The sequence below is a fragment of the Hibiscus syriacus genome, unplaced genomic scaffold (assembly GCF_006381635.1).
Source record: "Hibiscus syriacus cultivar Baekdansim isolate YM2019G1 unplaced genomic scaffold, ASM638163v2 tig00112857_pilon, whole genome shotgun sequence".
NCBI lineage: Eukaryota > Viridiplantae > Streptophyta > Magnoliopsida > Malvales > Malvaceae > Hibiscus > Hibiscus syriacus.
The window spans coordinates 281,683-352,218 of record NW_024063412.1 but is presented as its reverse complement, the minus strand read 5'-3'; the positions used below and the strand labels follow the sequence as shown (position 1 = coordinate 352,218).

At 34.5% G+C, this 70,536-nt stretch overlaps 8 protein-coding genes, 1 non-coding gene and 3 pseudogenes across 10 annotated transcripts; 6 read left to right on the top strand and 6 right to left on the bottom strand.

Annotated features, from left to right (window-relative positions):
• Positions 1 to 183: 183 nt before the first annotated feature.
• On the bottom strand, positions 184 to 2,521 carry LOC120184129 (WUSCHEL-related homeobox 1-like). Its single transcript, XM_039188680.1, has 4 exons — positions 2,342 to 2,521; positions 1,941 to 2,252; positions 1,607 to 1,683; positions 184 to 791 (listed from the first exon to the last, which is right to left on the bottom strand). The coding sequence occupies exons 1-4, from the start codon at positions 2,505 to 2,507 to the stop codon at positions 279 to 281; spliced, it is 1,068 nt and encodes a 355-aa protein (XP_039044611.1). The 5' UTR covers positions 2,508 to 2,521; the 3' UTR covers positions 184 to 278.
• A 14,443-nt stretch (positions 2,522 to 16,964) lies between these two features.
• On the bottom strand, positions 16,965 to 19,779 carry LOC120184039 (auxin efflux carrier component 1-like). Its single transcript, XM_039188611.1, has 6 exons — positions 18,464 to 19,779; positions 18,147 to 18,393; positions 17,952 to 18,037; positions 17,609 to 17,766; positions 17,450 to 17,526; positions 16,965 to 17,358 (listed from the first exon to the last, which is right to left on the bottom strand). The coding sequence occupies exons 1-6, from the start codon at positions 19,641 to 19,643 to the stop codon at positions 17,292 to 17,294; spliced, it is 1,815 nt and encodes a 604-aa protein (XP_039044542.1). The 5' UTR covers positions 19,644 to 19,779; the 3' UTR covers positions 16,965 to 17,291.
• A 2,919-nt stretch (positions 19,780 to 22,698) lies between these two features.
• On the bottom strand, positions 22,699 to 24,754 carry LOC120184036 (protein C2-DOMAIN ABA-RELATED 4-like). The gene is made up of 3 exons (XM_039188609.1): positions 24,569 to 24,754; positions 23,719 to 23,814; positions 22,699 to 23,283 (listed from the first exon to the last, which is right to left on the bottom strand). The coding sequence occupies exons 1-3, from the start codon at positions 24,713 to 24,715 to the stop codon at positions 22,993 to 22,995; spliced, it is 534 nt and encodes a 177-aa protein (XP_039044540.1). The 5' UTR covers positions 24,716 to 24,754; the 3' UTR covers positions 22,699 to 22,992.
• Positions 24,755 to 29,043: 4,289 nt separating this feature from the next.
• LOC120184099 (protection of telomeres protein 1a-like) lies at positions 29,044 to 36,481 on the top strand. Its single transcript, XM_039188657.1, has 10 exons — positions 29,044 to 29,229; positions 29,601 to 29,737; positions 32,809 to 32,998; positions 33,326 to 33,387; positions 33,537 to 33,625; positions 34,351 to 34,638; positions 34,752 to 34,828; positions 34,978 to 35,039; positions 35,722 to 35,874; positions 36,083 to 36,481. The coding sequence occupies exons 1-10, from the start codon at positions 29,115 to 29,117 to the stop codon at positions 36,260 to 36,262; spliced, it is 1,353 nt and encodes a 450-aa protein (XP_039044588.1). The 5' UTR covers positions 29,044 to 29,114; the 3' UTR covers positions 36,263 to 36,481.
• Positions 29,268 to 29,367, top strand: LOC120184227. The gene has a single exon (XR_005521999.1). It is a non-coding gene; the product is annotated as a small nucleolar RNA snoR113 (small nucleolar RNA).
• Positions 36,482 to 36,805: 324 nt separating the features above from the next.
• Positions 36,806 to 37,490, top strand: LOC120184094 (mitochondrial import inner membrane translocase subunit TIM22-4-like). The gene is made up of 2 exons (XM_039188655.1): positions 36,806 to 36,952; positions 37,231 to 37,490. The coding sequence occupies exons 1-2, from the start codon at positions 36,874 to 36,876 to the stop codon at positions 37,452 to 37,454; spliced, it is 303 nt and encodes a 100-aa protein (XP_039044586.1). The 5' UTR covers positions 36,806 to 36,873; the 3' UTR covers positions 37,455 to 37,490.
• Positions 37,491 to 38,090: 600 nt separating this feature from the next.
• LOC120184093 lies at positions 38,091 to 38,979 on the top strand (annotated as a pseudogene).
• A 606-nt stretch (positions 38,980 to 39,585) lies between these two features.
• On the top strand, positions 39,586 to 40,417 carry LOC120184092 (annotated as a pseudogene).
• A 340-nt stretch (positions 40,418 to 40,757) lies between these two features.
• LOC120184154 lies at positions 40,758 to 41,204 on the bottom strand. Its single transcript, XM_039188695.1, has one exon. The coding sequence runs from the start codon at positions 41,202 to 41,204 to the stop codon at positions 40,758 to 40,760; it is 447 nt and encodes a 148-aa protein (XP_039044626.1).
• Positions 41,205 to 42,627: 1,423 nt separating this feature from the next.
• LOC120184202 lies at positions 42,628 to 51,007 on the bottom strand. Of its 2 annotated transcripts, XM_039188725.1 has the most exons (12): positions 50,175 to 51,007; positions 49,687 to 49,944; positions 48,371 to 48,613; positions 48,076 to 48,225; positions 46,389 to 47,869; positions 45,836 to 45,909; positions 45,642 to 45,723; positions 45,438 to 45,563; positions 44,476 to 44,582; positions 43,387 to 43,544; positions 42,955 to 43,164; positions 42,628 to 42,840 (listed from the first exon to the last, which is right to left on the bottom strand). In XM_039188725.1, the coding sequence occupies exons 1-12, from the start codon at positions 50,613 to 50,615 to the stop codon at positions 42,778 to 42,780; spliced, it is 3,393 nt and encodes a 1,130-aa protein (XP_039044656.1). In that variant the 5' UTR covers positions 50,616 to 51,007; the 3' UTR covers positions 42,628 to 42,777. The 2 variants fall into 2 exon arrangements, 1 of the variants encoding a protein (XP_039044656.1); XR_005521991.1 differs by lacking the exons at positions 42,628 to 42,840; positions 42,955 to 43,164 and having other exon boundaries at positions 43,407 to 43,544; positions 44,476 to 44,572.
• Positions 51,008 to 65,160: 14,153 nt separating this feature from the next.
• Positions 65,161 to 67,460, top strand: LOC120184083 (protein TIFY 6B-like). Its single transcript, XM_039188643.1, has 6 exons — positions 65,161 to 65,336; positions 65,489 to 65,750; positions 65,842 to 65,938; positions 66,026 to 66,344; positions 66,478 to 66,538; positions 67,276 to 67,460. The coding sequence occupies exons 2-6, from the start codon at positions 65,593 to 65,595 to the stop codon at positions 67,400 to 67,402; spliced, it is 762 nt and encodes a 253-aa protein (XP_039044574.1). The 5' UTR covers positions 65,161 to 65,336; positions 65,489 to 65,592; the 3' UTR covers positions 67,403 to 67,460.
• A 2,002-nt stretch (positions 67,461 to 69,462) lies between these two features.
• LOC120184153 lies at positions 69,463 to 70,321 on the bottom strand (annotated as a pseudogene).
• Positions 70,322 to 70,536: the final 215 nt, after the last annotated feature.

Genomic DNA, 70,536 nt, shown 5'->3' with positions numbered 1-70,536 from the left:
AGCCCATCATTCTGTCAACATTAATTACTTTGTTTCTAATGTTGTCTTGGTCTTTAAAAACGGTCCAAATGCATTTTATGGCAACCCTTCCTTCATAAATAAGCCCACAATTTTCCAATTGTACCCATTCCATGAAATGTAACATCACAACAACGAAAGAACACGGTTCCCAATTTCCAACAACAAAAAATAACTACATTAACCTAACCATTACCCGACATTTTTAATTTTACCTACGTAGCAAATTAAGTTAAAAAAAAAGATGTCTTCGTTGGTTTTTAGTTCTGCAACGGAAGGAATTCGAAAAACTGGCAGTTAGGACCGAGGTTGACGGTTGTGACCGATATCTCGTTCTCCTTTTCCTTGGGGTTATCGGAACGAAGAGGGAAGAGTTGTAGGGTTTGAGAGTCGTCCCCGGAGGCGAGAGCTTCCTGGTTTATAGCAAAACTAAAGTGGTCAAGCACGTTGGCATTTTGCCTGCAAGGGGATTTAAAGACGTTGAGATCATGCGTGTGGTGCTTTGGGTCCATTGGTCTGATCTGGCAGACGGTTATGTTGGCGGTGGTTGCAGTGCTTATCGCTGCCGTGGGCGTAGTGGAGCTAAGACCAGTACCCGGGCTAGCAGTAGGACTAGGAGGGTAAGGGAATTGCACCCTGTTCTGCTGCCACGTGTCATTCCTTTCCACAAAGTTCCTCCTCTGCTGCAATTCCCCTTCCTCGAATTGGATCCATCCATCTGCCCTACACTCTGACACTGCTGCTTTTGCTGCCATTTGTATTGTTACAGATTCCTGTTGACAGTAAATAGTATAAATACCATAATACAAATATAAAATTTAAACTAATCTAATAATAATCCCTGAAATGATAACATAATAAATATCTGTTATGGCGATGGACAAATCATTACGAAATAATTTGCAGAACATATAAACATAACGAATACATTTTAAGAAGAAAGTAAATGAATTGTATTCCCAGAACACGGATAATACCAATCAGAAAACAGTATAGACGGTGACATAAGTCTGGGGACACTTCTGTTTTTATTAGGAAAACATGTTTTTACATTCCATTCAAATCAAAGAACAAATGGTTCAAAGCTGACATAGGCTTCATGAGATGACAAATTGTACTATCGGGGTGCGCCCAAGTCTTTTCACTGTCAGCCTGGCCAATATATATATATATGGATTTGAAGGGAGCGGTGGTGCTCAAATCAATATATAGCCTGAATGCCATGAATGCATATCGAGCACAGCACCCAAAAAAACCCAGCTCGTTTGATAACAGCAGCCCCGACAGAAGGAAGGAATGCAGCTTTTAAGCCCTTTTCATTTCCCAACAATTCAAGACCTTTTCTTCTTCCTTCGGATATTATATATATACAGAGAGAGAGAGATTCATATAAAGCCTTGACTCTAATCCTCGCTCATGTTAATATAATATCCGGTTTTGAGAACTGATTAGGGTTCCAGATAACGTAATTATAAGTATTGCTTTTATGAAAATGTTGCATGGACATGTCTACATTGACTATGGGGGAAGAAAAGGAAGCAAAAGGTAAAGAAAAGAAAGGGGATGGAGTGGAGAGATAGATATAGACCTCTGCTAGTGTACTGCAGTTTTTAGGGAGTGTCCAGTTTTTTGTCTGTTCATCTTCATAACCTGTCCTATTCGATTCTGCAGAAACATAAACTAAAACCAAAAAGAATTCAACTTTACTCTCTCCAAACAAACAAATGGAATAAGAATGCAAAAAGGAAAAGAAAGTAAACCTAACTTATCAAAACAAAACAAATTGTTGCAGCAACAGTCCATTCATCATATCATACACATGCAGATGATATGCAAAAGATGAACATTACTGTATGTATGTGCCTTGTCTATTTGCCAATGGATAAGCTTTAACATAATTCTTTTAAGATTAGTTAATGTACCTGAATCCTTTCGTTCCAACGAGTCGGGTTCGCGTATGTGTTCATCTTGAGCTGATTCCATTTGCCGGCGCCGCTTTTGGCGTTCCCTTGCCTTGTGGTTCTGGAACCAATAGAACACATTCTTCCCTTCGATCTTACCATATCTACGGAGCTGCGCTGTTATATGCTGAATTTGATCAGCCGATGGGGTTCGAGTGCCACGTCTGTAAAGCTCTTCAAGTGTTCTTAGCTGCTCCGGCGTTGGATTCCACCTCGAGCTCACCACAACTGCAGGCTTTGTATTGATCTCCCTCTTGTTTTGGTCTCCCGTGCCTACGAAAAGAAAACGATACAACATTTGGCACCACAAGCATGCATATATAACCATGAAAACCATGAAGAAGAAGAAGAAGAAAACGTACTTAGGTGATGATTCAGTGCAAAAAAGTCGGAGCCATTGATACGGTTAAGACAAGGAGAGCTGTTGGGAGAAGATATCGGCCGAGGGATTAAAGGCCTGAGCTTCCTACCATTGAAGGAATCAGGCATGTTGAACTCGGCACCGTCATTGTAACCCATCATCCACATCTTCGCCAACAGTAATATAGTTTTAGGGTTTAATAAAAAGAAAAGGGTTTAAATGAGCTCTCACAGACTCACACTCACTCACACAGTCACTTTCGTTGCCGTGAAAGGATAAAAGGAGTTTATAAAACTGTGGCGAAATTCTAGAAAAAGGGTAAAGATTTAACGAAGCATGCGAAGTTTAGCAATGGTAATGATGATGATGTGGTTCAAAAGAAAAGTAAAAGAAAAGCCCTAGTTTTGAAAAACATGGACTTGTAGTTCATATATATAACAAGGAATGAAAGAAAAGGGGTGGAGAGTTTGAGGAGAAAGGGATGGATGAGAGAAAGCAAAGAGGAAAGAGAGGAGTTGTTTGAAGAAGGCAGATGAGGTTGACTAATGACTATGTATGTATGTATGTATGAGGCGCACACACACACACACACAGAGAGGCTGGTGGCAATTGGAAGAAGATGATGAGAGGACAAAAGGGCAAAAAAAGAAAAGGCAAAGAGACAGAGAGGGAGGGGGGGGGGAGAGAGAGAGAGAGGGAAGCGTGGAATTCTGGGGGGATTTTGGGAGTGGTGAAAGAAAAACGACGTGACGATGATGAGGGTTATCATAAGCCTCATCACACCTCTCTTTCATTTATTGTTCGCCTCATGTCCTCTCCCTTTCATTCATATTCTTAATCCAAACTGCCCCTCCCTTCCTTGCCCTTTTCTCTGTCTATCTCTCCTCCCATGCATATACATTTATGTGCATGCATCTATCCATTCATACATGCATGTAGCATGTACATCATTCTTTTTCTTAATGCATATACATATTCATACGTGTAGCATTTCAATTTAAAGATGACATTGTTAGAAAAGATAATCCTGAATTGTGAATCTAAATACAATAAACCCGAATTTTGTTTTTTTAAATGTGTATCTTTTATTAAACACTAAAATTTGGGAGAATAAAGAGAGTCAAATGGTTTTTGATTTTGCTCATATGTTTGAAGCAAGAAATGATGAAATAGCTATGTGTACATGTAAAACAGAAGAAAAAAAAGTTACCAATGGGTGAATGTGCATGCGCTTGCAGACATGCAAACAAGACATAAAAACAAAACTGTGCCGTGTGATGTCATACATATCCAAACAAATCAAAATATATATATTTTGTTCCTTCATCTGTTTGCATTGAAAACTATACATACACACATATATATCTATATATATCTGAGTATGATGCATTATAGTTGTCTTTAGCATGTATACATATATATTGCATGGGATAGTTCATGTACTATCATCAATATTTTACAGCGTTGAAAGTTGTTTTTGGAATCTTCCTCCTGCTTCTGATTTTGGGGTTGCAAAATTCCACCATACAAAAAGTTTATATTTTCTTTGTTGTTTGTTGATGCACGGGGTTTAGCCCATCGGTCATTATGATGAAATGATTTGAATTTCTTCGGTTTTTGGGGTACCCTCTACCCTGTTGTCCCTCCCTTTATAAATCTATGGAAATTCTTCATTATCGATTGATTATTGATCATTTTTGTACGATGGCGACTTGGCAAATTCTCTCTCTTTTAGTTATTAAGTATAAGCTTTTTGTATATGATTGAACACTAAGAAGTAAAGTGTACCAATTGTTTTTTTGTGATAAATGAATTTTTATTTGTGGTTTTAGCCTTTAGGTTAGAACACCAAAAATATCAAGAATATAAGCATATAATATAAGATGGTTGAAAATATTTTCTGAACATGTATTATTTTGTACTCACCACACATTAATAAGAAAAATCAAAATTTCGGGTTTAATTGTTTGAATGCTGTAATTCATCTTTAAATAATTTAAATTGCAATAATCAAAAATCAAAGTCTGGTATTTAAAAATCGAATTTGGATGGTAGAAAAGTTAAGAATATACGCATATTCAATATATATATATATATTAAGGCTTTTGGCCTTTAAGCCACGAAGCGTCGTTGTCGGTTCCCACTTTATTGACTCTTTTCTCCGTATGAAAACACAGTTTCAACACAAAATTCATTATTTACAAGTCAATGAACCATTATTACGACCTTTTATTTTTCCGAAAACAAGATAATTTAATTCTTAAAGTTTTAAAAATTAAAATAAAAAATAAAAAGGTGATTTTTAAGAAGAAAAAATTATATGAAATTCCCAATGTTATACATTAGAGTCGTAATTAAAAGAAAATATACATTAAATAAATTATAATCTCTTTTTACAATTGTTCATAATAATTTATCGTATTTTGAAACCGATGAAATATTTTTCCCTTGATAAAAATATATCTTTTGATATTTATAACTAACAATCATTCATTCATCTCTAATTTGACTGTTTAAATAGTTTTTGAGCATTTTCTATTACACGAAATATGCTATTCTTCGAATTTGGTCATTGCCAGCACGCACCAAATTATTTCGGTGATCATAAAAACGATTATTATTTTAAGAGATCTCGAGTTGTCCTAATAAATTTACCTCTTCATCTGATAGATACATCAGCAGCAAATTTGATAACAGCAAATCCATTGATTCTTTTGAAACATCCAGACCTGGGAAGTCGAATCAGCACAGTGGAATTTGACATTCTTATAATGTCCATTGTTGCTTTCATTCTGCAGTTAAGGAAGTCCAAAGAGAAAATTTAGTAGAACCAGAAACTAAAAAAAAAATATATTTAAAAATTACTATTTACGTTTATGAACAGAGTTGAAAGATGTTAGTAATAAAGGCTTCTCCCCACAAATGACATAGGCTTAATGCATTAAAAATATGAATTTGAACAATCATAATATATATATATATATATATATATATATACAAATTTAATTCAAACCAGTCACATTGAGATGACGTTTTCTAATAAAATATTCTTTTATTAGTTTTTTTCACGTCAAAGTGACAAGTTATAATAAAAAATATATTTTTATTAAAACTTATCACATCGACTTGACGAGTTCTAAGTTACTGTAACAAATGCAATAGTTCCCAAAAAAAAAAGATGGTATTGTATTAGACTAAATAATTAACCCTAAACGGTATTGGGCTAAAATTATCGGGTAGTCAGTCTGATGTTGATTGTGAAACCCAAAGCCTAATGGAGACATACATGGATATAACTATTTTGGGCCCAATGGAGACAACATGCCGAATTCTATTATTTGCCATTGAAATCTCGGGCACCCAACCCATAATTGCTTGTACCTATTGATGAGCTTTCTTGGTTTTTTTTACCCAATAGGGTAAATGAGGTAAATAATTTGAGAAAATAAGATAAGTAGAAATTTATTTTAGGATATACAATATTTTTATACTGCTCATGAAATTCATTATAAACTTATCACCTCGGCGTGACGAGTTCTATGCCACTTTATAAAATACCATAGATCTCAAAATAAACTGCTACTTGTCCTATTAAGCTAAATAAAAAATCTGTAGACTGTACTGAACCAGTTTTACTTGTTTTCTTTAACAGGAACCCAACCCGTATTTGAACCTTTTCTGCAACTACATAAGAGTTGTTATAATGGAGTATTTTTTTATATATATAATTTACGCCGTACTCCATCTTAATTTATTGATGTGACCTTTAGATTGATCACTAAATTAAAGCTTCATTAGCAGTTTATTATAATTTAATCAGTAAACTTGCTAGTTATGCATCAATGTTTGAGTGCATGCTTGTGAGTTGTGGTCGTGGGCCTTTCCCACTAGGTTTTGCCTCTTCTTTTTCGTTTCCTTCCGGTGAGCATTACATATATCATTTGTAAAGAATGATTTTAAAGCATATCCTTGCCGGAAACGACGGCCGAAATGGTCTGAATTGTAAAACATTCAAAAGCTTGATGACAAAAAGGTTTTGCGACTCTCAAGATGATAGGGAGGGACGTGTTTTAAACTATTTCTTCTGATTTTTCCTTTTTACTTTTCAAGAATCTTTTGAGTGAGCAATTTTTGCTAAAGTCCAAGATTTACTATGATTCCACCCATTTGCTATTCTGATTCTCTCTAATTACTTACTGACAAAGACAATAGATATGGGATACCAATATTATCCATGCCTGCCTTCGTTTTCGTAAGGACGGAGTCAAAACTAAATTATGACAAATTTAATTATTTAATTTTATATTATTATAATCTTAAAACAAAATTAAACTGTAAAAATAAAAGAAATTGGTGAGGGAACGAGATCAAGAAGAAGAATATGAATGTTGTGTGGCAGAAGCTCATCTGATTCCCTGTGAATGTTTCCAAGCACTCGCTCGTCACTTGGATGACAATCCTTGATAGACTGCTTATTGCTGGTAGGTTGCTTAAAATGGGGATCGTGGTTAATGAGAGCTGCAGTAATTGTAGTGTGACGCCTGAGACTCGAAATCATATTTTTTTCGAACGTTTGAGATGTTATCCTTCGTTTATGCAAAGTAGATAGGGCTATGGGAAGCTGGGAAGAAGAGATGACTTGGGCTATTACTCGATTCATAAGAAACCTTTATTGTCTATATTCTTAGATTAGCTTGGTGTACTCACATATATTGTATACGAGAAGAAAGAAACTATAGACAATTTAGGGGTGTAAATAGGAGCATTGGAGATATTGTGGAATGTATTAAGTGAATTGTCAGAGTAAAATTTCTTAGGTAAGTTATTGGAGAATCAATATTCTTAATGGAATCTATGAGCACTCCTCCACATCAAATAGGACTCTGTTTCCATGGGCAAATCAGCTGAATATTGTGCGTGCGGTGACCGAGATTCATTCAGCCCCTCTATTCAACTTTCCACGTGCAATGGGACGACGCTCTTCGAATTATTATAATAAAGTATACCGATGCATGCGTAACGTAGTAAACAAAGCTGCTCCCTGTAATTAAAATATTATTGGTTTATTTATATCCATTTCAGAATTTTTTAGAAACAGCAGCAGGAGTGAAACAAATTCACGTGCACCCACACTAGTTTCATTGCGGTTGCTATTATTCCATCCCCAAAGAATATTTATTTTGGTTCGCACTTAGAATTAAAGAATTGATCGAATTAAATATTTCAAAGCTTTTCTGTTTTCAATTGTATCTCTATCACTCCCATGATTTTGTCCTCTTGCAACACTGTATTAATTATCTAATACACCATTAACGAAAGGATTACTTCTTTTAAATAATATTCGAGTGATTTGAGTATCATTTATTCATATTGTTTTGTTTAGATTGTTTCTGTAAAACAGTCTTGTAGGATAACCATATGATAATGAGTATAATTGATCAGGATGCAACAATTAACGACACATTAAAACTTACCGCTTTACACAATGAATTCGAAGTGAGATAAGTTACTGATGTATTATGTAATCATGGAGTTTTATTATAAATTTTATATTGATTTCAATATGTAAATTATATATTAATTTGTGGGCCTATAAATGAACCGAACGAACAAGAAAGAGGCTATGTTATTGTTCCGTTCGTGTTCATTCGTTTAACTTTAACTGAATAAACGAACAAACACGAACAAAATTTCTTATTCGTGTCTTTTCATTAAGGGATGTAGTTTATTCGTATTCGTTCATTAAAATAATAAACAAATGAAAGTAAGAGAGCAAAAACGAACGACCGTAAACGAATAAACATAAAATTAATTGGGTTTATATGTGAGAAGAGTTTTTTTATTTCTAAATTATTTTAGGTTTATATTTTCTTTAATTGATTTGAGTATTTTTTTATTTAGGTTTAAAATTAATTAGATTTTAAAATATTAATGAGTTTAACGTTAAAATTTATTATGTATTAATGTTTTAAAGGTATTTGGAGATTGGACTTAATATAAACAAACTAGTATAAACGAATGAACATAAACGAACATAAATAAATAAATATAAACGAACGGATTACTAAACGTTCGCAAACGTAAATGAACGAACGGATCATTCGTTCGTATTCTCTTATTTAATTAAACGAACATAAAATCTTATTTATATTAATTTATTTAATAAATAAACGAACATAAATAATTTTTCAGTTCCATACGATACTCTAAAAAATAGTATGGGTGGGAAAGGGGCCGGCAAGAGGTGACAAGTCACGAGGGATTGTCCGGGAAACGGCCGACCCAACACAAGTTGGTGGGAAACATGGATCTATCGCTTCCATTTCATAACAGTGCCCACCAACATTACATATAAAACACCAGGCGGTAAAGACAACACTGGCGCTGCTTTTCTTACCCTTTTCCTTTTCCATTTCTTAGTGCTTTGTCGTTTTTCTTTCTCTATATTTATATAACAATATACTAATAGGATTTTAAACAAACTTAAAACTGACCTATCTATTTTGATTTAATATAATTATTTTTAAATAAAATTTAAGATGGAACGGCTTAAATTTTTATTTTTAGGTCAAATATAGACCAAAGTTGTTTCATTTTAATATATTCCTAGAAATATTTTCTGTTTTCCTATTTTATTTTATATAATATATTTATATATTTTTTGTTAATATTTTTTTTGGATGAGATTGAGTTGGAGTTTTTTAGAATTTTTTTTTGCAATAACAATTGGATTTTATTAATAATAGAATGAATCAAAATTACAACGTATAAAATATAGAGAGAAATTTGGAGACAATAATCGCCAAAATATTCATACAAAAGTAAAAATTAAAACTAAAGGTACGAAGAAAATTAAAATTTTTCAAATGAGAACGACGACCAACATCAAAACCTAAAAACCTTCGTAAAAACTCATTGTCTCTATCGAACGAGACGTTTGACGATGTGATAAAAGAGTGGAGAGGGAACCAAATAATCTGACAGGATGTTTCGCTACGCGATATGATTACATCGGTCAACAACCATTGACCAAAAGAGGGATCTGACTATACGTGACCACCGACTAATCAATCAAAAACTAAACGCTGTGATGGTTTTTGTGCGAGAATCAGAACGACCTCAGACGTATGCGAAAAACGTACCAACAACCATGAGAATCGTGCTACAAGAGCAGAGAAAACGTGTGCCACAAGAGCATAGAAAAATAATGTCACAAGGACAGAGAATCTTATTCAAAATTAAAAGATTCAAGCAAAAAAGATTAAAAAAAAAAAGAGAACTAACAGTCACTGACGGTCGGCAACTAACAATAAGATTGGTACTGCCTCTGATTAAACAAAAATCTAAGAGAGAGAAGAAAACGATTCAAAAATGTTAGAAAAAACTAGGTAAAGAAAAGAGAGGCGGCTAGAGTTTTCTTTTTTTAGGGTTTTGAGAGATATATATTATCATTTTAGCTTCCTCTCGGTGTTAAAGGTTGAATCTCGGGAAATAGAAATTCAACAGTTTATCATCACACGGCCTCGATTGTTAATTAGCTTCTAATGCTTTCTTTTCGCACGTAATTACATGGGTAAGAAAGATAAGGATAAGCACAACTTTAGGTTGTTTGTCAAAATTTTGTGCGGGGAATCATGAGAAAGCAACTTCATTATTCAAACATTGTTTTCTATTCATATTTTGATGAGATTAATTAATCCCCTCAAATTCATAAAGAACCCATAACTAAGCCAATCAAAAGTTTCATTTTTTCCTTCCTTTGAGGAGGAAGAAAGAAGAAACTGTTCGAGGACTCAATAATAATTAACATAAATTAAATTTAAATAATTATTTTTACAACAAATCTTTATAAACTTTATGTTTAGTTCAATCCATGTCACTTCATTTGGAATGAATACGCAACGGTGGAGTTTATTTTAGAATGTGTAACCATTTTTCATGGCTTTATTAACCTTTATGCCGAACTTAACCTGAATTTGCGGTCACGTTTTGCCGTTTGATGTGCTGAAATCATGCGCCTATCATCACAAAGATCTTATTCATATATATAATGCGTCTAGCTTAATTAGATTCCGATATAGTTGGTTTTTAAGTTTTTGAATTTTAGGTCTATCGTACGTAATTTACATATGGTTTCTTTTCAGATTTATTTCATTAAATTTTCTCCTAACTATGTAAGAATTATACATAGACACGAACTAAGTGACATCGAGAGTTATTATAATATTTTTAAACCAAATGTCAGTATATGTTTATGTTTATGATTTTTAATCAATTATAATGCTAATTTAATTGAATTAAAATTCGATTGATAACCAACAAAGTTGATTCAAGTGATAAGCAATTTGATATTGCTTAAGTAATGTCTCAGGTTCGAGTTCTTGTGTATGTAAAAAATCCCCGCTGGGAGACTCACCCACCAAAACTAAGTATGCGACCAGGGTCGATCTAGATTAGTCAAAACGAAACCTTGGAATTTGAGTGCAACAAAAAAAAATTGATTGATAATGTAAAGTTATTTCAACTCAAATAAAGATAAATTTCTTTTTATATAAAAGAACATACATGCAAAAGTTAAAAGTAATGCACCAAGAATATTCATGACGCATAAATGAAATTATTTTCGATTAAGAATAAAATGTGAATATTTTTAAGATGCTAACAATATATCTAAGCCAACAACAAGAATATTCTTTATGATAAAATAATATACGTTTGCAGTGATGGATTTAAAAATTTAAAATGAGGGTCCAAATTTTTTTCTTTTTTTCTCTTTTACTTAACACATTAAGCTAAATTTTATCAATTTTTCAAAATAATAGGATGGATTTGGCCCCTATGGGGGTTTAGTGCATCCACCATTGTATGTTCATCTAGAGCCATCTTAGATATTTTCAAGGTTCTGAGCGAAAACTCAAAATTAAGACTTTATAAAATGAGAGTATATTTAATTAATTTGAACAATTAATTTAATATTACATAGATAAGTCATAGAAAAATGATTAAATTTTGTGAAAATATTTTATTTTTATTATTTTATTAACAAAACACCTTAAATACAACTAAAAAGGAATAAATATAAAAAAATTGAATACATGTATGATACATACCTTGATTTTGAATAATAAATAAATAAATTGTATATTATTTCATTGTTAGATTTATATTGAAGAATACTAAAAATTAAAGAATATAATATAAATTGAAGTGTAAGATTTGAATAAAGAGAAAAAATTATTAGATTTAATTCAAAATTGAATAAATAAATAAGGGAAATAGAAAAAAGACAGTAAAAAACAAAACATTTTATGAAATTATAAAAATTAGGTTTAATTCAAAATTAAATGAATTAATAAGAGAAATGAAAAAAAAAAGTAAAAATTTAAATTTTTATGAAATTAGCATCAGCTTAGAATGTTTTAAACTCCAAAAATCATTAAGAACTGGTCTGAATAACGCAATATGGAGTATGTCGAGAAAAAGTTGGCTTCCCTGTAACCAAGCATTAGTTTCCTTCTTTTGTTGGAGAAATATTGGACAAATGCCAAATACTTCATTATGAAAATGGAGAAAACTTCTGGGTTTTTCTCTCTTGTCATGATCAATCAGTGTCTTACAATCAGCACATGCATGTTTATAGAGTTAAATAATGCGTATTTGACGTATGGTGTATAAATTTATATATTTGTCAATATAAGTCTTTCTTAATAAATAAATAAATACAAGTCTAGAAAACTAGGTTGGGCAGCAATTGAGTGGATGAGAGAGTCGATGTTGTTGATTAAATTCTTTTGGCTTAGGGTTTTCATTTGGCAAATCCCATTACACTACCTTATTTAGGGAGGTAAACGAGTCAAGTATTATTGAGCTCAACTCGACTCAATACTCTGAAATAGAGTTCGACTTGACTCGAAAAAATGAGAACTTGAAATCATGAATTAAAGCTCATAAAAACTCGAAAAAAATAATCTTAAACTTAACTCGATTAAAGCCTCGAACTCGAACCTGAATCTTAAATACATAAAAATCTTATATTGGATTAAAAAAATAACACATAAATGCTAATATTATTAATAATTTATTTTTTAAAAATCTTAATATATTATATTTTTGAGCTGCTCACAAGCGTTTCAAGTCGAGTATCAAGTAGCTCGTTTCGGCTCGTTAAGAACTCAAGTCGAGTATTTATCGAGGTTTGACCATGTTGATCTTGAGTAGCTCGCAATGTGTCTTGTTTCATTTACATTCCTAACCTTATCAAACCAAAAATTAATTGATATTCTTATTCTATTAGTATATGTATATATAAGAACAATCTAATGATTAACTTCAGTGGTTAAATGGTGTGTTACTCTACCTAAATGTTTTGAATTTGAAAAGTTGTGTTTTTAAAGTGTGTGTTGTTAATGGTTAAAAGATATTATGAACAAATATTATTTTATAATTATTCCAAAAAAATCATTTTTTAGTTATCGTTTGAATCTTGTTATTCCAGTCAACTCATAATTTTAATCCGAATCGAGTTTGAGTTTACAAAATTCGAATAACTAAAAAACTAAAAGTTAGAAATAAATTGTTGGATCCTTCTTTAGATATTTAGAATCTGTTCGTACTCATAGCATGAATGAAGAAAATAATCGTTGGGATTGTCCTTAGAACTTTGAAAACAAGGGCAAAAAATGAAATTGCAATTGCATGTGAGCTGGATTTTTACAAATTTATGGATGCTGATACGGACGCAATCGAAGAAGAGAATGCTGCAGACTAATGTGTAATGTCATCCACTCAATCATCACGGCTCTAATTGTTTCAATTTCTTTTGCTCTACTTTCTCCAACATCAATGGAGACGAGGCTTGACCCTGTAGTCCCATCACATACTTAAATCGAATCATATATATTTCTTTAAACTATTTTTTTAATTACAATAACCAATTTTAAAATTTTATTTCACACAACATTAAATATTAGTTTAATATCGATATCTAATTTATTAATTAATTAATCTAAATCAAATTTTACATAAATTTATTAAAATAATAATTTACCCGACTCAACTTATTTCATTCATGGATACCGAAAAATTTAACAGTAATTTTAACAATAAGTTTATAGAATAATGCGGCGGCAAATTGCATAAGGTAAGTTGTGTGCCCCATGATGTGCATCTATATTATTTTAAAAAATAGTTAAATTTAATTAATGTGTTAAGAGAAAAATGCATACTCATTATTTTTAAAAAGAAAATCAAAATTTTAGACTTTTATTTTTATATTTTTGGAAAATTAAGATTTGTTTGAGAAGTGCAATGCTAATTAGTCAATATTGGACAAATCCTGCTGCTTGGTCCCCTTTGCTTGGTCCGACAGATGCAAATTTTATTCCATTTCATTGGTGTTGTTTCAGACATTCTTTTTAAATATTTTAAGAGTGCATAAGAATAACGAAGTCAAAAACTAATTATCACCGGTATGTAACAGACAATAACTTAGGGTCAAATAAATTAACTTTGTGTTTCTCTCTTGTCATATCGTATTCGATTACACACCGTAATTTTTCCTTTGGATATTTTCCGACCAACCTTTATTAAGTTGATTTCCCAAGCCATAATTAGGCGTTTTTACCACAAAAAAAAAATCATCCTACCAGTAGATAATTATTTGTCAGGCAACGTTTTTCAAATATTACCGATTAATATTTTTTTTAATAGGTAGACGGAAGACGCGGATTAGGAAGTCTACCTTCCTAGTTACGTCTGAGCTTGCACCACTATAGAAAGGCACCGCTCACGAAACACTTCTTAGCGGGGAAATTTGACACGTGGGGGAAACCGCGGATCATGAGTCGCACCTTTCATCATTATTCCTTTAATATTACCCAATCGTCCGTCCCCCTCTCCTTAATTATCACCTACCCCATTTAATATTGTATGTCCCCTCCCCCTATAAATACCCCTCATACAACCCTCAAACCACACCAAAAATTCTCATTCTTCCTTTTATCCATCCTTCTATAAAACTTTAAGTAGGTTTTATTATATTTTTAGAAGGTAAGTTTTTTATTATATTATAATTATTTGATAATTTATTATTTTATTATATTTTAATGTACTATTTTTATACTTTTTTAGTTATAAAATAGAAGGTGAGTTGTTGCGTTTAGATGAGAATTATATCTTGCGTCATTTTACTGATACGATAACAATTTTAAATTGTATTATTTTAATTATTGTGAATGTTTTATTTATTTATTTATTTTAGTATTAGTTTATATTTTAATTTGTATATTATTTATTTAATAAGGGGAATGACCGTATATTTGATCCATTTATTCATAATGCTAAGTTAGAGATGTCGAGTCGTGTTTGTTCGTATTTAGCCGAGGTGGATTTGATTACATAACGAAATATGAATGACACTGTAACCTTGAACTAAACCTTATTTCTGCATTGATTAAGAGGTGGAGACTAGAGACACACATTTCATATTCCGTGTTGGGAGTGCACTATTACGCTAGAGGATGTTTCCATACATTTGGGGCTTTCGGTAGATGGGATGTTATTTTTGGTGTGGCGGATGGTGATTGTCATTCCTTGTACGATGAGTATCTTGAAGGTATACTGCCTAATTTCAACGGTGGTCGAATACCGTTATCATGATTGGCTACAAATTTTCAACATTTGAGTGAAGATTGTTCCGAGGAACAGACTAAAATATTTGCTTGGGCTTGCACATTACAACTCATAGGAGGGATATTGATGCCCATCAAATCTCGCAACCAAGTTCATTGCATGTGGTTGCGTCACCTCGAAGATTTTCACATTGTCGGCTCACTCAGTTAGGGCTCCACAATTTTGGCATTTATGAATAGAGAAATGTGTTAGGCAACTGATTATCGGAAAAATGCTATTGGCGTATTTCTCATTATTCTCCGGTCATGGGTGTGGTATCGTATGCCTTTTTTATGTCCGACCGTGAATATCTCGTTGGTCTTCCCGTTATTGTTGAGGTAATTTCAATACCGATATCGTATACAAATATTTTTTTTGAGTATATAATGATTTTTTTTTACATTGAATAGATGGTCATGTACAAGGCAAAATCATTGTGATATACTAGACGAATTGGAAGAACTTCGGCTACTCATTGATCAGAAGATTGGTAGAGATGTATTTAATTAAATTTTATTATTTACCTTTAATTATCGTTATATAATTAGAATATTATTTTTATAAGAATTATACATATTTGTTTTAGTTTCAATGCGCTCTTTATTCTACCGAAGACATGAGGCTTTTCATCATTATGTATTTAAAGAAAGAAGAAAAAAAGAGTGGCACACAAAGCACCAAGGACATAACATTCCTTCCGTTTTAAGGTTTTGTGTTAATTACTTAGACCGACTCAGATTATATATCTAACTTTGAAATATTTTATATATATAAAGACTCAAATTTAAGATATTTCTTAAATAATATCAAACTAATTATCACTCGAATTTATAAAATACATAACATTTAGTGAACAGGAAAAGGTGTCTTTGTATAATTATAAATAAATGTATAATTAAAAAAGAATCAGCCCTATGAAGAAAAAAATAGTTAGCAGAACCTAAAGGATGTGACTCATGTCTCCTAATATTCCAAAAGGGTAGAGATCATGTATATATCATAATATCAAATTCCCTCTTGTATTAAGGTCCCCTCTTTCATGTCTTGTACACTCGTGGATGTATGTATGTAGAATTCAACATAAGTACGTACTTATTTTAGAATTTGATTTTTTATATAAATTGTTCATTTTATTAAATTTGTTTATCATGAAATTTTACTTGTAATTACTCTATACAAAAACTTTTTGTTATCAATACATATGCATCTATTTTGAAAAATATTTCTGAATCTATCATTCTTATACACCATTCACCCTTTATTTCTAGCATCATCACAACTTTACGTATATTGAATTTCATAATATATAGATTTTTTTATATCATCCGTTTAATATTTAACGTTTAAATTAGTAATTAAATTAATTGAATAGAGTCGGATGAAAATAAATGAGTTGATCGAATTTACGAGTGAGAATATGTTTTAACTATAATTTGTAATGTTATTTAATAAAGATATTTTAAAGACGTCAGAATTTCTAAAAGATGCAATTGGAGGACTAAATTAAGTTAAAAAAATTAAACCTAAATTACAAAAGAGGAAAGTTGTTAAAAAGAAAAACATGAACTTATAATGTATTTTAATGGTTAAAAGCATTAACAAACTTATCTCAGTGGCTAAAGGAATCATTATTATTTCTAGAGCTCACAAGTTCGAGCACCATATGCTTCAGCAGGTGATTGAACGTCATTATCATTAAAACATATATTACTTTGTAAATTATAACGACACCAAAGCACATTCATTTTAATTTTCGAATATTAAAACTTTTGCTTAGATTCCAATTGAGTCCTCGTATCATCAATGAATGAGGTAGAAGAAAAGCTAGAATTGAGATGTCACTAGCCCTTCAAACGGAACATTCATGTATAAAACCTTTTTCATATATGGCCATCAAGATCGACGACTTCGTTTTTCAAATATTTCCCCTACAGAGGGCATAAATTCTTGGGATAAAATGACAAGCACTGATGCCTAGCTAGGCTAGCCACCCCTCGATTCTGCTTTTATAATTAACCAACAAAAAAGGGGGAGGGGGGAAGAACATTCGTTTCCTTATGAAATTGACTACAAATAAGATTTTACAAATCTTACTAGGAAAAACAAAACATCTGCATAAGTGAGATTAAACCACTGATGTCTTAGCTCGCCACCCCTCCATTCTGCTTTGTCCCTTTGAATTTCAATGAAGGGTTTACATTTCTTCGCATCACTTACCCTACAAAAAGGGCCTTTTAGTCTGAGGTGATGCAGCGAGTTGTTCACAAGTTAAAAAAGCCACTTTATATCCCCAATAAAATGTAGTACACCAGCGTTATGGGCAGCGCTATTAGCATCCCGAATATAACACTGCCATTCCATAAAAAAAGTACGATAAGATCACACATTTAATGGGACAGAAAGAGTATACAATTTTACGCGGTGTTAAGAGAAGTCTTACGCTGTGCTGAGAATATCAGGATGCACGCTGTATTCCTTGGCGAAGACGAAGGGGACAATGCCTTGTGGGAGAGCTGCCTGTTTTAGGAGGACATTTGCTTAATTGAATTGAATTGACCTTTTCCCTTGTAAGGTAGAAAAAGAAAGAAAGAAAGATGACCTGGACAATGGCAACGTGTAGGAGAACGCCACGGAGACCAACAGCGATGGAAGCGGCTGCCATGACAGCTGGACCTGTAAGGAATCTAACAGCCATTGCAAAAGCTGCGACGGAGTTCCCACATGCTATGATCCTCGGTTGCAATGCCATGAACAGACCTGTATGTATGTCATGTATGTATAAATAAAAAAAGCATGTCCCCATCCATCATCACTTCCACCAACCCCAACACATAATATTATCATTACCCACACTGTTGCTTGCTTGCTTTATTACAGCATTTTAATCATCTTAAAGTTGTAACAGAATAAAGAAAAAGAAAAGATCGTTTGTAAAGACTGACCGAGACTGAACATTGCCATGCCGAGGCCTGCATCTGACAGTATGGAAATGGACTTTGCTATGATTGCAGGCATTTGTACATCCCACCTATAACAATCCAAGCATCCCGGTTATCAAAACAGATTTACATAGCCATACACATATGTAATAAAGTAAGAAATAGGAATATAAGTCTAATCAGATAATGGATCCTAACCTGAATGAGATCAAGGACCAAGTGAGGCCTATTAAACTGGAGTAAGTGTTGGGATTTCTAATAAGCTTTCTCCAAACCATGATCAGTATAAGCCTTGTCATTACACTTGTGGGAGGCATGGTTATGGGTTTACTAATGCCATCTCCGGCTTTGTCACCTCCCTGGACATTGTTCATTTCTCTTCTGTTCCCAAAACTGAAGTCATCTCTCTCCATCAACTCCTCCTCATTCTCTCTACGCCCTTCAACTGACACAACATAATACCCCATTACTATTAATTAAAAAAGAAGAAAAAAAATTATCTGAAAATACTATACCTTTGCCTGGAGAGACAGCTACCCTAACTTCTTTATTGTCCGTTGCGGCACCATATTCATGGCCACCAAAGACATCGGATACTGGGGAAGCACTTGAGCTCCAAACAAACATATGAAGATCTTTACCACCTTCTTCGTGCTTTTGCTGACCTTGACCGTTAAGCTTTTTAGCATTACCATTAGCACCTTTAGAGCCGGTGGGCGAGAACATACCCGGATTAGGAGCAGGGTAATGAGCCGTTGCCCCACCGGGTCCGTTGTAATGTAACCTCGGCTTACCGGTGGCCGCACCGTCTTCCTCAAAATTCGACGGCCTGGGGGTCGGTCCACGGGAAGCAGACAAGCCATAAACGTCGGTAGAACCGAAATTCGAATTGCGTCCACCGGCCATCATGGAGTAGAAATCGGTGTGGTTAAAGCTCGAGCCTCTGGGCGTGGGGTTCCTCGATGATTGCAGGGAGTAAATCTCGGCATTGGTTAGATTGGAAGGTCGTGGCGTCGTAGAAGACAACCCTTGAGACCTCCTCGAGAAAATGTCAGACCTTGAAGCATTCGATCTTCGGACAGTAACATGGAGCTTACCATCTTCTTTGATCTCAGCTTCGGTTTCAATAGGCTGTCGACCATCGAGCGACATGATATCGGAGTCGACATGGATCGAAACAATGGAACCCGCAGTGTCCGGGAATTGCTCGGAGATGAGCATTTTGGCAGCTCGGTATTCAAACATGAAAAGCATCAGTGTGTACCAAATAATGCATTGAAGGACGACGATTTGCACCATCAAGCTGCCCGAGAAATCACCGTACATGCCTTTAAGCAAAGGGATACCCATAACCAAAGTATTGGGGAGCGTGGAGAGTGAAAAGAGTGTGATTGTCCATTCCAAGCAGCCTCTTTTGCTCACCTTGGTCCAAACCGCTAACACCACGAGAACTATAACTTTCTGCAGGCTATCAGCTGCTATGAAACGAAAGTTCATAGCATAAGGATTGTTTTGCGCTATGAAGTGAAAAGAGAGAAGCGGCACCGCAAAGAGAGCCACGAAGCGGTTGATGCCGGAGCACTGATCGGGAGTGAAGATCTTCCACCACTTGACGGAGCCGTAAGCTAAAATCATGGCCACGTAGAGTGGCACCATTGCAGTCATGACATGGTAGAAGTCTGTTAACGTGATCATCTTTGAAACAACAACACAGGAAGGATTACAAGTGCAAAGAAGAAGAAGAAATTCAGAAGGGAAAGAATATGTTATGTTTGGGGTATTGGAGAAAGGAAAATGGGCAGGGAGAGCAGAGAATAAAAAGCTTTTGAAAGTTGTGAGCAAGCTTGCACTTGCAGTCCCCAATGCCTAAAGCAATGGGGTTTTGCCTTTATTTTATGGTGTAGGCTTTTGAGTTGTGATAAGATGGGTGTAAGTTGGTATATTTGTAAATTGAATATAGTACTATTGTGGTGGTGGCTCTACCTTCGATGGACTCTATTGCCCACACTTCAGTAAAAAAGGAAAAGGATAAAGCAATTTGGTTGGGAGAGGGTGGGTGGGCGTGTCTCCAAGTAATTGTTTGGGATGATATACGCTCCTTTTCTCAAGCATTACAAGTGGCCCCTCAGCTCTTTTTCCTTCTTGGATTCGCTTTTTTGCTATATGGATTCTCTCTACCTTTTTATCCTTTCACTCTTACCATTTACCCCATAGAGATCATATAAATCCCCTTAAAATGCACTTATAAATTCATTTGATTAAGACTTGAGTATGTTTTGATTCAATCAATTAAAATATTAGATAGGTACTTACTATCATAGTGGGATGAAGCACTAGATCTCTTAAACAAGGTTAGGGATTGAAATCTTGATATTTACGAATAAAGTAAATTAGGTTGAGAGGGTCGTCTTCACCTCTGCATTATTCGATCTGGATTAGCCGATCAATAAATTGGATACCAGTGATTAGTTAAAAAAATAGTAGTTAGGTTAATTTAATATATAACTCTAAAATATTATGGGATGTCTAAATTTATGGGTTTTAATAATTACTTGACTGGATCTAAGGCCCAAAATTAATAAATCAGGACTGTGACAACACAAGAAAACCTAATCATATCCAAAACCAAGAATGAGGTATAAGTCAGATTGGATTAGATTGAATTAAACCAATTCAAGTTTAATTTTAAAAAATCTCAATCAATTTGAAAATCAATTCAATTTTTAAAATAAAAACTCGTATTCATACTTGGCCCAATATGATATCAGTGGAAGATCTAGAAATTTAAGAATAAGATCCAAAATTTTAATTTTTTCTTAAAAATAATAGGTATGCAAAAATTTTATTTTATTTTTCATTTTCTTAACACATTAAGTTAAATTTAACATTTTCCAAGATAATGGGATGCACTAGGCCCCTATAAAGGCTTGGTGCATTCGCCATCGCCTGACATGTCCTCGTATTATAGTGTAAGGTATTTTTTTTATAGAATCAACTAATTTTATTCAAAATATGAAATATCTCAAATTACAATAAAAATTTACAATTACAATCGTAAATTAAAAAATAATTAGGAAAATTTCCTATAATCATTTAAACAAAACTAACAACTTAATATCACATAAGGACCATTTAAAGGAAAGATTAAATATCTAAGCAAGAAACTCGAACAAAGATAGATACAAACAGTTCTGATTGTATCAATAAACAAACCACAAAAGGAGATCGAGCTATTGAAAGACCACAGACAAATCGCTAATAAGACTCGAGCGACATGAAAAACTATCAATGTACGAAAATCGGGTATCCAAATCCAATTCGAGGGTCCAAAGTAGAAAGATCAATAAGATATGAAATCAGCGTCATCTTTATCAATCGTGATGATGTCAAATCAATCATTAAAAAAATATAAATGAAAAAAACGACCAAACGACCGAAAAACATGCCAAGAGATATAAGAAAACTTGTCATGCATGCAAACTTCTTAAAAAAGAAAAAGAAAATATAGATACTATACAAGAAATGAAAAAGACAAGAAAAAATATCGACGGTTGACAACCAACGTTAAAATTGATGTTGTTATCGATCAAAAAAGATAAAAAAGAAAAGAGATAACGACATACCAATTAAAAAAATCTAGTTTTTTTTAATGAGAGAAATCGGATGGAGATAGTGTAAGGTATATTTTACTCCATGTATTTCTAAAACAACAACCAAAATCATTTTTATTAAAAAATTGAGCAAAATGATATCTTCATAATTGTTAAAAATTTATTATTTTAAACATACATGGATCAAAATGCACTTCAGTTCCTGCATCATACACCAATTGATTTGAATATCATTGTAATATCTATTAAGATGAATCTCCATCATTTATAGATTATTCAAAATTAGTTTAAGTTTCGATGAATTTCTAGGTTTACTCCTTCAAGATGATAAGCTTGCATGTCTGTTTCCCCAACGCAGAGAGCTAAAATTGGATTATCGAGTTGATTGGAAATAGGACATCGTGACTTGTTGATTCTTGTCTTCCAAAAACACCACTTCTTGGTCTGAATTATTAAGTATATACTGACACTAAAATTTGATAATAAATGAAAATAATATTATTTACTTTTAACGAATTTGATTGTAAGCTTTCTATATATCAACGAGTGTTATGGACAACGTCGAGAGAAAAACAGATCATAAAAAAATTTAAGATTTACGTGGAATTTTAAAAAGGAGAAATCATAAAAGAAATTTACTATATTATTAAAATATGCGAGATTGTTATAACATTTTTGGTTATTTAAGATTTACATTCTATTCCGACACCTGATACATCGGAGTTGTAATAAGGAGTTCAAATATAGATCGAGTTTGAGTTAAGAGTGTTTTGTCCATCATCAAGTAGAAATTATTTAACTCACAACGACATCTATGATCCCAACCAATAAAATTCATCAATTTTAAAGTAATTTTTAAATAACTACCCACTCCTTGTAGGAAAGAAGCGAAGATTTCACCTTAAAAAAAATAAGATAGACGGATTTTATTTGTTGGGATCACGAATAACGTGGTAAACCGGATCCATCTAATAATTTTTCTTCATTAAGGGGTTCAATCCAACTTGACTCCGAATATAATCAAAGTCCATTTGATTATCAGATACAGGGGGCTCAGAAAGAAAAGGAGAAGAAATACCTTTTGTAAATAAGATTTCATGCACATAGCAATGGAAAGAATACCACAGATTGTGCAAAAATGGGTATGAAACAGACATGATAAATATGCATTGAAGAATGTTTAACAAGGAAAAGCTTCTCAAAGAGAAGCTGAGAAAATTAAATTGTACAAAAAGTAATGGCCTCAATAGGGTATAAATGATGAGACAATTACCAAAATTTGTTCAATCCTATATATGAACCAAGTTCAGCTGCTACTATAAAAAGATCTGACTACGTATTCAGACTGTTCTCAGCACGAAATTAACGAGGCATCTGGTACTGGAAGCTCCAGAACCTTGAGTGAAACATATCGATACGGCATTTTTTGAACTTCAAACACCTTTAGACCCGGGAAGGTCAATCCAGTTAAGTTGAATTTCCAGTTCACCGCACTCCACATTTTTCAATCGGAGGCAAAGGTTTTGCACGACCTTCCCGTCGACCCACATAATGGCGCTCTCTTCAGACAGGCAGTTTGTCCTGCAGGGTTGCACTCGGGATATGGTGGTTCCACTCGGGATGTCTTCGAAATCCTGTTTCAAGGCTTCTACGTAAGGCCTGATGTCAAACTCCGCCTCTCCCATTTTGTCATCCTTGGTAAAAGTGTCATGGTCATACACCGTCTGGAGAGTCATGCAGACATGGGAAACACCGTAAATGAGCTAATAGCAGAAATAAACTCATATGTTAAAATGCCAAACTGCAGAAGGTTGCCTACACAGAGGACAGAAAATTGCTTTGGACTAAACTCATGGAAAGAAAGCATATTGTTCCTTGATACTTAAACAACTAAAATATAAATTCAGCATCAACATATGCAAAGAACACACATTAAACCAATTTAAGCATATAAATGACACATGTTTGCATATATTTGAAACTTTTTCTATTCATTTCCTATCGAAAATCTGTTTCGCCCCACTGCCAGAATTTTAGTTCGCATTGGGAGAATGGTTATCTGGGAATAAATGTAGGCGCCCAATGTTCTGCTATACAATAATGCAAGTGTTGATTATTGAACTGTCTACACTCCATGAATATTGTACAAGAAAACTTACCAGTTTTATTGGAACACTAGGATCCATTACGGAAAGAGTCAAATCCTCATTCCACTCAGGATTAACATCCTTCTTTATCACACGAGTCTTCAGTTTCTGTAAAAGAAATAGTTAAATGCAAAATTAGAACCAAGAGCAAGTTGCTCGAAAAGACGACTCCAGAAATTGAACATTGGAAGGTATTCATGCCCAAGCCATAAAATCCAAGTACAATTGTGGCGTTAGTAATATCAATTTTATACTTTTACATGATATAGACTTGCCTTTCAAACTTTAAACCACAAAGAACAACAGCAATATTCGATCCATATAAAAATTATTTGAGCCGTAACATTTCAAGTTGCCTTTGAATCCAGAATTCTGATAAGAACCCAGAATTTCAAAGTGATTTAGGAGCAAATTACATTGCATCATAGTGATATTCGTAAGCAAATATAGATATTTACGGGAAAAAACAACTAAATTCCTGGCGAAATTGTTAACCCATCTTAACAACAAGGTAGGGAGACTAAGGGGTGTTTGTTTACTACTGAATGGAATCATTCAGCGCTGAATGCTGAACGATTCAGTATTTTACGTGTTTGATTATCATCTTTGAATGAAGACTATACTGAATGATCATTAAGCACTCAGTATTTTATCATAATACCTATTTTTTCACATGTTATATTATTAAACGATCATATTTTAGAATACAATAAATAATTATGAAGTAAAAATAAAAATATTCAGAATTAAGATTGTACATTTAGAATCATTATCAAACAGTTTTAGAGTTGATTTATATAGATCATTTAAATCATTCACGCTTAATCATTTTATTTTATCAAAGAGAGAGAGAGAGACAGACCTGTTTACCCATCTTAACAACAACGTAAGGGTCGCTGCTTCGGACATCACGAACGGCAAGGTTGACGCCTCGTTTGACCCGAATCCGTAACAGACCCAACGAACAGGCCATCAACGATGAGTTCGCTTCTCTTGGAGATTCTGCCATTTCTTTTCGGTCTCCCTTCTTTTTATACCCAAAGCATACAAGTTTATTCCTTACGTTAACTTCTACCAAATCAAAATTCAAAATAAATAAATAAAAATATTAAACGAGATAGCCGATGATTATAGAAAATGAAATAGCTTAAGTTTAAGGGGACCCACCTGACCGCTCTTTGTTGACAGTCTGGGAGTTTTTCCTTTAAAAAGGATGTTTGGAGGTAGATGGTGGGGCAAGGAGAGTGACCGGGAGATCCGGTACCCGGTACGTGAAACTACTGGATGACAATTGGTCGTCGTTGTATAATTATTCAGGGAAGCGAGTAGAATGCGGTAATATATATTATAAAAGTCAATTCTACAATTAATTAAGGTTTGAATATCCTTTTAAATCCTTAAATTTTCTATAAAAAAATATTCTTTTTTAACTTTTTAAACTTAAAATTCGAAGTTTTATTATAAATTAAACTTAAAATTTGAAGTTTAATTATAAATTAACCAATCTTTTATCGTATTGTACTCTTAAGAATTAAAATTTTTCTAATTAGACCGAATTTAACGGAATTGAAAACAAGGGAATAGTGAACAAAAAAGAGATGCAAGCTTAGGGAATACAAGTGAAGTTAGGAGAAAATGGTCATCCGCTTCAGTTGCCAGATCCAATAGTACAAAGTCCCTATCAGTGGTAGGAAGGGAAGCTTATCACCGACAAAGTATGGATGCAAAAACTGACCCCGTATCTCAACCACCACAACACCTAACAGGTGACTCTTTGCGACCCCACTGAGCCCCAACCATTGTTTCTCGGAAGCACTTCTGGAGCTTCCCTTGGACTCGAATTGAGTTGCCTTCTTATCATCCTGCAAAGAGCCCTTCGTCGCAACGCTCTTCGGGAATAGTGCAGAAAAACAGAACCACGTCAGGATCCTGTGTAGCAACAACAGCAATACTTTTATCGGGTATTCTTGGGCTTCATATAGAAGGGGAAAGAGAGAGCAGCAAGACACTGTCTGATATATAGTTTTCGAAATTTCTCAATCCACCACTGATATATATACGAGTTCAAAAGTTAACCAAGAGAAGAACGATTACGTATGGATAAAAAGAAATAATGCTTTGCGTCCTCCAAACTTTCCATAGCAACAAGAGTAAGTGGGATAGATATGTGTAGTGATGTTTTCTCGTGAACGTGCCACCCAAATAAAAAGCCACAAGTATATGCATATGCAACTGATCTGGCAATCATCCTTGGCCTGGGATCCCTCCTAGTTTTAAAAAGACTAGGAAATAAGGCAAGCAGGACTATAATGAAGGTTGTCATCGGTGTTATCTGCCATTTCATTCAGATCCAGTATAAGACAGATCAATCAATACTTCTATCATACAAAAAATGGAAATAACATACCCTCAATTGTTAAATATAAACAAGGAACAATATCTAACAGTCCAACTAGCAGCCAATGCCTTTACTCATTGCTGAGATAACGTGATTATCAAAGGGAGATGGGAATGGGGATCGGCATGGCAGCCAACTTGGGTAGATCCAAACATGAAATTGTTCAGCAATTATGTACAAGATCAATCCTACAATATTTACCGAATCTCCTTACCCGAGGTAATACGACAAACGGTGATGCATCACCAACTACTCCACCTGTGAGTGAAGCTACTGATACTGGTATATTGAAGCCAACTCTCCTCAGCAAGTAAGCAATCTCTTTATCTAAAATTATATATAAAACCCAAAAAATTGGTGCCCAGTAAGCATGACAGAGTCCCCTGCCAAAAGGAAACATGCAGCGGATGACTTGTTGTATCTGCAAGGTATTTGCAGCATGCTTAATTCAATGCACATAACAAGTAAAAGTGAAACCATAAAATTTGCTAAAAGGAATATGCACTTCTAAATTAATGAGAAGAGGAGGGTATAAGAAGCGAAGTGTGGTGTCAAGGTCCACGTGAAGCTGAATACAAAAGTCTTGCAAATGCTCTCTCTGAGTTAATATGGATAGAACAGTTGTTGAGTGAAATTGGTGTATTTATCCTTGGTAAGCCAGTTGTTTGGTGTGATAACACCTCAACTGTGTCTCTTGCAGCAAATCCAACAAATCATGCTCGTGTGAAGCATGTTGAAATTGATATGTTTTTCGTTCGTGAGCGTGTCCTTGCTGGGAAGCTGGTAGTTAATCATGTTCCAAGTAGAGAGCAAGCTGCAGATATTTTAACTAAGCCTGTTCCTCGAGCTGTTTTTCCTCGACTTCGTTATCAACTTGGGGTCAAGTCTCATGAAGAAGTTAAAAGACAAAAAGAAACCGGGAGAATATTAGAATATTCTAATAGGATGTGAACCAGGAAAATATTAGAATACCTGTTGTTGTCAATGTTTCAATTGTATTGGGCCGTTTGGGTTGTTAGTGTCTGTTATAGAGTTTGTTACAACTCAGGTGTACTATAAATATTTGGGTTCCCTTAGTTGGGCCATTTATCGTACTGATCTTAATGAAATCCAATAATATTCTCCCTTTGTTATCTTTCTCTCTTTCGTCTATTCTGTCATATTCTTCCTTATAGTTTTCAGATCGTCATCAGTCATTCTGACATGGTGGCTATGCCGAAAAACCAAAAGCCCTTTTTTATGGCTGCCGGCGATCGTGAACTCTCTTGCAGCTCCATTCTACAACGAACACAAAACCGATAAAACACTACAGATTTCACAAACTGAGTTAACGACAACGTTAAACGACAAGTAATGTCAATAGACAAATTCAGTGTAACTTAAAAGGTAAGTAATTTTGTTTTCAATTTTAAAAAGGCTATATATATAATTTGACCTTAAATTTTATACCTTTATCAAATCTACCCTTAAGGATCGTTTAGTTCACAAAATATAAGATTACCTTTGAAAATGATATTACTGAAATGTTACATTACTTAACATGTCTTTTAAATTTTTTTAATACGGACACTAACCCTCTTACTAGTAAACACTTGGTATTCCTTGAATAATGTTTTATAAATAATACAAAATATTAATGAGAATATAATTGAGTCAGTGAATTGATAAAATAAAATATTTAAAAATTACACTTAAAAGATCAAATCGAATAAAATCTAATTAAAAAAGTTAAGTTATAAAAAATAAGAGATTCCTCGTCAAAAACAGAAAAAGAATTTGTACATACATTCCAAAATGATTGAAGATTAATTTTATCAAAATGAACTTACAAAATGAAAGATAATTTTAAAAAAAAAATTAAGGATCAAATAATAAAACAATTAAGTTATATAGCTAAAGTTAAAAATAAAAACAACGTAAGTGTAATATTCAAGCTTTTAAAATTTAAACTTAACTCAAATTTAATTTTTTTGAACAATTAATTTGAATTAAATCGAATAATTTAAAATAAAAAATTATTTGTAGTCAAATTATATTTTATTCACCCTACGCTTTTTTACCTTAAATGATTAAAAGGATAATTTTTATATCTAGATCTCCCAAATTCGAGCACCATCAACTATATAGTATTTGAACTTTTAGTATCAAATGATTTAGAGTCTCTAGAACAGATACCACAACTTGTAATCACCTTATATTAATAAAATAGAACTAAGAAAATAATTAAATATTTTAATTTTCCTTTTTTTACCTAAATATCACCCAAAAGAATAACATCAAAGATAACATATTTTTTTGCCACATAAGACAAAGACGTGTTACATGAAAATGCCTTTAAAAATGCACCCTGTATATCAATCTTATATTCAATAACTTAGTAAATATATGTTTTAAAAAATTTATTTAAAACTTAAAAAACTCATATTTACACGATGTGAGATTTTAAATGCTGAGGGTTATCTTCAATCTTGTGGTCATGGATCGAGTCTCACGGTGGGTAATTCATAATTCTGACTGTCGGAGGTCTTCCACGGAAACTGCTCTCAACCTGGCGTTGGGAGCAGCCTACTACCTTACCTCCCCTCACCCCATTACATATGGGAATAGGGTCAGCTATCGTTGTTTGCATATGATTTTTTTTCTTCTAAATGTTAAAAGGTAATTTTTTAATATATATTTATTGATTGATTAAAAATAAAGTTAATACAATTGTTTTTTATTGCTCAAGTCATTTATAATTGTATATAAATATGGGATTGAATCATAATGTTTTAAAAGAAGAAAAATGAGTTGAAAGATTATCCCATAATAATTTTTTTATAAATTTAATTTATTTAATAAATTAAAATAAATATTTATATTTATATAAAAAATAATATTTTAATTAATTACTTATCTCTTTTATTTTCTTTAACCTAAAAAAAATCAAAAAGCGTCGGTTCAGTCCGTCCAAATATAAGCAAGCCCTAATTCCAGCATTCAGACTAATTGCAGGTATAGAGGGGGAGTGATGGCTCCTTGCGGGACTCGTACCATAAAGGAGGCAATTTCTTGCTTACGCGAGAAAGTTAACCTATTCGGGGTGATTCTCGACTACACTTGGCCGAAGAAAAGCAAAGGAACCGGTAAGGCCTGCCGTTTCTTTACTCGTTTTAACTGTGTCAGGCTGTGATGACACAAAGGCCGGACTTACGGCTGCTACCGCTTCTTGAGATGGTAGTAGGGTGATGTTTCGTTGCGATAAGGTGTTTGTGCTGAGCCACTGTTTTTTTTTTCACGAGTTCCTTGATGCTTGTAGTTTGTGTATGAAACTTTCTAGAAAAAAATTATTCCTTTTTATTAATTTTCTTTATGAAAAGTAAAAGACAAGAAGATGATTTCTTATGGGAAAAATTTCTTTTATTTCTTTACTTTTTTTTCACTAATTTTCTTGATTGTACTTGTATGGAAGTTGTAAACTTATTTTGCTCAGCCAAAATTTATTGTTTCTTTGCAGACTATATATGTAAGCTTACAATAATTGATGCGTCAGATCCTGAGCTTCGGCTTCCCGTGCATGTGTTTGAAAGAGAAAGGAAACGTCTTCCTCGTGTTGCTGCTGTTGGAGATATTATTCACCTTTCACGTGTCAAGGTATACTCCAATAACTATAGTGTTTTCTTGCCTCTTGCTTTCTGTTTTTTCCACCTCAATATTGCTTGTGTTTGGTCAGTTCTTATTTCAGCTTTGGTTATTTTTTCTGTTTATGAATCTATTAAAGGATTGAAAACAGCTTTTTTCCTCGGAGTTTAGGATATTTGCAATTCCTGAAGCATTTGCAAATGTTTTAACAATTTGAGGTCAGTTAGGTTTTAGAATTGGGGAAGTGATTCAGCCATGGAAGAAGAAACTGTATTGCTTATATATTAGATTATCAGTAGCTCAGTACTAGCAATTGAAAGAAGAATAAGGCGAGAGTAATTAAAAAGGAGATTACTGACAGATAAAGAAAGAGAACCTCTTATAACTCAGATCACTTATACAATAGTTTCACTGATGACTCATCAATAACTAAAATTTCCGTCAAACCAAATTCCAAATGATGGTATGATTGTGAAGTGATATATTTGGTAAATGTTAATTGATCCGAATTGGACTAAGATTGTCATTAGATTAGAATTAAGATTGATTTATAATGTTACTTTGGATATATCCTGTATGCCTGAATAGAATTGAAATAAGGTCTCGTAGACAAATAATATCAAGACCTATTTTTTAAACTAACTAAGCTATTTATTTACTGTCACAATGAACTCAGCTGTTCCCGAGACTGATTTTGATAATGTTTTTTTGGATAATATTGACCAATGACATTGTGATAAGACATATAGCCTAACATTCTTAGCCATGTGAGTCATAAAGTTGAATCTCCTTGGCTGTAGATAAGCTCATTTAATACTTTTTGCATCTGCTGTTATGTTTGCTCTGAAGGGCATAATTTGCATAAGAAATTAAATGTAGATATATTGGGGATTTTCTATGAAAACAACTACTATTGTTGTTTATTTTTTCTACTGGCTGAGAATAATTTGCCTCCAGAAGTGACAGATCTCTCCCTGTCCATCTTGTGTGGCCCCGGTTTCTTCTTAGTGTATCCTTTAGGCATTAAATAGGGTATGTTCCTTGAAATTAGTATAAAGAGCTAATCCTTGGTGAATGTTGAGTGTTGACCTTAATGTGTAAATATATTGATGCTCTTGTTATATATGATTCTTTATTAGATTATTAGAAGTTTTTTTATGAGTTGTAGTTAATGCATATGCTTATTAACTTCTAACCGAAATTTCGTTATGCAAGCATGTGAAGTCATCACAATTCAATTTGTAGACTAGACTCCATTGGTTGTTTTAATTTATTGATAAATAAGATCAAATTCAATGCAATATGTCTACTACATATTTTCTTTTGTTACAGCCTTATAGTTAAGATAAAATGTAGTCTCCTGCATTTTGCTGAAGTGGACTTGTTTTTCTTAATTTGTTATTATTTTTGATTATGTTTTTTTAAGATAAACTTCTAGGCCTATTTTCAGGCCCTTAACTATTAAATTGAGTTTTTAGGCTGAATATTAGAGCCTGCTAAATTTTGTGGCCTGGCATACAAAGCATGTTGCCTTTAATTTTTATATAGAAATTGTAATACAATAAATGAGGTTGGTTCATGCATCGGGCTTCCTATCTCTTTTACTTGCACAAGTCAATGGGTTTGCATATGAGAGTGCTTGCACGACAATGTTATCTTTTAGGTTTGGTGGCCTTACAACTGCTCGAATTTAAAACTTTACTGCTCTGCACAATTCTCAATTGCACAAGCTCATTGGAATTGCCAATTTAGTCAAATCACAGGCCTATAGCATACTTTATGATTAATGTTTGATGCTAGAGATGGCAAACCGAAATAAACTGACAGAACTTGCTTGATATTGACCATGCTTATAACTCTAAATTGGGTAAAATAGTCAAAAAGCCAAATTGATCAAATATAAGTTTTACCAAATTTGGAAATAATGCAAAAGCAAATTGACCTGATATAATTAACTTGACTGAAAGTTGCTTCTTATCGAATGCACTAACTTTTGTGGTAATCCAAACTTGAATTGATTTGATACCTGAAATGGTCCAAATTTATTTGAGTGGTGGACAATCCAAATTTGTAAAGTAAAATAAAAATGTTTGACATTTACTCTCAAAGTGTGTAATATAAATACATAGTTTAGGAAGAACAAATTGACTATGTATAGATGCAACACTTGAAGAATTAGATGGCCAAAAAGTATTCAACGGTTGAAGCATTAGTCGTAAAAAATTTAAATCCAAGGCAATTAAATATTTTTTTTGATTGAGCTTTATGTGAATTAGGATGTTTGATATTTTCCTCTCTTTTTTAACCATGGATGACACTAAGAAATTTAGTTTTATCTCATAACCATTCTTAATTAATTTAATTTTAAGATTCATTGTTAAAGCAAGCAGTTAATTGATTATTTATCTATTAATTAAATATTAATGTTATATAGAAATGATATTCCTTTATATCCTTTACTTGTATTTTTGCTACGTTATGCAACTTATCATATGAAGTAATATAAACCCAATATGACCTAACATGAAATAATTCAAACCTTAAATGGTTTGATCAAAATGATTTAGAATGCCCAATAATGAAATTGGTTGTACGTTATGATTCAGAGTAATGAATTTCAGAGGTACTCTAGTCCTCCTTCCTATGTCCTTCATGTTACTTATATAACATGTAGGACATGAAGGAGGTCTTTAATGAGGCCTTTCTTTTATAAAAAAAAATAATGAAATAACCCAAGTCCAAAATAACTTGATATAATGCATGATCGATAATAGCTTTGACCTTAGTATGAAATGATTCAACTTGATGTCAGCTGAATTTGCATGATTGCACATCTATTTATAACATATAATGGAAAGAATGATTTGAGTCTCATAGCCAGTAGTTGAGAGTCTTTGGCTTCTTGTCAACGAACTATCCTGAAAGCTTAGTCCATTACCTTTGGATAAATATTATTTTGCCTCCCGATTTATTATATATATATATATATATATTGGATAATTCAGATTTATATTTTTCATTTCCCATAAATGGTATTTTATCTTCTATAAATTTAGTTTGAAAAAGGTAATTACCGTTTGCAGATGGAAATTTATGAAGGAGTTATTTATGCTGTATACAACAAAAATTTCTCTTCATTTGCTTTATATGACGGGAAAGATGGTCAAAGTTATCGGCCTTATCAAGGCCACTTAAAATTGCCTGCGGAAGATCAGGATAGAATGATGATCACAGGCCTGAGAAACTGGTTAGCAAGCTCACAGGTCATTGACGGTATGCTTTTTGTTTGCTAGTGATCTCTGTATTTCAACATTAACTGGTATGTTATATGTCTTTAACAATTGTACTCTCTACATTAGCATCAATCAAATTTGAATGTTCGAACAAATGTCAAATGTGTATGGTTCATTCCTCTCGTTCTCGACTCTTGAAGCGATTCGGGGTTGCATCTATGATTTTGATTCTATTTGCATATATATTAAAAGTCATGCATGTGCATTGCCTCTTATGTGATTCTATGCTCTAATTATGATGCCAAAAATCTGGTCATTATACCATCGCCCAAAAAAATGTTTTACTGTTATTCTTTTTTTTTGGTAGTGCCAAACTTCTTATTATTGAAGGAGATCAATCAAGTGGAACCGGTAAATATCGCTTGCAAGGTATTAAACAATAACTTCGATTTTCCAGTGCTATACTTTTTTGCTTGGTTTTCAAATATGTCATATTTAATCACATGTTAGTAATGTTTTTTATTATTATTTCAATGTGTGCTGATCCATCTTTGTATTTAATTTTTGGCCATACTAAGGTACTTCATACATGCAAGACTACTAATAATGAGGGGATGATCTTTCTTTGGGATGGAACTGATGCTCCACCTATCAATATTACTAAAAAGTGAGTTGGTATCTTTTAATAGATTCTCTGTTTATTTAAACCTTAACCCTAAAGAAAACACTAGGGTTTGATGATTTTGTATTCCTACTTTTTAGAACCGTAGTATTGCCACTTACCAAAATTATTATTGAAAGTACAGTTGATACTTTCTAAATTTCAAATTTACATGGCAAAAAAGCTAATTTGTTCTTCAAGAAATGCACTAATATGCACATATGTATTCGAGTTCTCGTATAGTAAACTTTCTATAGCATGAATTTAAACCTTCTCAATGAGTTACTACTGTGCTGATATTCTTGGCAAATCATTTGCTTGCGACTGATTCTTTTTAACTTTTACTCAAGTACTTCAAACTGTTATTTACATTTATTCATAATTAGTGCAGCATTGTGTATGCATGACGTAACTGTTTTCTTTTACTATTATTGTTGTCAACCTGTTACATCGCATATTTGATGAAAAAACAAAAAGAAGAAAGAGATAGAGAGAGAGAGAGCCAAATCATTGGGAGAACATGCGCTTTCCTTACCTCCTTTGGGGCAAAGTATCTTCTTGAAATTCATATTTGATCTATCTGAAGTTTTAAGTCTGTCATGATGAAAGTTGACTTCATTTATTGAACAAGTTTTAGTTTTGCAAGCACAATATTGATGCTTTCTATGCCTAGTTTATTTATTTATTTGTAATCTAACAGATTTAGTCATACTAATGAGTATGCTCCATAGGGTGGAAGATGAAGGACATAATCCGCTTTCTCTACATTTGGAAAAATTGCCTTTATCAAGTGATGTGCTATGCACATTTCCTACTGCTGGCACCATATTAAGAGTGTTCCTCGAAGTAGATGTAGACTGTATTGAACATATCCTTCAGTTGCTGAAAAATGGTCAATGGGTGAAACTTTTTCATTTATCATGCAAAGAGCGTGAAGGATTATGGTATGGTGAGTTCACATCAAATTCAAAGATCCAAGATATGTCAAATGATGATATTCTCATGATTGACCGCCAAAGGTGATTTTTTGTTGCAAGCGTCATCTTGTTAAACAAATAGATGGTATATTTGATTGATATTCTTTTTGGAAGATTTCAAAATAACACTCTCTTACTATATCCATGTTTGTCAGAAAATATGCTTGCCGATCGCGAGGTAATCCAGATCGGATGCCATTCTGGGCCTCTAAACCGCCATCAAGAATAACAGGTTTCATGTTCAGACTATAATATGTTTAGATTTCTTATGGATCAGTGTATTTGATTCAATCTCGTAAATGCAATTATAACATTTTTCCTGGAACCTATTGAAATGGATTATTGATTATGTAATTTTAATTTTTCTATGCGCTTGATCAGTGGTCGACTCTGGTGTTGTTGCGCCATTTGCTACATTGATGGATGTTCTCACTTGTCGAAAGGTATTCTACCTTTCCACATTTTCTGATATCATGGAGGTGGTTATTTTGTTAGAAGAAGTAGGCCATGCCACTTTACCACTTTCTTTTGATCCAATGTTTCCCAAAATACCTCCCAGAACCTTTGAAACCCTTTCAGATAAATCTGTAATATCTTTCCGTGATTCCGTACCTCACAACCACCAACATTATTGGTCTGCCAAGATTAGGTGGGCTTTGGTTGAGTTTTTTGAAATATGATATATATTTTTTTGCTGCAATAATTGGTTTGGGCTTTGTACTTGTGTATATGGGATGCTTAAAATTTGGTTGTTTAATGTTGTAGTTCTTCCTACTGGCAATGGGTGGCTGGATGGTCTGAGTTGTCGAGCACTAGTTGTTAGCTGTTTTATTGTGATGCTAAAGATGGTTATTTTCTCTTTTTTATTGCAATTGCATCGTTTTGAGTGTTACTTTTTTTTATATAGCAGAAGTGAAGATTATTTGTGCAATTGTCATCCTATTCTAGACTATAACTAATATTTTGCTAGAGAGGCCTAAGCTCGGCGATTTTATCCTTATTAAGGTGTTTCATGAACAGTAAGGGGATGCTCATATTTAGTTTGAAGGCTATGGCGACATTATTAAACTAGAGAATAATTTTCAACTGGAGCTGTGATTATTTGTTGTTTGAGTAATCTTCCAGGTAGCAAGGAAGTTCAGGTGTGTAATACGAGTCGTTGCTGTATTTCCATGGCGAGTGGAGGATTTTCGCGCTCGTGATGGAACTTATAGGGTTAGGTTCACCCTAGAGGATCCAACTGCCCGAATCCATGCTTATGCTTTTGCTGAAGATGGGGTAAAGACATTATTGAACCATTTCTCTTCACATTTATAGATCTTGTGATGATATAACCGTTAGACTTGGAAATGGTGACATCTGCTGCTTTGATTTTGTAAAGTATCTTTTATGTATTGTGAAATTGATGTTTACTTGTGGTGGTGTATTATGCATTCCTCCTGACTCTTGTATAATGTTTAATTTCTATTTTGCTACATTTCTTAAGGAGAAATTTTTCAATGGTTCATCAAATCATGCACTGAAACGGAAGCTAGACGAATTGCTTGGAGCACCTGATGAAACTGAAGGTGGTGCTAGAAATCAGCCATGGGTGCAGTGTTGCCTGATATCTCATTCCGGAAAAAAACGCCGTTGGATATGTGATACCAAGCTTATTGGTGAATGAGTCTCTAGCTAAGGTTAAGATTAGGAGAAACAAGGCATTACTTTTTGCGAGTACCAGGGATTATGCTTTTGCTCTCTCTAGCTATAACTTATGTGAAGTTACTTATCTTGATGTAAAAATGATTGCCCAAACTAATGGTAACATATATGTATATTTTGTATGGCATTCGCTTTTCCAGATGTTGCTGATGCCTCTGCTACTTTAGCAATTTCGATTGAAGGCGTGATTTATTTATTTTCATTAAAATTAATCGCATTTCTTTGGTCAAAGGTGTTACTTAATACTCTTTGTTTAGCTAATTTTTTTTACGTAGGTAATGGTTTTGGGTAAATAGATAGCTTTTGTGTAATTGAGAATATTATTGACCCAAAAAAAAAAACTTTACCAAATGGTAGAAGAGACAAACGTTTGGGGCAAAAAAAATGCATCATGCCATAAAAATATCTATGATAAAATGGACCTTGGTGTGATAAATTGCCAAGAAAAAGAGATGACAGCCCAATTTTTTCTTCTAAAATATGTCCTCGGTGGCTTGTTACTCTGATAACGGTTTGAAAACCGAAGTTCCAAGCTCAAATGAAGCAGAGCAGTCTCAGACTCAAGCTATTCGAATGCCGAGCATGGAAGAAATCCGTGCTCAAGAAGTTTGGAATAACTGTGCTGTCCGTAGCGTCGCTAGTGGAGTCATGGGTAAGTCCCAAATTCCGGTTTCGTTAGATTTTCTAATAGCTTCTGTTTTAACTCGCTCTTTATGAATGATAATCCGTTTGGCAATCAAGAAAAAGGAGGAAAAGAACTGGATAACTCATTAACGATTTGAATATGATGGATTTCAAATTGATTTTTATGTGGATTTTTTGAATGAAGGAATAAACTCTTCTACCTTTGCATTATCGTAACTTCCATTAATTGGAGGGTTTAAGGTTTCTAGGGTTTTAGTATCTGTGATGATATATTTTGCATTGCAGGAGGTGGGCTGGGATTCATGATGGGCATATTTCTGGGTGCATTGGATAATCCTTCAACGCAAGAACAAGTGAGTGGAAGGCAACAGTTGATTTATAACTTAAAGCAAATGAGGACAAGAAGCTGGAGTTCTGCAGAAACATTTGCAGTTATGGGCGTTGTGTTTTCTGCTGTTGAATGTGTTGTTGAGAAACCAGAAATCATAACACATACACGTCGAAATTGAATTGGAGACTGAACTCGTATTCATTGTTTTTCTTAAGGCTCGGGCTAAACATGACACCACAAATATTGTTGTTGCTGGTTGTGTTACTATGTCACCGAAAGGTATCTACTAACTGTTCTCTGATACTGCTTATAATGTCTCTATGATCTCTGTAAATGCTCGTAAGGCTTGGTGTTCATATCTTAGTTAGCATAGAAAACAAGTGGCAATTTAATTTAGAATCAGTTTTGATACGTGCTCATTCTATGAAAAGTTGTGTTCTTTCAGTTCCTGATAAATTTTTGGTGGTTCTTAGCATGGAACTTCTGAAGAATGGGATTGATCTTCGTGATGAGCCCACTTCTATGCAGTGCACATTTTGTTTACCATCTATACTTGTCTATTAAATAATGGAGTTTTATTGAAATGATTAAGATTTTTGTAGGGGAAAGAATGTATTTTTTTTCTCATAAATAACCAAATCCTAAACACACAAATGGGGGTAAAGAAGCCGTAGTCTGGTAACAATATATTGAAGCAAATTGATGGAGATAGATGCATTTAAAGAAATAGTAAAAAGAAAAAGTGAGGAAGATGGTTGGACAAAGGGCAAGGCAACAATAATGATAATGTCATTCATAAATCCAAAAGCTAAAGGGAGAAAACAACACTGCCACCATTTCCTCCCCAATTAATCCATCTAAATTCTATTAACAATATGCTAGATCCAGCCTCCGATCTGCTACCGCCGCCCTCCTCCCCCACCATCTCCTCCGTCTCCTCCTCTGATCTCGACACTCAGGTAAGTTTTCATCACCCGCTTTCAAGTTTCCCATGTTTTTATTTCGAGTTCAGCTTAATCTTTCCTTCATGCAATCCTGTGTTTTCTTGTGTGTGAGTGAAGTCCACAGGTTCTTTCTTCCATGATAGAAGCACTACATTGGGAACATTGATGGGAGCGAGTTTTCCGGCTGTCACTTTTCGAGCTCCTTCCCGGCACCATCGCGAGACGCAACAGGCAAGCGTCGGTTCGGCATCTGCGACGGCGTCGAAACCCAAGAAGAGGAGGGCGCTTACGGCGGGTTTCGGGGCGAGCGTCTAGGGAGGCGGCGAAGGACGTGGTTGCAGATATGCAGGGACGGGGATTCCAAGCCGGCTTCACTCGGGGAGTTCCTGGAGGTGGAGGGGAGGTTCGGAGACGGCGAGTTTTACGGTGCGGCGGCGGAGCTTGAGGGGGTGATGGGAACTTCTCACGATGAGCATCATGATGCGAGGAATGGACGGTCGTTGTTTGCTGATGGGAGGGTGTGCCTCCTGCGTCGGCGGCTTCTCATCCGGCCGGTGATGATGATGAAGAAGATGAAAAAGCATCGACGGGCGGGGCTCTTTGTAGATTCCCGTTGTCGCTCACGGGGATATGTAGCGGTGGCGTTGGATAAAGTGTACACCTTGCATTTTTTATTGTTTGTTTTTTCTCAGTGCATAATTATAAATAATCCAACGCTTTGTCCATTTACTAATTTAATTCATTTCTTTAAAGACCATTAATATGGCATCTGGTGGTTTAATTATTTATTTGAAGAATTTTCTTCTTAGCACTATTTTAGTTTTATTTTTGCCATTTTTTTAAATACATTCCTTTTCAATTAAAATATAATTCATGTCTTTAAATTAGAATGTTTGAACTTGTCATCATTTTTCAAACAAGTTTGAGAAATTATTAGATTATCATGCTCTTTAATTTTTCATTTATGACATATATTTCATTTTATTCTAGTTTATATTTAAGTATTGGGTAAATGAGCACGAACCGAGGGTTCTCCTTGGTAAAGGAATAATTATCGTTTTTTGAGACTCGAGTTCGAGAACCGAAAATGTCAGGTACATCCACCAACCATCAACGAGGTATATCTAAACCCCTATAGCCACCAAGAAGCAATTGAATGCAAGTAAAAATGCAAAAGGGTACATCCAAGAGTTCACAAGTTATGGATAGTCACCTACCATCAACGAGGTATATCTAAACCGAACATTAGTAGCCAATCCTCTTTTCTTGAAGAAAATGTTAAGTAATACACCAAGAGGTATATCTGCACGTAACTAATGTTAACACCAACAACTCCATGTATAGGCTGATGTGCCATCATCTCTATTTAAGGAGCAAGCTTCTGGCATACTAATTCGAAAACCCTAAACACCAGGCTATTAATCACAGGACCAAAAGCTACAACATGTTGGTGCAACAGGCTCCAATTTTCATTATTACATTGCTAATTTCTGCAGTCTACGTGGGGCTTAGCTCGGCAGTAGTAAACCCAGCAGCAGCAGAAGAGCCGGTTCTTGAGTTCTACATGCATGATATCCTAGGGGGAAGTTTACTTGGAAACAAATATAGTGGTCAGGTACCTTTTGCTAAGCCTGTTGGATTCATGCCCCCACAAGGTGGTGTCCCCATCCCTAATGCAAATGGTGCTATTCCCACCGTCAATGGCCTCACCGGTCTCCCTTTGGGGACCGGATTAGCGGGCACGGCTTTCCCCGGCAACCCGAACCAAAATGGTCATCTCACGTCCCTCTTGGACCTGATGGATTGGGGCTAGGATTCGGAACGATCACCGTCATCATCGATGACTTACTCACTGCTAGCCCTGATTTGGGGTCACATGCGATAGGGAAAGCTCAGGGTGTTTACGTGGCTAGCTCGGCCGATGGAACGACCCAAATAATGGCAATCACGGTCATGATTGAAGGCGGGGAATACAATGACAAACTCAACCTCTACGGGGTGTACGAGGTCGGAAGCACAATGTCACATGTGTAGGTGACGGGCGGAACAGGGAGGTTTAAGAATGCTTGTGGCATTGCGGAGGTTCGACCTCTTATACCCCCTGGTCAACATGTCACCGACGGCGCTGAGACACAGCTGAGGCTCACTGTCCATCTCAAATACTAAGATATTGCACCTTGTCTTTAAAATTATGTGTTTGATTGCCTGGCCGGCCACTCTCATTTCTTCCTTTATTTTGCCCCCATATATTGCTATGCTTATTTTAAGCTCTTAAAGAAATACTGTTGGATCAGTTAGTTGTTTATAAATATACGACTTAATTGGGAAATTTTTTGAAAAATCAGTAACCATTTTTACTGGATGTTACCTTCAAATGAGAACGAAATACAAGTATTAGAAAGAGGAGATGTGTTAATGAGTTTTAAAATGTACTACAATATTCAAAAGGCAATATATAGTATATATTATACTATATAATATGAAAATTGGTTGGTCGATAATGCCTACGACGAGCGTGTTTCAAGAATGGTCGGCTTTCACGATCCCTGTTTCGAAAACCTCTCGCCGGAATCATCCACACCGTCGCCGGCCGAGCTCTGCGGTGCCATCTTTGCCTGGAAAGGGAAAATACAGAACTCGGTAAAGATGTTGCCGATGTTAAAGGTGGCATGTTTCAACGCCTTGGTAGCCTTGCGAGTGAGGCAACTCATCTCCTCTTGAGTCAGCACCGAGTAAAGCAAGTCCATGGGAAGAAGAAAATAGACGTGGCGTCGCTCCAACTCATCATCCGCCGTTAATCCATGAACCCTGAGACCTACTATTAAGCCGCTGGAATCGCACACGAATTGGCCTGGATTCTCCGCCATCAGATCGGCTGCTTTGAGTGGTTTGGTATATACCCGCAAATTCCTATCTGGGAACACCACTCTCACTGCTCCACCACTTGAGATGATCGACGGCGCACAAGACACTGCATTCCCCATTATTAAACAGAATTATAATGGCTGAGGATAATGAGACACCCTTTGTTATTTTGACATGAACTAATGAATGGAGATGGTGGGATTGATGGTATACGTCCCATGCAAAGATGGTGGTTGAACGATTAAGTAGACGGTTTATTTATTTATTTATTTACAGGTAAAACAAGTCATCGAATTGTGCTCAAATAACTGTTTTGTACTACTCAAGAGTTATAAAAATAAGTATGAAATTATTTGAATAGTTAAAAGATAATCATTAAATTTATCAAACTATTACAAAATTATCATTAAATTTTATCAAAACATTATACAATAATCATTAAAATTTTATAATTTATTATAACATTGCATTTGTATTAGTTTAAGAAATTTAATGATTATTTTATCATTTTTATAAGTTAAATGACCAAAATAATTATATGAGTATAGTTTATGGGACATATATGAGTATCAGACAAGTGTCATCAACGTACTTTACTGCCTCCTTGGCTCTCCTTTGCTGTCTGTCTTGGCTTAATTGCACAGCTATCCTCGGACTATAGCCTATGTTTTATATTAATCTAAAAACTTCAAAATATTCTAATTAAATATCCAAATTATCAATACTGTATAAAAACTTTGTTATTTATTTATGCTACCATGTCATTTAGCCTGCACAAGTTTGTTAGGATTTTATTTTTGTTGAATAAGTAAGCACATGGCGAGGATTAAGATTAAAGACAATTACTTAAGCATTTACCCTTTCACCATTACTTAATCATTAGTACCATAAATACAAAAGCTGGCAAGGGATTAAGATTATTTAGACACCCATTGTTGTTTATGTTTTGTATTATCTAGCTTGCAAACCATCCTTGACTTGGGTAACCTACATAATACTCTCAAGAAATTAACAAAATTAAATCAGGATTGTTAATATTATAGATAGGTTTAATGATTAAACACAATTAAGTATGTTTCACCACAAACACCAACAGATTAAATCGATACAAAATTTGAAATACGAAAAACCCCATCTCCTATTATCTAAATATTTAGGTATTACTTTAAAACTCAAATTCGGCGGATTCTCAACATGTTTAATTCTATAAAATCAACAGATATAAACTTCCAAGGGAATAAGTCAAAATCATCACCAGTCCAGGCTTAAGATTAAAAAAAAATCATCTTCCTTATCGCTTATATATTTAAAGATAATTATGATAATTGCTTTCTATATTTCTTTAATTAAATCTCTATTTCATCAAATAAAAATTATATATATTTATGTCAAATCAATATGAATTTTTATCAAAAGCTTTATATACATCACGGAGATGATGATACTCATCAAAATCTATGTACATGTCCTTTATATACATATATAATCCTTTGTTCAATTATGTTACATGAAAATAACACAAACATGATCCGAATGCACATATAACATGAAAATAGTACAATACTTTGATCAAAAGCTGTAGAAATTTTTACGATCACTGAAGTCTAACATATCCGTACATCTAACTTGCTTGCTATTCTGTATACTGTACTGTCTGTACATGTGAAAAATTAACTTCTAAAAGAATACAAATCAAAGAATACCGACACACGAACGAACTCTGCACACCCATAACCAAGCAAACGAAATCCCAAGCTTTTAAAAGCGGGAAAAAGAAAACACACAAGAAAAAAGAAAAAATGAAATTAATATGGAACAAGGGACAATGCAAAACCCGGAAACTAAAACCTCTTATGATTCGAATCTTACATGCAAAGGAGATGAAGTGATCCCTGGATGGATTGCCTTCACCAATGCCACAAACTGGGATAAACTCTCTTCCGAGAACCACTTCAGTTTCCATGTCTCTTTCTTGCGATTTGTACCGACCATCTTTAGAATTTTCATTGAGGAGGGGACCTTTGTTGTGCTGCACTCGAGAGATAATGTCACACAATGCCTCTCTCTGCTCTCGATAATCTAGAGAAGAAGTCGGATCAGAAAGAGGAGATTATGCATATTATAGCAAACAAGGACTTCTTCATGAACATGTATGGAAAACCATTGCTGAGATGAAAACCTAACAAGTTTAAACAAAAATATACGGCATATACTTCTATTATGACTGTTACATCAAACAATTCCATTAAAAACATAATATATTAGTTGCACAATGCAAGAATGAAGTACGGGAAAAGTTACCAGCTCAGATACATCTGCGATGTTGCAGCATGAATCCAGGGAGAAATATGGAGGTGAAGATGCATCATTTAAGAGAGAACTGAACTGAATAATGTCTTCGACACACACAAGCACTTGTCCTCCAATGACAAACAGTGATCGTGAAAGCCATGATTCCTCTGTTTTCACATGAAAATTAAGCATATTATCAAGTCTAAGGCTTATGTGTCTATGCTTTTGCATTTCACAAGCGAGAGGTACTGCAAGAATGAATTGTTAACAAGCAGGTGCTTTCATATAATCTAAACTAAGAATATGATCCACTAAAGATAATCATACAATCACCTTTTTTCTCTGAATGCATGCACACAAAAGACCAAAGGCATCAACATCCACAACCATAATACCATGTAAGCGAAAAAATTAATGATATTTATGGAAGCATAACCAAAAGTTATACTGGACAAACAAAGATGCAAAAAAACTCTCTGCAACAAAAAATATCATCGGCAAATACAACCTGTTTCTGCACCCTTTAAACATACCTACAAGAACAAATAGTAACTAAGTTGTATACCATGTAGAAGTTGCTTCAATACAAAAAGCAATCCTATTCATCTAAAGTTGCATATTAAGGCCAGCAAACTTAGAGGCAGACGTTTTAGCAAAGCCTGGAATTGGCTAGGCTAGGGAGTTTGTGGTTGGGTTGTTTTTTCTTTTTGTGTTCGGGTTTATCAATTGTATGGGGGGTTAAGCTTGGTTGTAATCACATGCATTGTACTAATCTTTTAGTAATAAAATTCGAGGCACTCTTTTCCTCCTTCCGCTGATTCTGGAACATCTTAAGGTGTTCTAGTAATCATGAAGGGGGGTTTTTAACGAGGCCTCCACTTCTTATAAAAAAAAGAACAAAACTTTTCAAAGAACAAGAACATGTCAAAACTGACTCTAAATTACATTGCCGCTTCTTTCTCTGCCTGTCAATTTTCATTATTTTGCTTGAAACAGTATCTACCCTCCCCATTGCACACAAGATTATAGGATATATGCCATAGATGACAACATATTAAATATAACAAATCATGACAAGATAAAATTCAGTGCACATACCTTCATTGCCACCTTTCTGAAAAAACACCATCGAGTATTGGAAAATGCTTAATTTTAAACCTTGACATATTTCTTTCTCAAACAACTCGACCTGAACCTGCTCCAAACTGCCATTTAAATTTCCAAACCTCAATCTATCATCACAAAGAAATGTACTCTGTATGGAAGCTATTGACGTCAAAATCAAAACTAATTATTAAATTCCTCATCCTATTTGATGTAAGTTGTTGATCTAGAGTGGTTTTTGGAAATATAAATTTACATTTGATGTCAGTGCATGCAACTTTAACAACATTCACTGAAACATAGGGAAGAAAAAAAGAAAACCCAAATAAATAAACGAAAACTAATTTAAATCTAAGAAGTACCAACAAGGACGCATAATATGGGAAGAACAAGGAACAGATATGGTAACACGGGAAGTTTTTAAAAATAGGACACTAATATGGAGAGGCAACAATAGAAAACTACTTTTACATGATAATTTATAATAAAAATGCAACTTGAACTGTACAAAACCATTAGGACCAAACAAATTAAGAAAGGCCAAAAGGTCCTAAATTATCGCACTCTACTACCCGTCTAATTCAGTACCACATTATACTTCTTTCCCCCTGGTTCTCATTCCATACATTTAGGTTAATACTCCGCTTTCTACTCCTATGCTTTTTAGTGTTTAACAAAAATATCATGCTTCCAAGCATGTTCAGACATTTCTGGCTTTACCATGTCTGAATTTTGCCCAACTTACCGTGTCCAATGTATTTTGCCACATCGGAGCAATGTTCATGTCAGACGTGTTCGACACTTGGATACTCCGCTGGCAAGTGTTTTTGCTTCATATTATGAAATTCTTTTAATGATATGTCCAAATAAGTATTTATATCACATAAACACAGACAATTACAGATGGTATGTTAAGTATCAAGTTTCATGGTTAAGTGAAGGAGTATTGAAATCACCTCCTTAAAGAACATTTATCATTTGGTGCAGATGAACCAGAAACTTTCAACGTACAAAGCAATTGAATTGATTTCTTGAAGCTTCTTGTTATGAACAAGTACGCTACACTCCCTTCAACACACACCCTAACCAACAATAGAAAAGAGAGACAGTTAGAGGAATGATTATTATCGTAACTTCCATTGAAGTTACAAATCACTAACCTCACAACCTGAAGGCTCAGACCAACTACAACCACTCTTATGTCTTCAACCCTATGGGAACCTAATAAATCCAAGGTTTTCTCTGCAGACACAGTAAAGTGAAGGCCATAATGAAATTTGACAAACACTAAAGAAATTTTGTCAACAAATCAGCACTGCAAAGACTATCAACAAAGGCAACTTCATTATCCAACCTGATCCATTAAATGCGACGCCAACAAGCAGCACATACCACTTTTCCTCACTGCTCAATACTAGAGTTACTTCTCTGCAGATGTAAAGAAAGCAACAAAAACGAAATTATTTAAAATACCAAGTCCTCAATTTATAAGAAAGGCCTGGTTGGTGCAGGTTTATGAAAAATCATAACCAACACAAAATGAAACACTCGAAAACCATATCAAGCAAACAAGATCAAGGGTTTTCAGAATGCCCAATGTGAACATCTAGCCTAAAAACACGTTAGAAAATCACGAAGATTAATATGAAAAAGAGAAATTTCTCGGAGAATAAATTCATTAAAAGATGTCAGGGGTAAAGACAAAAGCATAAAGAATATAAAAGGTAATTGATTGGAACAACTTCACATAAAAAAATTCTGATTAAGCTAATGACACTGGACACCATTGTGAAAGTAGTGTCAATTATTACCAGTAATATGATTTTGAATTCACAAGCAGGAGACTGAAAAAGCCTCATCAAAACAAATATCTAACCTTTTTCCCTAAAATTTTCTGTAGTACTTACCTTTCTTTGCAAAAAGATTGGTCAACCATACAATTGCAACGCATATATAACCTACAAGTTTCATGAACTCTCAAATCTGCAACATTTTTATTGAAATAGTCCACAATAAAATCATTCTTCCCCCGAGAGGAGCACTCGGCATCAGAATATCTCACACCATTATCAAGTGGAAGCTTTGAAATTGCATTTTTAATCTGGTTTCTATCAAAATATTTCTGATGATCATTATCCTTTGAAGAGTTCTTCCCTTCCATTTCTTTCAAATGAACCCCACTATCCCCCAGACTGCCATTTGATTCTTGTGGTACATATTGACAGCTGTTCTCTTCCAACAGTGAAATCACTCTTCTCTTCGGTTTCCTTCCACTTTTTCTCTTCTCAAACCAATCAGCCTCTTGGTTTACAGAAGAAGATGTCTCTAGATTATTAGAACCTGCACCTAACTCACTGGACAGTGACAGGGATTGTTTCATATTTACAAATTTGTTGGTCCTAGGGGCTTGTTCAGCGCATGAATCAACGATGCATACGCCATTTTCACTCCCATGTGAGGTGTTATTTCCATTTTCATAATAAGCATGCTCAAAAAAGTTTGCCGGAGAATGCCCTTCACTGCTCCCATTGAGATATTCCTCGGAAGGTATCCCAGCTTCACTGTAATCATTTTCACTGCAGCTCGTATCACTGTCTGATGATGCCACTGAATAGGACTCCGCTGATAACTGTAGAATTTCTTCCACCAAATTCTGGCGACGCAAAAGATCCTTCTTATAATGTGGTGGCGATCCAAGGGTAGCAGATGAAGAATTAGACTCTGTTATATTTTCAATTGAATTCAAATGTGATACACTGGCATTTTCAACCATTCTATTAGTTTCTTCAAGGGAAAATATATTACGATGAGAACTCTCAGCTAAAATGGATCCACAACCAGTCTCATCATGCAAGTATGATTTCTGATACTCTTGTTTCACTTCCATTGTCCTCAAGCCTGGTAGAGAAAATCCACCAGGAATTCCTGAGGAAAAGATATGGTCAAAATATCTGTTGGCATTCACACTGGCAGATGTATCTGCAAAAGAATTATCAGATTCCAAAACATTCATGCTACTTTCATCTCTTGAAGCTTCAACCGACTCTGAAACATATCTAGAACTTTCACTAAGATGCCTCATGCTTTTCCCACCTTTCTTATAATTTTCTTTCCCAGGGTGTAACATAGCCGTATTAAAACCATCATCAGCAAAATTTTCAGAAGGATGATCCATCCAGTCCTTGAACTCTCGTAACCAAAGAATAGATCGTTCTTTCTTCAATTGTTCTACTCTTTTCATCAAATCGACTATTTCAGCTTCATCCTCAGATATATTATTCTCCTCTTTGCTTTGCATTTCATTATCGCATGACACAGAATCTAGATCAGAATAAATGCATGTGTTTTCTTGTTCATTCTCAATACAAGCAAGTCGAGATGCCTTTATCTGCAAAAAGTTAAAACAATAACCACTTATTAGTACAGCTAAAAAGGTATAATAAATTACGAAGTACATGAACAAACCAAAATTCATCAAATGTATCCAAAAGACTAAGCAGGGTGCCAAAATTTAAACACAGGGAGAGAGGGAAGATGGATGACAGTAAAGTTAAAATAACGTACAAAATTGAGAATTGTTAAAACTTTACCCACCCTCTTTTTATTGATAACCCCTTCTCCTTCAGAATCGTATTTTGCAGGATAGTAGAACCCAAAGCTGGAAGGTCGCTTCTGTCTTCTGGCAACAATAATCGTCATCTTCCAATACTCTCTTGTGCTGATTTCTTTGTCATCTAATTTCAACTGATCAAACCAAGTAATAGAACAAGGGAGAATTGTACCATTAACAGGATTTCAAGCAAGAAACTAAAATTATGAAATGTTTTAGCAAAGGAGCATAGAGGTTTAACAACCAAACTCCATCTGCAGATATATACTTGAGACTTACATTTTCAGGACGATTGAAGTAGCTGAATACGTGTGCACGGTACCATCTGGCACAGCATAGTGGATTCCCTTCAAGCCACAAGCTTCGAAGAGATGGGAGCACCGCAAGGAACTCTAACTCTAGAAAATTGGAAATAATATTGTAGGAAACATCAAGCCCTTCAAGAGACTTCAAATTCTCAACACCACGCAATGTAGTTAGAGCATTGTTCCTCAAAACAAGTTTAGCAATATGACAAGAGACCTGCAATTTTCATCAACAATGATGTATTTGTCCAAATAGAATTCCTATATCAAAATATTTGGTGAAGGCAAAACATGCAAAGCATAGAGATCATAACCAAAGAAAGGTTCAAGAAAAAAAGTAAGCCTAAAACAATCAAATAAATGTCAAACCAGTAAATGTTTAAACAGACTATAGACCTTAGCTAAACGAAAAGTCACCTTTCTTTTATTCAGGGCTTATTCAAAATGTAAAAAGTAATAAATAAGGGAAAGTGTTACCGGAAAAGAGCAAGGAGAGAACAACCAAAGTCCTCAAGGAGTACACAAGAAAACATGTAAACAAGCAGTGGCGGACAGGGTGGGCACCTGCTCACCCTGAAATCCGAATTTTCTTTGATTAGTTACTTATTTTACTGATAGTGCCCACCCTGAAATTTTTCGTGCCCACCCTGAAATCTGAGTTTTCTTCGATTAGTTATTTTAAAGACGATGCCCACCCTGAAATTTTATTTGTACCCGTCTCATTTAAATTTTATGTTGTTAATATATGAGTGCCCACTCTGAAAAAATATTTCTGGATCCGCCACTGTAAACAAGCATTAAAATATCCAAAACTAAGCCAGCTAAAATGATCAAATTAGACTGTTCCTTCTATATAGAACCAGATCTCTTCTTAAACTTTCCTCCCACGTCGTATTTATTCTCTCTTCCTTTAGACATGGGAAATTAATCTTGACAGAATCACCGTTATTCCACTGTCTCATATGTAAGAACCATATTAGATGTGTCCTTTACTTTAATTGGTGATATGGCTACATTGACCTTTTTCGATCTAATCTATGTTTTCTCAAATATACATGTATCCATCTTAACAATCTCATTGCAGCAACCATCAGTTTCTGAACAAATGAAAATTTAACTGCTTGCCATTTAGGGTCACATAGTTTGAATCCTATCATTAACATCTCACTCAAGAATATCATCTTTTGTACTGTGTGAAAAAAGGCTAGATGGTAGATGCAATTGAAAATACAATACAAAATATATGCCACCAAAAATCATTATTTCATGAGTAAAATCATGCTGAATTACCTCGCTAAATGATGAGACGGATCGCAAGTGATTGAATCCAAGGTCCAAGTGCTTCAACTTAGCACATTTCCGAAGATTATCAACCTTTGCAAACTTATTTCGACTTAAATCAAGGGTCTCAACAACAGGAAGAAGTTGCAAAGATTCATCCATTAATAACAAGCCATTGCATGCACAAGAAACAAAGGACAAGCGGTTCCACTGTGGAGAGCCCTTGATCTCAGCAATTCTACTGGCAAACACATGTCGTAAAGCATCCTACATAATTTAAAAGGACAAACATTATCCATGAATTGTTGTGAAGTTCCTGCACCAGTTCACCTACTGTTCATCAAATAAAAACTGAGAAGATTTTGTCTACAGAGTCCATTCATAATTTTTACTAAATTGTCACTAGAATAACAAAAGAAGGAATGATATATAACTACAAGAGGGTAATTAACTCTCCCTGTGCTAGTAATAAATGCAAAACATCCAAAGAAACTCACAGTTGAATTATGACAAATAATCTTCTCCAAGGTATGTCTCAACTCAAGCAACCCCTTAGCTGCTGAAGTAGACAAATCGCAGCCTCTGAGTTCCAGAACCTTCAATCTCCCAAACGGCAGAAAAGAGAGAGGCGTGGGGTCACGCGCAGGCGGAGTCAAGACAGACACCACTTTAAGAGTCGTAAGGAGCCGCAGAATCCGGCGAAGTTGCTCGAGCGCCCGGTGATCGCCGAGGTCCGACACGTAGGCACGTAAATAGTCAACCGGGGCTCCAGCTAGAAGTCTTTCCAGCTCCTGCAGCGCCTCGAGCCGTGATTGCACGTAGTGGAGCCCAGCCGGGTTGAGCTTCAGCACCTTCGTACCATCAATCAAAGCCTCTGCTTGTTGGTCAACGAATTTAACCAGCTTCTCGAGGTAGCGATCCCCTGTGACGATCGCCATCGACAGTAGTGGAATTAGGGTTTAGAAACAGAAGGAAAGACTCATCCGCCGGCACCGCATCGAAAACTCATAAACAAACACACATTCAAGTCCCACGGTGCATAAATAAATACAAATATACCCAAATTCTTAAACCGTTCTAAGATGCAAGAAGCTTTAAGGGGGGAAACTAAAAAACACGACGAACTGAGAATTGAATTCCCGGAGGAAACCAGAAGGAAATTGCTTTGAAGATTGCGAGTGAAGTCTTTCAAACTAAGAGATGGAAGGGAAAGGGAAACATAAGGGGATTGCTGTTGTAATTATTAACAAATTTATAGGAAACAGAGAGGGGGTTCAGGGGAGAGAGACACGGCTTTGGGAGGGCAGATCACTGAACCAAACGAAAACGACGGTATTTCTTTATTTTATTTTATTTTTCTTCATTTGGACGAAGTGGGGGGGGGGGGAATTTGCTTTATGGGTCAAACTTTGGCATTTAGGACGAACAGCATCATTTTGTGCTTTCGTTTCCCCATAAATTCAAAGGAATTTTACCACTCGGCTATTTGACATTAATTTTTTCTAATATCTTTTTTTAACACGTTTGATCAATATTTTTGAAGTAGTACTTTTTCTGCTGAGCTGGCGAAAGACGTTTTCGAGGACGCGCTTTACCCGTGTTTTCGTTGAGTTAGATGTCACGTGTGGAAGACGCATCCCCGGGGATGCACCTTCACTGACTCGACTTTCACGTGTGGAAAGCGCATCCCCGGGGACGCGCCTTCCATTAAATGCCATAAATACCCCCATCCGTTTTCCCTAACTACCCCTCTCCTCCCCTATATAAACCCCCTCAACCCTCCCTCATTCTTCACACCAAAATCATATTCTCCTCTCTTATATAACTCAAATTCTCCAACTATTTGAGTTTTAAATTTGTTATTAGTGGTAAGAAATTATTTTTATGTTAGTATTTTTTTAAATAGTTATTATATTTTTTATTAATATATTTATGTAAATATTATTTTTTTATTAAAATAATATTTATATAATTATTATTTATTTAGAATTATTAATTTTTTTGCTAATTATATTGTTTTGTCTACAGTTATAATGGAAAACGAAATGCTGTTGCGATTGGATATTGATCATATCTCCAGACATTTTAGCGATATGGTAATATTTTTTATAATTAATGTTAATATTTAAATTTATTTTTATTTTAAAGTTATTATGAATTTATATTAATTTTTATTTTTTATAATGTATATTATTTAGGATACTAATCGTATTTTAGAGACTTTTATTAAAAATCCACGTATACCGACACCGAAACGTATTTTGCCATATTTGATTTCTGTCGGGTTCGGGTATATTGCAACAATTATAGGCGGTTGCAAACTCGAACATGTCCTAATTTCTGCACTGATTGAGAGGTGGAGGCCCGAGACACACACTTTTCACCTTCCATGTGGAGAGGCCACAATTACATTGGAGGATGTCTCTATGCATCTGGGGCTTTCCGTCGACGGAAATATGATGTGTGGTATGGCGGATGGAGATTGGCAATCAATGTGCATTGATTATCTTTGAGCTGCTCCGCCAGAGTTTAATGGAGGTAGAATAGCTTTATCTTGGTTGAAAGCTAATTTTGAGGTTTTAAATGAAAATGCTTCAGAGGATCAAGCAAAGGCATGTGCTCGGGCATATATTCTACGAATAATTGGAGGAATATTGATACCCGACAAATCTCGCAACCAGGTGCATTGTATATGGTTGCGGCATCTGATCGATTTTGATGAAGCTGGAAGATATAGTTGGGGCGCTGCAGTTTTGGCATTTCTCTTTAGAGAAATGTGTCGGGCGACGAATTATAAGAAAACTGCTATCGGTGGATGTCTTCTGCTTCTACAATCATGGGCGTGGTTCCGCATGCCTTTCTTATGCCCGATCGTGAATGAACCATACGTATTTCCCTTATTGTTGAGGTAATTTTCGAACTAAATTTTGATTTAAATATTTTCAATTAAATAGGGTTATATTTAGTTTATATTATAATTCATAGGTGGTCGATGAAAAGAAAGGTCCATAAAAGTATACCTACTGGGTTAGAGGAAATTTGTTTACTTATTGATACGAAAGTTGGGTCTGAGGTATGTTTTTAAATTTGTTTAATTATTAATATTTTAATTTAAAATGCTAGATATAATTAGAATATTTTATTTATTTGAATTGTATATTTATATTTCAGTTTCAGTGGATACCTTATGCGAGCGATGAAGTGAAAGCTTGCACCCCACCCCACCTTAGTGGGTCATTAGAGGTATGGATATCAGTTATACCTCTTATATGTTATGCTATTATTGAGTGGCATCCAGTTGATCGCGTGCTCCGTCAGTATGGTTGTACGCAATATATTCCTGGAGCACCTAAGAATTTAGACGACGTGCATAACATAGATAGACAAGGAAAGAAAGATGTTAACTGGGTGGTGAGACACAGAGATTGGATTGCGCTTTGGGAGAACCGATATACACTGTTGGCCCATCGACAATATTACGCTGAAACTGGTCATATGGTTACGGATAACAATATGGACTGGTTTAATGAAAATGGAAAGCCGTTTCTACTTTCGGCGGAAGCACGAGGGGTTAACATTCCTAGGCACCGAGAAAGACATCAACCGTCTCAATATCATCGTCCCCTGATGCGTGGACGGAGAGAAGGAGCTACCGGTTCTGCATCAGTCCCACCACAACATCCTTATTCGTCGATGCCGTAGGGGTACATGCCCAGCCCTCCACTTCATATGCCAAGCCCACCAGTTTATATGTCATCTCCACAAGGTTACATTCTGAGCCCGCAGGGTTATATTCTGAGCCCGCATGGTTACATTCCGAGCCCGCAGGGTTACATTCCTAGCCCGCCAGGTTACATGTCTAGCCCACAGGGTTTTACACCATATGGAGGTGCATATACGACTATGTTTAATGATCCAGCATATGGTTCATATGCATCTTATTTGGCTGGTGGTGCTTCTCCGCAGACACCTCAATCTCCATCTGGATCACAAACATCGATGCCAATGTTTCCACAGTTTTCACAGTTCCCGGGGAGCGGTGGGATTGTTACTAGCACTCCTCCAGGGTCGTTATTTTATACAGGCCCTTCAGCCCCTTCAGCGTCATCTACACCAAATGAAGAAAATGCTGCTGATGATGATAGTGAAGATGAGGAGACTGAAGAACAAGTTCCACGAAGAAATCCTCCACGAAATAGACAACCACCGCCATGTGGAACTCATTCGAGAAGACGACATCGGTGATCCAGTTGTATTTAATGTTATTTAAATAATTATATTTCAGAATTTTATGTAATTTGGTTATGTTATTTAAATGTTTCATGGTTGTTATATACATATTTTTAATGTTATTTTTTATTCACATTTAACATTAAATGTTTGATAAATGTTTTTAAAATACAAATTATATTATTCAAAATTTAAAATAAAAATAAAAATAATATTATTCGAAATTTAAATTTAAAATATAAATTATAGTATTCGAAATTTAACATTAAATTTCAACTTAATATTCCAATTGTATTCGAAATTAAAAGTTATATTCCAATTATAATTCACAATACTTAAATTGAAATTAAATTTATCCATACATATGATTTTATCATTAACATATATATTAAAACGTATACATTAAAATCAACTTATGTTGAGTTAATCGATCGACGAAATCGGCCAAGAGGGGGTGAATTGGCAATTTATTCAATGTCACATTTCAATGCTCATTCCATACAATTTCAATGTCACAATCAACTTATCACTTCACATTTATTCAATTTATCCATAACATTTTATCTAATTTATTCAAACTTCACAAAACGTTTTAATTTAAGTTATTCTTAACTTACTGAACTTTCAAAAGAAGTTAAATTTTGGTTATAATTTACCTGATTTACTGATATATCTAGTGTCCCCGAGGGACATGAGTGACATAATAGGGCAATGATAACATATTCTCTGACAAAATAATGGAAGGCGCGCCCCCGGGAACGCGCCTTCATGTGAATAGTGAAATAATAGGTATTGATATATCTAGTGTCCCCGAGGGACATGAGTGACATAATAGGGCAATGATAATATATTCTCTGACAAAATAATGGAAGGCGCGCCCCCAGGAATGCGCCTTCATGTGAATAGTGAAATAATATGTACTGATATATCTAGTGTCCCCGAGGGACATGAGTGACATAATAGGGCAATGATAACATATTCTCTGACAAAATAATGGAAGGCGTGCCCCCGGGAACGCGCCTTCATGTGAATAGTGAAATAATAGGTACTGATATATCTAGTGTCCCCGAGGGACATGAGTGACATAATAGGGTAATTATAACATATTCTTGACAAAATAATGGAAGGCGCGCCCCCGGGAACGCGCCTTCATGTGAATAGTACTCCGATTATAGACACTATTATATGCAACATATTATAAACTTTCAAAACAAACTTCAGTTCACAAGCTTTCAAATTCTCAAATTCCCAAACTCTAAATTCTCAAATTCTCTGAAAATGAGTCGTCTTTCTGCTGTTGTTTTGTATGATGGAGAAATCAAGGAAGTTGAAGAGGGGGTTGTTTTTGAGTCAGGTCATTATATCCCCTTAACCTTGAAGAGAAACATCACAATTGAGGAGTTAATCACAAAAATTTCGTTAAAGATTCGTGTAGCAGGCCAGAGAAGACTATCTTCACTTCAGTACAGATTTCCTACTGAACTTTTTCCGCTCACGTATACATCATTTCAGCTTTCAAACGATGATGATGTTTCTATGATGGTTGATGCTCATATGGGGAGTTCACAATCTCTTATTGAAATGTATGCCACTTTTATTGAGGTTCGTGCAACTCGTGGTCTCTCATATTCCTCTCACTTTGGCATTGCATATCAAACTGATCAAGTTGATAGCCCGACACAACTGATCTGTAATGATTTCACATCATTAATGGCAGATCCAACGCCAGATATCATGCCATCAAGTTCAATAGGAAGGCATTCATCTGTAACTGCTTATGATCTCAACCCACGTGGCTTCACCAATAATCCATATGGCAACATCTCTTCTACTTCAAGGGGCAGACATTCATCTGCCAATGTTTTTGACTTACATATGGAAATGCCAATGAGACGACAGTCTATTCACATCCCACATGATACAATGGCCTCAAGTTCAAGGGGAGGACACGCAAGCGGGAACTTATTTGACCTCAACATTGGATTATCGGAGGAACCCTCATCTCCACCAGAAGAACCTCTTCGGGAGCCAGGTGCAGATGGTGCTGAAACGGGATTATTCGTTGAACCTGACTCACCACAGTTTAACGTACATTCTGATGATGACGATGATGACGTTCCGATAAATACAACACCAGCCGAACTTCCTGCACATATGTATGAGGCTGATTATGATGCAATGTATGAGCCTGAATTTCCAGATCTTCCTGATGTTGGTAATTATGGACTTCAATCATTAGTCAATGACGGTAATTTACATATTGAAATGGAGTTCGCATCGAAGGAGGAAGCAATGATGGCAATAAAGAGTTACAATATTCGTAACTCAGTTAAGTCCCGAGTTGATCGATCTAACATGGAGAAATATGTCTGCTACTGCGTCCAACGTGACAACGGATGTCAATGGATGGTCCGTGTATCAAAGAGGAAGAGGAAGAACAACTTATGGGAACTAACCAGATACAACGGTCCTCACACATGTTGTGCAACAGGTATAAACCAGGATCATCCCAACTTGGACTCCAACATTATTTGTCAAGCAATCATGCCCATTGTAAAGCAAAGCTCTCTTATAGCTGTTGCAGTGTTGATTTCTGCTATACAGTCACAATATGGGTACACTGTCTCATATAAAAAAGTGTGGCTGGCAAAACAGAATGCCATTTGCAAACTTCATGGAGAATGAGATTCCTCTTACAACGAGCTGCCCAGTTGGTTTCATGTTGTGCAAAGACTTAATCCCGGGACAATTGTTAAGTTCGAAACTCAACATTATTACGTAAATGATCGAATGGTTCGCGATCGCTGCCAATTTTACCGTGTCTTTTGGACTTACCCTCAGTGTATTAATGCAGTCAAGTACTGTAAACCAGTTGTCCAAATTGATGGTACTTTCTTGTATGGGAAATACAAGCAAGTTTTATTATTGGTTGTGGTCCAAGATGGAAACCGCAATATTCTTCCTGTTGCGTTTGCCCTCGTTCAAGGAGAAGACACTAAGTCTTGGGCTTTTTTCCTTAAAAATTTACGTTTACATGTTGTCACCAGGGAACGAGTATGCATTATTTCAGACCGAGGAGCCGGGATAAAAGCAACAATGGACTCTTTGGGTACAATGTATAGACCTCCATATGTTCAACATCGTTATTGTGTCCGTCATATTGCTGCAAACTATTACGAAAAATACAAGAAGAACGATGAACGTCAGTTAGTCGTGCAGATGGGTATGTTACTTTTTCCCAATTTTTCTATCAATTTCTTATTACTTATTTATACTTCATATTAGCTATTACATATTCCTAATGGCTTAGGTTACGAACTCTTACCTCAAAGGTTTGAGTCGATGCTACAAGAGCTGTTTGGCAAAAATAAGAAGGGGTGCGAGTACATTATGGACATCAGCAAAGAAATTTGGACAAATGCATATGACGGGGGTATCGCTATGGTCATATGACAACAAACTTGGCTGAAGCAATAAATTCAACCTTAAAGGGGGCGCGTCATTTACCAGTCACGGCGTTGGTTAAAACGACTTATTTTCGTTTGGGTCAACTCTTTGCAAAGCTCGGTGGACAAGCTCTTACTTGGATGCAAAACGGACATATTTACCACCCAAGACTAGTAGTTGATTTTACAGAAAAAAGTGGCTGCATCAAATGGGATGTTAGTTACAAATTTTTCTCGCACCCGTGAATTGTTTCGTGTAACCGAAATGCCACGTTCGCTGCAAGGGATTGAAGCTAACTCTTTCAGAGTTAATCTGCAAGAGAGGTGGTGCGATTGTGGTTTCTTTCAAGCACTCAAATATCCATGCTCTCATGTCATTGCTGCTTGCTCACATTCGCATTTGGACTACAAAAATTATGTTGATCCCGTATACCAACTTTCACAAGTATTCAAGGTATATGAATTTGAGTTTCCGCCCATAGGAAACGAAAGAGACCCAAATGAGATTCAAACTTGACTTACAATTGTACCAGATCCATTTCTATTGAGGGACTCAGGTCGTCCAAAATCTACTAGAATACATTGTGATATGGATATTCGGGAGAAGTCAACAGAACAAAAACGATGTGGGCATTGTAGAAACATCGGGCACAATAGAAAAAAATGTCCAGCTCTATTATCATCATATAACCGTTAACTCTTATGTAATTAATATTGTATTTAAATGAATGTTTTTGTTTCTAATAATTTAATGTTATTGCATTTATATAATTTGTCAATGTATGTACACCTAAATAATTTTTTTTAACTTTTAAATACATAAATATTTTTAATATATTTATTTAATATAATAATTAATATTATTAGTTATAATTTTTTTTAAAATATAATAATAATTTCACTTTCTAAGTAGAGAAAAATATTAAATTAAATAAATTAAAAGTTATTAAAAAATTTATGTATACGAAGACACATTTCATGTTCTGATTGGAGGATTAAATTTATTAAATTAAATTTTTAATAAGACTAATTTCATAAAATATGTAAGTCTTGAAGATTAAATATGTAATTATACTAATTTATTAACTTATGCATCAATATTTTCGTTAAATATTGATATGAGATGACTAGATTGATAACATTTAAATAATTAACTGATAAAATTAATAGATCGATAATCAAAATCAAAAATAATAATATAACCATATGTGTAATATTATAATTTCATACATTTTTCCTATAACTACAATAAAGTCAAAACTGGTTTTCATATATTGTTATATCATATTAATGTAGATAATTCACTCCACCTTTAACACACATTAACAAAATACATTTGATAATTCTTACATTATAATCGAAACATTTTACATAATATATTATTAATTTACAATAATAATAAAAATAAAATATTTATTATTAAACAAAATACGTGGCAGTCGAGCTGGCGAAAGGCGCGTCCCCGGGGATGCGCCTTCCACACGTGGCATCCAACTCAGCGAAAACACGGGTAAAGCGCGTCTCCGGGGACGCGCCTTTCGCCAGCTCAGCAGAAAGGGTGCTACTTCGGGAAATATTGGTTAAACGGTGTCAGAAAGGGGATATTAGAAAAAATTAGTGTCAGTTATGTCAAATAACCCTCGATCCCATTATCTATATCCGATATTAGCTATACACATAAAAGGTTTACTTGACAAAAAGAAATAATAAAATTATATTTACAAGATGATTGATAGATTTATTTTGATAGGTAAAAAAGAAATATATGTATACTCAATCCAATTAGGAATTTATACTTAAATTTGTGGGTTCACATTGATACATAAACTTTTTTTTTTTGTCTACAATAATATTTATCCTACATGACTTATTTAAACACATTCAAGCCAATGTACAACTTTGAACCTAAAAATCAATTTCATTTACTTAACGAGGTGAAAAAAATAAATCTTAAAATTAAATTTAAATATTAAATTACAGATTTAATCTAAATTTATAAAATGATATTTTTTTAGAAAAAAAATATCTTATTAATAACGTACACAATCACATGTGTCCTACGAACGATAATTTTCAAATTCAAGTCTTCGGAAAACATTTAAAATTTGTATTTTAATATATTGATGTGTGAATAAGGCTATGAGCGGACGACAAATTTATATATCTTTCGCTGGACATATTGAAAAGGCTGCACGTAGGCTTTGGCTTTCGTGATAATCTTAAAGATGAAGGGGAAATATTTGGACTAACGTCCACCATTTTTATGGGTGGAACGCGTAATGCAACCTAATAATCATAACTTATATTCCAAGCACATAACACGTATAAAACCCATTAGAAACCAGCCTTACGATTGATGCCAATCTTATCATACAACAAACCTCTCAAACTAGGCTACATGGAACAGCATCTTTCGTAATAATACGATATATTATAATTTATCGACGATATTTTAGATTTATATATTATCAAATATAATCTTAAAGTTATATATATATATATAATACAGTTTGAATATTAAACTAAAAAAAATAAAAATATATTTAACATGAAAAAAAAATCGATGCAAATGTAGAAAAGGAAATAAGAGAATCAAAACTTGGAATTATAATTCTTGTTTGGTAAGCGTGTCCGTCGTCGTAGGTTCTCAATTGAACAAAGCTTTAGCAGGAAAGAATCAAAACACGGAGAATTAGTATTACTGTCTATATCTTCAATTTTCTTCTTTGTTTCCAACTTCATTTTTCTCCTCTTTACAAGCCCTACGCATCACTCCATGTCCATCTCTTAAAAACCTCGAGAGTCTTCTAGACGTCGACAAATCTGCTGCAGGAAATTAAGAACCTTGGCATGCCACCTGTGCCTGGAAGGAAGACGATCCCTGGCCATGGGTTTGAGTTCACTAACCTCTCTTACAGTGTCATCAAGAAGCAAAAGAAAGACGATGAATGGATCAAGAAATTAGAGGTTTATCTTCTCGATGATACACCGGGCTAGGCCGTGAGGGGTGGATGTCACGAATATATTTTAATTAAGGCGGCATTAATTTATTTTTGATTTTATTTGATATTAATTAATATTCATAATATATTGGTTTTTAATTTTTCTCCCATGTGCGTGTCAATCCACTTGTTTTTACCCAACTCAAAATTTTTTTCTTCATCTCTTGTTTTCGACGATAGTCTATAGCAAGATTTGATTCATGCAAGTTGTTTTATTGTGCGCTGATTATATCATTGTTGTATATTGTAATATTGAGAGACACACGACCAAGACATTTTCGAACACCAAGAAATGACCAAAGATCTGTCTTAAGAAAACTACATAGTTACATGCCTCAGTCAGTTTCAAGTTCAATATTCTATCTATAATCAGGTTCTCTATTCTCTACTGTATCTTCTTCCTCAAAGGGAAGATGATTCCCATTAATTGGAGGTGGCTCCACTATATTTCGGCCTGGCTGGTGAATGAGTTGAAAGAAGAGGAAATCTGCTATGGAGGGAACCCAGCCGATCTTTCACCGGGTGCTAGGCTATAGGCGAGTCGAAGCTCAGTGGTTTGCATATCAAACAAAATGATATCAGCAATGGGAATTAACTTGGACAAACATTGGTATGATATTGTTATCGTGGTTGCATGGGGAGTTGTGTACCGCCTATTTTTCTACGTGGTGCTCAGATTTTACTCCGATAAAAAATTTACTATTTTCATGATCTCCCATCTCCATGTTTGTCACTTAAAGTTCCAGTTCATTGTTAATGCATGAAGAAATCATTGAGTAGTTTAATAATTGAAATCTTATTTTCGCTCGTGAATCGATGGATCTTATAAAAAAAAACCCACCTCCTCGTCCCGAAGAAGAAAAGAGTGAATATTTCATTAATTTATTTTAAAAAAAGCAGGTAAATAGTTCAGTCCACATCTCCCATGTGATTTTAATTAAAGTTAAAAGGCAAGAGTCTCATTTTTATTTCCTTCCTCCGCCATTTAATATAATATATTCGTCCTCTTTTTGTTCCTTTGCTTTCCCTCTCCTCCATACTTTGTCTGCTCCACCAAGCTAAGCATTGTCTTTCTTCTTCTTCTTCTTCTTCTTCTTCTTCTTCTTCTTATTTGGTTCGTTTCAACTCTTCCTTTATTGACCTTTGGAGATTATGGAGAGAGATTTTCTGGGATTGGGCTCAAAAAATGCTCCGATTACAATCAAGGAAGAGCCCTCTGATGCGCCTAACGATTCTGGTACGGTTTTCCTCCTTTTTTAATTCATAATTGGATTAGTTTTTCTTTTTTATTTCAAAACTTATAAAGACTCCGCAACAGTGGTAGACGTGTAGTGAAATCTTATAAACCTCGTTTTCTTGGAGTGATTTGATGAATCTTTCGAGTTACTCAATTTTCTCGGTAACCAAACAAGCGAAACCCGGGAAAGTTCTGCGCCAATAAGCAAAAACCACGAGCAAGACGTCATTTTCGTTTAAATGAAATAAAAGGTACAGTTACTTACAGAAATCCTAGGATACTTTTAATAAAGTTGACGATGTCAGCGTGTGTAAGTGCTATACCGTTCGATTCTATGCAAGAGATATTAAGAAAATATATGCTTGATCATATAACGCTGTTTATGAAATATATTTAAAACTTTTAAATGATATTATAAAATATTCGAGCTTCTCTTGGTATAGATCATTTGAGATAAAATATTAAATGTGGCTTGGGAAAAGGACAATTTGTCGATAAAATATCATAGCCGGATAACATGGTTGCGTGTTAATAAAACTAACATGGATGGATACTCATGATTAAAATAAAGTTCTTGTGTCAAGGGCTTAAATAATTAGTATCTTATACTCTAGTTTTGTTACGCGTTATATATATATATATATATACAAGTTTTTATTAAATCATTTTATATGAATTTATGTTCAAATTATTATTTTGGTTTAGATTCTTATTTAAATCAACATAACTATATCACATTATGTTGATTCTAATTACATTTAAAGTAAATTACACGGGTGACAACCGAACTATGGTTATAAACCATTTTGACCACCAATGTTTCAAAATGATTAATCAGACCACCTAACTATTTAAATGGTTCAATGAAGTCACTAGCTATTAATTTTTAATGGAGGCGATGATATGAAAGTTAATAAAATCGACATAATTATATATTTGATCATTAATATTTACATATTCTATCAATTTAGTCACTATTTAATTCAGCTAAATAAATTTATTAACCTTCCAATCATATAGTGACACGTGTCACCACCGATATAAAGGGAAAGTAAATTGAAATAGAAGAGAGCTTGAGGGATTCGAACCAAGGACCCCTATTGTACCTAGGCAAGCCTTTGTCATTGTGCCAAGCCATCTATTTAGTTCACACACACATGTGTGCACACGCGTGCACACACACACAAGCCATCTATTTGGTTCACATGAGCGTGCGCAAGCCATCTATTTGGTTCATACACACATTTTAAATTATTAAAACAAATCTAATAAATAAATTATATTTCACATGTATATTAAATTATCGTCAATGTAAGACTTAAAAATAAAAATGAGTTTAATATTTTTATTTTGTGATTTGGATTCTCTAAATATTTTTAATTTAATTTATATTTTAATAATTAAAAACAATTGTAAAAAATAATTTAAATAAAAATATTAAACTTATTTTTATCTTGTTATTTGAATTCTCTAAATAATTTTAATATAATTTTATTTTTAATATAATTTATATATGTATATATGCTTATGTGAAATAATCTCAAACACAATATATAAAAGATTATGCATTTTAGAACAAAATAGATAACTTGGTCAATGGCAAAGGCTTGCCCAGGGTCCTCTCGAATCCTCCAAGCTCTCTTCTATTTCAAATTGTTTTCCCTTTACACCGGTGGTGACATTTGTCACCACATGATTGGTGGGAAATTTTATTTAATTAAAATATGAAAAATAATTAAATTAACCTTTCAATCAAATAGTGACACGTGGCATCTCTGGATTGGAGGGTTAAATTTATTTAATTGAATTAAAATAGTGACTAAATTGATGGAATGTGCAAATATTAAGGATCAAAATATAATTATACTAATTTTATTAACTATCACGTCACCACCTCAGTTAAAAATTATCGACCAGTGACTTGATTGAACCATTTAAATAGTTGGATGGTCTGATTGATCGTTTTGAAACGTTGGTGGTCAAAATGGTTTATGATCATAGTTTGGTGGTCACCTGTGTAGTTTACCCTTATATTTATACTTATAGTTTTAAAATTATGATTATAATTATACTTATATTTGGTTAAAAACACATGAATAGACATTCATATAATTTAATAATGTTTTTTCACCAAGGACTTAAATTATTAGGCTAATGTGGCATTTTGAAAAGTAGTGCCTATCTGTAATGACATGTGTTGGGTTTGAATCGACTTGATTGATCAATCGAAAATGTGTCAAGGGGGTGAATTGGTTTTTGAAGATTAGGGAGTAAGGAGTATAAGGATAGGAAAATTTACATAATGATTTATAGTGGTTCAACTTCCTCAATGAAGTCTACATCCACTACCTAAGCTCCTCACTTAGATTTTCCAACAAATTCACTAATTTGTTCTTTCTTTTTCAAGGATTAAGAGTAACATTTACATCTTCCTAGTTTTTCACTTAACTAAACTAGAATCAAAACCCCTTTACAAAAAATAAGAAATGCTCAAACAAGAAGACCTCTCTGGGTTGGTGTTTACAATGATTTAGCTCACGAAAAACAAAACCTAAGGGTATACAATTAAACTCAAAACACAAATATTTACAAGAGAAAGAAAATAAGGATTGAAAAACTTTTTTCTTGTGTATGAATGCTTGCATAGGTGTTGGTCTACTTCTTCAAGTGTTCTCAACTTGTTTTTATATGTTGGAATGAGTTACTAGCCATTTCTAGCCATTTGGGAGCTGAAAAATCTGCAAGGGGTTACAAAACCTTTAAAGGGGGTTTCAAAACTTTCATTTAAAATTTTGACTGTTTGAAATAAGGGGTTTTGAAACCTGTAGGCCAGATTTACATTATGCATTAGGAGTTTTGAAACCACTTGCAGGGGTTTCAAAATTAAACCCAAAATTGTCTATTTCACCTTTTAAAAACTTAAAAACTTTGAATTATTTAAGTAATGTTTGAACAAATTAAATTTAGTCCACAAACATTTTTTCCTTATTTGTTATATCAAAATATTAGTTCTACAACATGTGATTTGAATTTTTTTTATGGGAATACTCATTAAATAAAATATTTATTTCCAATGTGTTTGGAATAAGTTATTTATCCAATGCCATAGATGCCATAGATGATTTGACCAATGGGTTTTTATTTTATTTTATTGTTCAATACTTGGTTAAGTATTGTTCTCTTTTTATTTATTTATTTAGCTTTATTACTAAAAGGAAACAACATGAATTGGATTCTTCATGACATGATGTATGGTGGTTTTGGCTTCATATATCTATGATCTATCTCATATTTTTAATGTTTATTTAATATGATTTATTGATAAATATGAATTTGTGTGGTGTTAGTATATGAATACAAACCCATTTTTAGTTTTGTGCTTGCTTTCCAATTCTAAAAATTGGAAGACGCAAACCCTTTTGACCATATATTATAAATTTACCAATCAAGAACATGAACATTGTATTTGAAATTTTCAACCAAAACATTGGCTTGTTGCCTGCACATTTCTAAGGTTGGAGGTAGCATAGGAAATCATATCCCCTTCCTCTTGGTTCTGCAGTATTGTTAAAGGGCACAGAGATGCAGCTGTCTTTCTCAAACATGGCAACTCCAGTTCCTCACTTCCTATCTTTCAAAGCTTCTCAAGAAGATAGGCCGAGGAAGGCTGCTCATGACCCTCCACCGGCGTCCGGATTCATGGCTATACCAACTGCCAATTCTTATGGCTCGACTTCGACTCAGGTTGGTTGATTTCAATCATCAACTTATTGGTTTCCAGTTATTTAAAACTCCAAAGTTCAGTATGCGGGGACTTTTGAACCTGGCTGTCTTATGATTTCGTTGCAGGTTAACTGATTTTCTTTCCACTCTTCTTTTCCTCCTATGATTGGCAGAAACAAGGGGAAACCACTACACTGTGGTACACCAATCCCACCGTTCCCACCAAGCGAGTGCTTTTCCGGTCTCCGGCCAGCCAAATAAAACTACTACAGTTCCCATGAGCACTCCTCTTCTCCAGCCCTACTTTGCTTCTAATGCGCAGTACATAGTTGGTCATACCGTAAACCCGCAACCTTTTACTGGAGTTCCAATTATGGCTCCCCCTGTATCTGTTGTTCCTCCATCAAGTTCTATCATTGGTACTACTGATCTTAGGTATCTAAACTTGTATCCCGTGTGGTTGTATTGAATCTCAAATAACATATGTAAGTATTAGCTTAAACTGCTAGTTGAATTCCTTTTGCAGGAGTGCTGCAAGCGCCAAATATTCCGGGGCACCATCGCAATTGACTATCTTTTATGCTGGATCTGTGTGCGTGTACGATGATGTGTCTCCCGACAAGGTACACCGTATTGCTTCAGCACGCTTTGTTTAAATGCTTGACACCATTAACTTAGGGTGCCACTTAGTTCTTTGCTTCCATGTCCAGGCCGATGCTATTATGTTATTAGCTGGAAATGGTTCTGCAACTCAGAGTAAAACAGCTCCCATGACTCATAGTTCAAGACCTTGTACTGCTGATGCTTTTTTCAGAAACAGTAGCTGCACCATGTCCTCTTTCCCGGGTCCTCCAAGTCATGTTTCTGTAACCCCCCATGTCAGATCACAGGCCGGTGGACAATGTAGGAGCACCAATGAACTAACGGTTGCCCCAAGAATCGGTGCTCTAACATCTACTAGTAGCCGACCGGAGCCTCCTAAATCGGTGAATTCAGTAGGATCTGCTGCGACAACTCGAAATCCTACGGGTATTGAACTCTTGTTTTTCTAACTGGATTCTCCTGTAGCTGTTGTATTCTTTCTCTAATCTCTTAATCGTTTGATTTCATGGACTGTATTCTGTTTTCATTTTCCGTGAATTTTATTCATTTATTTTTGTAGTAGCTGTGCCGCAAGCTCGTAAAGCATCCTTGGCTCGGTTTTTAGAGAAGCGCAAAGAAAGGTATTTGCTTGTTTTTGTCAATTTGTTGACAATTATTTAAATATCTGTTGAAAACTTGAAATATTGTTCATCATTGATTATGGTAAATAAAAATTAAATTCGACCTAAAAGATGATTTTTTTTTTAATTTAGAGTTGTTTGAATTATTCGAATCGAGGTTAACTTTTGGTTTGAAATTACAAAGTCTGAATAATAAAAAAATTAATTGAAACATCATTTTGATTTTTAAATAAATAATTTGATTATTTTGTGATTTGGTCTCTGATTTTTTTCTTCAATTCATCTTTCGTTTGAAGTTCATTTTTTAATCAAATTTACACCACATAACCCATGTGTAAAAGAATATGATAGAATATATATGCATATCATATATGATTGAAGAGAATCGTTAGAGTTAAAATTTATCAGCATCATAATATTATAAATAATTACAATTAAATTCAAATTTAAACAAATATGTTTAGTTTGACTTGAATTTATTAAACTTTATTAACTCGAACTTTATCCACTTAACTAAATTAAATATTTACCCCTATTTACATCCACCTTAAATGTTATTGATATATACGTCCATCTTATATGCTATTGCTGCTGTCACGGGGTTAGACTGCTGCTAGCAAACTCGTGCTGGGCTGGCGGTCCGTGACATTGCACTACAAATACGAGTTTGCTAAGCTTTACATAGTTATTTCCATTTTGTTTAAATCAAGCTTACATATCCATGGTTCTACATCCAGGGCATCAAACATGTCGCCATACGGTGTCAGCCAGAAATCTCCTGATTCGCGCCCTGCAAGTTCTGATGGCTTTTCTCTAGCTTCTGATGGCTTTTCTCTAGCTTCTGCTGCATCCGTCCTCTACTAGCCCCCAGTTAATGGTCGTTGAGGCCTTGTTTTTCCTTTTGCCATAAATCATGTCAGATTTTGAGGTGATGAGTTGGACAGAATATATGCATATGTTTTGTTTTCAAGGGTATATTGTCAGCAAATACCCTTTTCAATTCCAACAACTGTTTTCTTGAGATAAAATTATGAATGTCGTTGCATGCTCTAAGTTGATTTGGAAAAAGACATGGTGAACTCTAAAATCATAAGTTTTGTACTAATTTGCATAAATAATACGTTGTCAGTTTTGGCATTTCGTTTTTCTTTGTGCTAGTTCGTTGCTAAAAATATCATAATTTTATCCAATTCAATTAGTCACCAAACGAACATAATGATTTTCTTCGTACTCATTTATTTAATTCGAGAAACGAAAAAATAATTTGATTATTTACTCGTGAAACAAAAAAAAGGTCAAAATGGACCCTCAAAGCGTTACTTCCTTGGAAGGAAAACAACATAATCTATAGCAAACATGGAAGTATTTCAATGCTGTTGTCTAAAACAAATTAGCAAAAATAAACACACTACTCAAGTACAACTGCTACCTGTTTGTTCAATAAGCAAAGCAATAGATACGTGTAAGGACAATCACAGTATGCCATTTAAAATTCGGGTAAAGCAAATCAAAGGTCACTGAACTATGCTCAAATGTCCTTTTTGACCATTGAATTTTCAAAAGTTACAAAATGATCATTAAAATTATTGAACTGCTACCAAATGGCCATTTGATTTAATCAACTTTATTATTATAAAGTCACGATGCCTATCTTATAATTGTTCGATAAATTTAACAACCATTTTGTAACTTTTAAAAGTTCAGTGATCAAAATGATCATTTTATAAACCCTCAAAACCGCAGAAACAACAAAGGGACGGATTAGAGATGTCCGCAAAGCAAGGGAAATGAACAAGGTATCAGTAACATCCTAAATAATGTCAGTACCCAAATCCAATTTTCCAACCTTCAAAAGTACCTCTTTTCTCACATGCATTTTAAGCATCGATTCCGTACTAATCTTTGCAACTGCGTATCTAGGTATTGAAAATGCGAAGGGCTTGTGCAAGCCCTTCCAAACAAAGCAAGCCATACCCGTAACGAAAACCTTCATTAATGTTTCTTCTTTTTTATTATTAAATTAGAAACCAAAACTACGCAGTTTTCTTCCACGTAATTCTCCAATTTCCAGGTCAGCCCAACTTGGTTAAACTAAAGTCGAAACTATTTTTGCAAGGGAATCTAACAGTTACTAAACCGATGTTCTTAATAAAACTAAGAGTAAACACATAAGCAAAATTACATTAGCTAAGATGACCCTCAATTTTTTTTAGTGAAAAATGACAAATTTGAAATATAATGAATAGACGGATGATCATTTTATAACTTTTAATTGTCGAGAGACTCAACAAAATAGTATTAGTAGGAAACTATTTATGTACTTTACCGTAAAAGATATAATTCAAATTGAAAAAAAGAATATGTATTCTTTGAAAGTAAAATTGTGCATTAAGCCAAAAATCGATCCGTAAATATAATACTCAATATTACTTTAAATTTTAAATTTTAATTTATTTTGTAACATTAAATTTTATATTGCTTTTATTTAAAAATTTATAGGAGACGATTATTCCATCTGGACCCCTGATTCATCCTTTAATCTAAGGTTTATTTTACTTATTTTCATATACTATTATTAAATTTTTGACTATCACAGTTAATTAGGTGTGATGAAATTTGTTCAGTTAGAGTTAGTTTAAATCTATTTGTTAAGTGAACCCACCTAAAAAAATAGATGTTCATATTTATATAAAACTCAAATAATAGATACAAATTTTTACATTTAGAAAAGAATAAAAAGAAAAAGGAAAAAAATGTTTTGTAGATGAGATTTCAATATTTTCTCTTTCTTGGAATTATTTATTCGCCCCATCAGGAAGAATGTAAAGATGGTGGAACAAGCACATGGAAGTAGCTTGCTAGCTAGGAATACCGATGTAACGCAAGGTTGAATATATATCTCACAAATCCAAAAGATGTATTCGTCACTTGCAACTTGTTCGATCCACTTCCTCATGATCCTTTGCCCTGCCTGCGCATGCTGCCGGGAGACCAGCTCCTCTAAAGCCTCCCTCATCCACAAATGTGGGCATTCTTCTTTAGCTTTAGAGATTGTTACCTACAACCACATACATAACATTTGTCCGATGATTGCTTGGATTTAGACCACCCACGAATGATCAGAACCTAGGATGTCATACGTACCCATTTCCTTGTCCGGAGTTTTTCTCGGGCCAGAGGTCTAACTCTTGCTTGACAAGCATAGGAAACATGTGGCCTTCATGGAGAGTACTTCGCCTCTTGCTCTCGTACGACCATTTCCCTAATTTGCGCTGTTAAACCAACAAAATACATCCAAATGGTACTGTCAGCATTCAGAAATATATAACAAGAAATGTCTTCTACTAAGAGTTGATACATATATATACTAACTTCAATGTTGCCAACAACACCGGCTTCTTCGAGCGTCTCTCGAACGGCCGCCTCTTCCATAGATTCATCATGCTCCCAGCCACCTTTAGGGAATAGCATACCTTTTCCATTTTGTGCACTGATCACAAGTACTTCGATCACGTCGTCGTTTGAATTCGCTTCGTCCATTTCCTATATCGATATGGAATACATCTGCTCAAGAAAGAATTATATATTTTTTTTTCAATTTAAGAATATTGTAAACAACCTAACCCAACAGAGAAACAAGAGACGACCACAAGAAGAAATACCCAACAACTAAACGAAAGCCTTCACTATCATAGCGTTGGAATTGCCTACCACTGCGAGGAGAGCGACAAGGAGGAGCAAGAGACACATTTTCTCAACAGGAAACGGCGGTTCCGCGGGTATTTTTCAATGAGAGAGACGAGCATGCTGGTGAGAAGGGGGAAACCTGTAAGGAACTCCCGAGATCCCTCCTATGTTATCATATAAATTATGGCAAAAAATGAATAATATATGCTCTTGGGATTCTGTCCATTCTATATTTCCTTTTCTTCATCACCCTCCAACTAAATTAGAGTCTCCATCATTTAACAACCATCAACTTTTAGAGGAGATTTCAT

Excerpts from the sequence above, each read along its gene's own strand:
- LOC120184129 (XM_039188680.1), bottom strand. The coding sequence starts at position 2,507 with ATGTGGATGATGGGTTACAATGACGGTGCCGAGTTCAACATGCCTGAT. Across the intron at positions 2,253-2,341 it reads TGCACTGAATCATCACCTAA|GCACGGGAGACCAAAACAAG; the intron begins GTACGTTTTCTT and ends TTCTTTTCGTAG. Across the intron at positions 1,684-1,940 it reads GTTGGAACGAAAGGATTCAG|AATCGAATAGGACAGGTTAT; the intron begins GTACATTAACTA and ends ATGTTTCTGCAG.
- LOC120184039 (XM_039188611.1), bottom strand. The coding sequence starts at position 19,643 with ATGATCACGTTAACAGACTTCTACCATGTCATGACTGCAATGGTGCCA. Across the intron at positions 18,394-18,463 it reads AGCTGTCTCTCCAGGCAAAG|TTGAAGGGCGTAGAGAGAAT; the intron begins GTATAGTATTTT and ends ATGTTGTGTCAG. Across the intron at positions 17,767-17,951 it reads CATGGCAATGTTCAGTCTCG|GTCTGTTCATGGCATTGCAA; the intron begins GTCAGTCTTTAC and ends ACATACATACAG.
- LOC120184036 (XM_039188609.1), bottom strand. The coding sequence starts at position 24,715 with ATGGCAGAATCTCCAAGAGAAGCGAACTCATCGTTGATGGCCTGTTCG. Across the intron at positions 23,815-24,568 it reads TTGTTAAGATGGGTAAACAG|AAACTGAAGACTCGTGTGAT; the intron begins GTCTGTCTCTCT and ends TTTCTTTTACAG. Across the intron at positions 23,284-23,718 it reads CTAGTGTTCCAATAAAACTG|ACGGTGTATGACCATGACAC; the intron begins GTAAGTTTTCTT and ends ATGACTCTCCAG.
- LOC120184099 (XM_039188657.1), top strand. The coding sequence starts at position 29,115 with ATGGCTCCTTGCGGGACTCGTACCATAAAGGAGGCAATTTCTTGCTTA. Across the intron at positions 29,738-32,808 it reads TTCACCTTTCACGTGTCAAG|ATGGAAATTTATGAAGGAGT; the intron begins GTATACTCCAAT and ends TACCGTTTGCAG. Across the intron at positions 34,639-34,751 it reads CTCATGATTGACCGCCAAAG|AAAATATGCTTGCCGATCGC; the intron begins GTGATTTTTTGT and ends CATGTTTGTCAG.
- LOC120184094 (XM_039188655.1), top strand. The coding sequence starts at position 36,874 with ATGCCGAGCATGGAAGAAATCCGTGCTCAAGAAGTTTGGAATAACTGT. Across the intron at positions 36,953-37,230 it reads CGTCGCTAGTGGAGTCATGG|GAGGTGGGCTGGGATTCATG; the intron begins GTAAGTCCCAAA and ends TTTGCATTGCAG.
- LOC120184154 (XM_039188695.1), bottom strand. The coding sequence starts at position 41,204 with ATGGGGAATGCAGTGTCTTGTGCGCCGTCGATCATCTCAAGTGGTGGA.
- LOC120184202 (XM_039188725.1), bottom strand. The coding sequence starts at position 50,615 with ATGGCGATCGTCACAGGGGATCGCTACCTCGAGAAGCTGGTTAAATTC. Across the intron at positions 48,226-48,370 it reads ACTTCAATCGTCCTGAAAAT|TTGAAATTAGATGACAAAGA; the intron begins GTAAGTCTCAAG and ends TGGTTTGATCAG. Across the intron at positions 45,724-45,835 it reads CGTCGCATTTAATGGATCAG|AGAAAACCTTGGATTTATTA; the intron begins GTTGGATAATGA and ends CTGTGTCTGCAG.
- LOC120184083 (XM_039188643.1), top strand. The coding sequence starts at position 65,593 with ATGAGCACTCCTCTTCTCCAGCCCTACTTTGCTTCTAATGCGCAGTAC. Across the intron at positions 65,939-66,025 it reads ATGATGTGTCTCCCGACAAG|GCCGATGCTATTATGTTATT; the intron begins GTACACCGTATT and ends TTCCATGTCCAG. Across the intron at positions 66,345-66,477 it reads GACAACTCGAAATCCTACGG|TAGCTGTGCCGCAAGCTCGT; the intron begins GTATTGAACTCT and ends TTATTTTTGTAG.